Source organism: Trichosurus vulpecula, chromosome 1 (genome assembly GCF_011100635.1).
Source record: "Trichosurus vulpecula isolate mTriVul1 chromosome 1, mTriVul1.pri, whole genome shotgun sequence".
Classification (NCBI taxonomy): Eukaryota; Metazoa; Chordata; class Mammalia; order Diprotodontia; family Phalangeridae; genus Trichosurus; species Trichosurus vulpecula.
This window is the reverse complement of record NC_050573.1, coordinates 174,392,706-174,464,794: the sequence shown is the minus strand read 5'-3', so window position 1 is coordinate 174,464,794 and position 72,089 is coordinate 174,392,706. Positions and strand designations below refer to the sequence as shown.

The window sequence follows — 72,089 nt, the reverse complement described above, 5'->3', positions numbered from 1 at the left end:
GACTGTACAAGATGACTATGTGAATTGGAGTTTATGGCAGAAACAACAAAGCTAAAATGTACCCTTAGGATTTTGGTCAAAGAAACTACCTTCATCTGGATTATAATACACACCTTTTGAAAAGCAGTTGTTAGCTGCATATTGGGCTTTGGCAGAGATTGAACAACTGACTCTGGGCCATGAAGTGATATTAAGGCCTGGAATCCTGATTATGATGGGTATTGAGTACCCCAGCATCCCACAGAATTGGACATGTGGAAGAGGTTAGCACAATTAAATAGAAATGGTATATTCAGAATAGCTCGAAAACAGGTAAAAGGGGAGTTTCTGCTCTACATGAAATCTGTAACAAGCATTGACATTGATGGAAATGAAAAAACACCTGAACCAAGGCAATAGTTGGTACAATTCTTGGTAAAATGGAATGATGGATATGGTGGACTGACTGAAGAACAGAAGAAACATGCATGGTTTACTGATGGGACAGCAAAATATTTGGGACATGAGACATTGGAAAGCAGTAGCTATAACCCATGTACTAAGAGAACTTTGGAAAGTACTGGGATAGTTGGAAGTAGTCAATATGCTGAACTGATGGCAGTACATCAAGCTATTAAAACAGAGAAAGGAGGACAGTATCATATATTCACTGATTTGTGGGCAGTAGCTATGTGGAAAAATCAAAATTGGGAAATTCATGGTAAACAAATTTGGGGCAAAGAGCTATGGGAAGATGTATGGGGACATGTCTTTGGTTACTAATTTGTCAGTTTTTCATGTAGACACTCATGTGTCCCTCCCTATGTCAGAACGTGAGTACATTGCACATGCTGATTAACTAGCAAAGATTGCTACTTAACATATTGTCCCTACTCTGACACCAACTGATGATCCGGTACTAGCAAAATGGGTCCACCAAATGGCTGGCCATTTAGGGGTCCAGGCCACACACCAGTGGGCACAAAGATCAAAGTATTAGTATCTCTTATTCATTGTTAAAAAAAGTAACAGAGGAATGTCATATATGTCAATTGGAAAAAGAACAAAATGTTCCTCCGGTAGTAACTGGAGAAATAGCAAGGGGAAAAGTTCCAGCCCAGATCTGGCAGATAGATTATATTGGACCACTACTCCAAGATAAAGGATGCAAATTTATATGTACTTGTGTTGACACCTATTTAGGTGTACTAGTGGCTTGTCCTTATAAGAATGCAACCCAGAAAAACACTTGTAAAACTCTGATATTATATGTCTATATTATGGAACCCCAATGCAGATTCAAAGTGATAATGGGTCACATTTCAAAGGTAATGAGATGAAGAGATATTGTATATTGAACAATATAGAGTGGATATATCATATTCCATATTATCCACAAGCATCCGGGTTGATAGAAAGAATGAATGGATTGTTGAAAGAACAGTTAAGAAAGTTAAGGTCTAATAATTTGTATCAACATTGGAAAGATAATTTGTTCATTGCTTTACATAATTTAAATAATAGCCCATTAGGAGGAAGTACACCTCTAGCCAGAATGATGACCCCGAATCTGCGAATTTGAAAACAGCGATCACATAAGATCCAAAAGATTGAGTACTAGACTGTGAGGGAAGATGTCCCATCACCATATCCAGGAATATCTTGTTTGGCAGGATATGATTTACATTGTTTAGAAGACTTTTGGTTGGATAGAAAAGAGATAAGAAAAATCTCTCTTGGGATATGAATGAGAATCCCTAAGAATCATTTTGGATAGATATAACCTAAACCAGGATTAGCAACTCAGGAAATACATGTATTGTCTGAAGTGATAGATTCTAGTTATCAAGGAGAAATTATTGTGCCACTCCAAAATTTGGGTGAAGAACCTATGCAGTTGTGTAAAAATGATAAAAATACATCAAATGATTATTATTCCTTGTGAAACAATACCCCTTGTGAAAACTGACCCTCCTTCCAAAATAATTATCTGAGGAAAGGAAGGATTTGGTTCTACTAATAGAATAAAATTGGGAGCTAAAGTATGGGTAAAGCAGAAGCTGGACAATGTTCCAAAGGCTGCAGAAATTATAGCACATGGGAAAGATAATACTGTAACATTGATCTATGTAGGAGAAAATAACTATGAAATTGTACCCTAGACTTCATGTATCCTATCATGAATGAGGCTATGATAGTCTGTTTGTTTCATTTTGGACTTTTGTCTGATGAATTTGTTTGTGAGATTTATTTCCTGCAGGCTTAGTACTATCCACCTGCAGATGCCTGAACTCTTAAGCCAGATGTCACCCTCTGATGTGTTCGGATGTCACCTCGGGACCTGTCTATGACTGTGATGTGTCATCCCTGGACCTGGCATCAACCAAGTTCCAGATGCCAGCTTGCTAAAAACCTGACCTCTTAAATAGGACTCTTAATCTCTGGGGCAGGGACAGCTCTACATCCAATTTGAGCAGGAAGAAGCTTTGAAGGATGAGACCTTCACCCCTTACCCCAAGATTTTGAACCCCATTCATTCGAAGGGGGAATGATGACGTTGTTTTATATGCATATTTTGTGTTATCTCTGTTATGTTGTTGTGTAAATTTCTGTTGACACCAGTTATCCCAGAATTCCCATTGCCCTATGTAATGGATATGAAAGATCTTGGGGCCGAATTTACTAGCAATTTAGATTTGAAGCTCTTTCCCACCCATTAATAGGCCATGTGACCTGCTTACGTTACAAGAAGCCTAAGATACATGTGATGGGAGGAGCTTCCTGACCAGAAAAGGAAGTTATGTCACAGGAAATGCAGAGAGGGAGAGAGAGAGAGAGAGAGAGAGAGAGAGAGACAGAGAGAGAGAGAGAGAGAGAGAGGGAGAGAGAGAGAGACAGTTATGGCTGCTAATGGCTGCCGTTGTGATAGTTAGAACTGAACAGGCTGACTTAGCTGTACTGTGAGTTTGTTGTTAGGAAGATCCCAGCAGGGGGTCAGAGAGGTTTTGGGATAGTGAGGTTCCATGTTGTGATATTGTGTATTGAATGTTTTACTGCTTTGATAGATGGGATAAATGGCTTGTGGGATATGGTTCTCTGGTGTCTGAATAAATGGTTTACTTCTTCTACCTTCTATGTGGAGAGTCTCATATACTTTGTGATACAGAACTACATAGGCATTTTGACAATTATCATCTACATTGTTATTATTGCCTTACTGATATACCCTACAGGAAAGTAGGGGGAATGGGGATAAGAGTGGGGGAGGGGGAATGATAGAAGGGAAGGCAAAAGGGAAGAGGGGGTAATCAGAAGCAAATACGTTTGAGGAGGGACAGGTTCATATGAGAGAATAGAATAAATAGGGGGTGGGATGGGATGGAGGGAAATACAGTTAGCCTTTTACAACATGACTATTATGGAAGTGTTTTGGATGACTACACATATATAACCTATATCAAATTGCTTGTCTTCTCAATTAGGGTGGGTTGCTAGGGAGGAAGGGAAAGAATTTGGAACTTAAAGTTTTAAAAATGAATGTTAAAAATTATTTTTACATGCAACTGGGAAATAAGATATATGGGCAATAAGGTACAGAAATCTATCTTGCCCTACAGGAAAATAGGAGGGAAAGGGATAAGAGAAGGGGGGAGGTGATAGAAAGTAGCGCAGTTTGGCAGAAGGAGTAATCAGAATGCACACTGTCTTGGAGTGGTGGGAGGAAAGAGATGGGGATAAAATCTGGAACTCAAAATGCTGTAGAAGTGAATAATGAAAACTAAAAATAAATTAATTAAGAAAGAAAAACAGTTTACAGTTGCATATATGATTCACTTTTTTGTTCCTGTTTGGAATGTTTGTGTTTCTTGATGACTATTAAGGTCATAATAAAAAAGAATTAAAAAAAAAAGAAATGATGAGCAGGATGCTCTCAGAAAAACCTGGAAAAGACTTGCATGGGTTGATACAAAGTGAAGTGTACTGTGTGCAAAGTAACAACAATATTGTAAGATGATCAGCTGCGAATGGCCTAGCTATTCTCAGCAATACAATGATCCAAGACAACTCTGAAGGACTTAGGATGAAAAATACTATCCATCCCCAGGCAAAGAACTGATGGTGTCTGAAAACAGATTGAAGCACACTTTTTTTTTACTTTCTTTTTCTTGAGGGTTTTTTAGTCTATGTTTTCTTTTCTTTTTTATTTCTTTTCATTTTTCAACATTCATTTCCACAAGTTTTAAATTTTCTCCCCTTCCCTCCACAAGGTGGCACGCAATTACATATGGGTTCTACACACACATTCCTATTAAACACATTTTTACATTAGTTATGTTGCATAGAGGAATAATAACGAATGGGAGAAACCATGAGAAAGAAAACAAAACAAAAGAGAAAAAAGTCTGCTTCGCTCAGCATTCAGACTCCATAGTTCTTTCTCTAGATGTAGATGGCATTTTCCATCATGAATCTTTTGGAAAAGTTTTAGGTCCTTGCATCGGTGAGAAGGGCTAAGTCTATCAAAATTAGTCCTCGCACACTGTGGCTGTTACTGTGTACAATGTTCTCCTGGTTTTGCTCACTTCACTCAGCATCAATTCATATATGTCTTTCCAGGTTTTCCCAAAGTCAGCCTGCCCAGCATTTCTTATAGCATGTATTCCATTACATTCATATACCACAACTTGTTCAGCCATTCCCCAACTGATGGGCATCCCCTCAATTTCCAGTTCTTGCCACCACAAAAAGAGCTGCCATAAATATTCTTGTACAGGTGGGTCCTTTTCCCATTTTTATGATCTCTTTGGGATACAACCCCAGAAGTGGTATTGCTGTGTCAGAGTATGCACATTTTTTAGAGCCCTTTGGGCATAATTCCAAATTGTTCTCTAGAATTGTTGGGTCAGCTCCCAACTCCACCAACAATGAATTAGTGTTCCAACTTCCCCACATCTTCATTATTTATCATTTTCCTGTTTTTTCATGTTAGCCAATCTGATAGGTGTGATGTGGTACCTCAGAGTTGTTTTGATTTGCATCTCTCTAATCAATAGTGATTTAGAGCATTTTTTTCACATGATTATAGCTTTAATTTCTTCCTCTAAAAACTTCCTGTTTATCTCCTTTGACCATTTATCAATTGGGGAATGACTTGTATTCTTATAAATTTGACTCAGTCCTCTATTTATCTTAGAAATGGTCTTTTCTTTCACAACATGACTATTATGGAAATGTTTTGCATGACTACACACCTGTAACCTATATCGAATTGCTTGCCTTCTCAACAACAGGGGATGGGAAGGGAGGAAGGGAGAGAATTTGGAACTCAAAAGTTTTAAAAATGAATGTTAAAATTGTTTTTACATGTTAACTGGGGTAAAATAAAATATTATATTAAACAATTTTTAAAAAGATCAGGAACATAGCCTCTAGACCCATCTGGTATTAATTTCTAAAATATAAATCCTAAAGTCCCGCCAAAACCCCAAAGTTAAGAGGCAGCAAATCTATGACTATGGCAACTACTTAAGAAAAGTCATCTAGTATTTCTTTGCACATTCTTTAACACAGTGACAGCCTTACAAATAAAACCCTTTTTCTAGTTAAAATATTATGTTAGCTTGTGAGAGGAGTGCTGTTTATGTCAGATTTCTGTGGTACAATGTTTTATTCCTTTTGAATTCCTGGCTATTAATGACACAGGCACTGATACTGCACTGATGGGCTCATCTGTAGTCAAGCTTGGATTAGCAAAATTATTCCCACTCCTTCAGAGACACTAAGCCTCAAAGGTCTATATGTGAGCCATTCAAACATCATGCAGAACTTGCGGCAAGGCAGCTGTGCCCACCGGAAGAAAGGAGCTGGACAACATGGACCTATTTGCCTATGACCTGTAAGAACCTTTGCTGAATTGGAGGTAAGAGCATTTTTATTTGTTAGTCAGTAAATGTTTATTAAACATGTACAATGTGGCAAGCACTGTGCTAAGTGTTGGTATTACAAAGAAAGGCAAAAGACATAAAGACAATTCCTGCTCTCAAGGAGTTCAGTCTAAGGGAGACAGGCAACATGCAAATGACTCTGTATGACCAGTTATGTTACAGTATTAATTGAAGATAACCAATGGGGAAAGGGATTAATATTAAAAAAACTTGGAAAAGACTTCTTGTAGAAGGTGGGATTTTAGCTGGGCCTTGAAAGAAGTCAGAGGTAGAGATGAGATGGGAGAATATTCTAGGCACGGGGGTACAGCCTGGAGTCGTGAAGAGGGAACATCAAGGAAGCAGACTCTGGAGAAGAGAGAGGCTGATGACTTTGTGCAGCTCTGCCTCACTCATCCAATTCACGCTCATGTCAAGATATCATGCTCATGATGTCATTGGACCTCTTCGAAAGTGAAGAACAAACAACAACAATTTGTTCAGCCATTCACCAATCTACCTTGTTTCCAATTATTTGCTACTACAAAAGTACTGTTACAAATACTGTGGTGTACGTATGAACTTTATTTTAAATATTTTTTTAGTTCCTTGGGGATATATGCTTAGTTGTATCTTTGGGTCAAAAGGTAGGGGCATTTGTATCATTTTCTTGGAATAATTTCAAATCTGTTACAGAATTCTAATTGGCTTACTATCTCCAATTTCTTCCCTGATATGTTGAATACCATTAAAAATAAACAAGAAGGCACTATGGTGTAGTGGGAGGACACTGACTTGGACTCAGGAGAGATGTGAATTCAAAGACTGCTTTCAACACTTTCTGGTTGTGTAATTTTGGGCCAGGCACTTTTTCTCCTGAACCTTATCTGTAAAATGGGAATAATAATACCTATAGCACTGACTTTCCTACAGAAGGTCAAATGAGATGACATATATAAAAAGCTTTGTAAGTGCTATATTATTGGGACAGCACAGTATTGAAGGAAAACCACCATAAAACTGCTACAGAAAATAATGCCAGGGTCCTGAGTGGCTTGTTTCTCTATTCTTTTCTCATTCATACTTGGGTGAAAGTGTAATCTGAGATCTTTTTGCCTCAATATGTAAGCTAAGGTGCCTTATAGGCTGCTAACCTGTATGTGATTCAATGAACACATGACCACAGCCTGAGAAACATATTTCCAGAGATTTTCTGGTAAGTGTTTAACAACCAGCTCCCCCAAAAGACACAACATACTTTTAAATTGGATCTGCAGTATTAACATTTTTCCATCACCTTCTTAACTCTGGACAAGAAACAAAACAATAAAACAAGCCCTGATTTGTATCATTTGATAATTTGTGAGGTCTAATTGTTTATAATAAAACTTTAACAATTGGTTCTTAAGTCAGTCTAAGCTGGCCTTAGAATACCTATGTATCTCCCACTTCTCAGTATAGAGATGATAGACTGTAGGCACAGATAAGCCAGCTAATACAATATAAATATGTTTTGCTTTATTATAGTTATTATATAGTTATTTGTTATAAAATAGAGCTTCGGGATAGAAAACTGGGGGGTCAGTGAGAAGAATGGATGAGAACAATAGTGATGCAAAGAAAGAAAATACAGAAAATTATCAATGAAACATTTAAAAATACGCAGAAGAGAGCACAGGGAAGTTCAGAATAGACACAAAAAGGAAAATATTCATATTGTCACATTATATCTAACAAACCTGTAAAAAAGAATCTATAATGATTCATATTTTCCTATGCAATACTATTTTCTTGTCTCTGTATATGTAATTATTCATTTTTAATGATTTATAATTTTATAATTTTATTTTTTAAAATACACTAAAAATGGAAGGTGACATAAAGATAAAAGATAATAAAAAATTTTAAACAATCTATTGCAGAAGGCCAAGAATGCTGGAGTCCACAGGGTTACAGAGACTCATACACGAATGAATAACTGAACCACAATAACAAAGCATTACTAACTACTAATCTGATTCATTCACCAAAAAGGATCAAGCCCAGAAAAGATACCGATGATTATGCTCTCCCTTACTGGTCAAGAATGCTTAGAAACTGCAAAGTTCTATATGGTTCTCAGAGTTTCTTTCTTCAGCTCTGACTCCCCCAAGGTGGCTGTGCTCATCACCTTAGTCTAAGGGGTATTGCTGTTATGGGTTTATCCTATCACAATAGCTTTGAGCCTCCACCAAGCAGAAACACTGGTTTATCCCTTGATGTGCTATATTTCACTGAGTTCTAGTGTGGTGACCTTGATATAATTGCAAATAGGCATGTTTGCATACTGTATTAAGTGTTTTGCTATTTTCATATAATGAATAAAAGAATAAATGACATGTAATGGGGAACTGGCCAATAGATCAATAAACATTTATTAACTGCCTATTATGGTGCCTACTCTGCTTACAATTTAATGGAGAAATCAACATGCAAACAAATATATATGAAGCAAGCTATATATAGGATACAAAGGAAATAACCAAAAGAAGGAAGGCATTGGAATTAAAAGGGGTTGAGGAAGGTTTCCTGTAGAAGATAGGATTTTAATTACAACTTAAAGGAAGCAGGGGATGTCAGGTCTGAGTGGAAGAGATAAAGCATTCCAACCATGAGGGACAGCCAGAGAAAATGATTGAAACTAAGAGAGATAGTGGAGGAAATAGTGGGGGGAAGAAGATGACACCTAGGTTGTTAGCCTGAGGGACTGGAAGGACTGTGTTGCCCTCTACAATAATAAGGAAGAAAGGGAGCAGGGAAGGTTGAAGGGGGAAATAACAAATTTGATTTTGAATATATTGAGTTTAAGTTGCCTGTTGGACATCCAGTTTGAGATGACTGGGAAAGACAGATGAAGATGAGACAAGAGGTCAGAAGAGACTTTCAGGCAGGTAGGTATAGTTGAAAATCACCAGATAGTAATTAAATGCATAGGAGCTAATGAGATTACCAAATAATACAGCGTAGAGGGAGAAGAGAAGAGGACCTGGGACAGTTTCGCTAAGGGGCACCTACATTTAGAGAGTATGACTGGATGAGGATCCAACAAAGGAGTCTGAGTAGCAGTCAGATAGGTAGGAGACCCAGGAGAGAGTGGTACCCTGCAAACCTAGAGAGAAAAGAGTAACAAGGAGGAGAGGATGATCAACAGTGTTAAATGCTGCAGAAAGAAGTGGTCAAGAAGAATGAGGATTGACAAAAGGTCATTAGACTAGCAACTAACGGATCATTGGTAGCTTTGAAGTGAGCTGTTTCAATGGAATGATAAGGTCAGAAGCCAGATTATAAGGGGTTAAGAAGAGAATGAGGTGAGAGAAAGTGGAGAAACATATTGTACACAGTCCTTTTGAGGAGTTTAGCTACAAAGGATAAAAGAGATACAGAATGATAGCTAGTGGAGATGGAAGGATCAAATGAGGGTTGTTTTTTTTAGGATGGTGAAACATGGGAAAGTTTGTAGGCAACAGAAAATGAGCTAGTAGAGATGAAGAGACTGAAAACTGAGTGGGGAGAACAGAAGGGGCAATTTGCTGGAGGAGATAGGATGTAATGGATTACTTGAGCAAGTAGAGGGGCTAACCTTGGCAATGAGTAGGGCTACTTGATCATGTGAGACAGAGGTGAAGAAGGAGAAAGTAGCAGAAGGCACCTGAGTGATAGGAGATGAGAAATTGAGGATAAGGGGGAGTTCATGAAAAATGATCCCAATATTTTCTGTAAAATACGAGTCAAGATTTGCAGTTGAAAGAATGGGGGTTGAGGGAGCTATGGAATCTTCAAGAAGGATGAAAAGATTTGGAAAAGCCACTGTGGAGAATGGAATAGTGGGTTGATAGGAGAGGTATAGTAAGATTGCCTAGCAGTACTGAAGGACCAGTTTAAGTTATGTAATGTAAATTTGTAGTGGGCCTAATTGGAAGAGTTATGTGATTTTCTCCATATTAATTCAGCACACCTATAGGTACAAAAGTAATGAACGGTGGGAGTCACCCAAGGCTGAGGGTTGGCTGGGCATAAATGGCAATATGATAAGGTGGCTAGAGACTCGAGAAAGAAGAGTTTAAATTGAATTCATTCACTAAGGAGCCATGGTGGGGTGAAGAGGAGAGAGTGGCTAGTGTAGGAGACATGGCTTGGGTGAGAATTGAGAGGTAAATGGATTGGAGGTTATGGTTCAGATGAAGGGTAGGGTTATGTAATATAAGGCAAAGGAAGTGAAAAGCAGATAGATTATGATCAGGTAAGAGGATTTCACAACTCTTAAACATGGAGTTGACACATTTGTGGGTGATGAAAAGATCAAGGATATGACCGTCTTTGTGTGTGGCTAGCTCATGGGAAGTGAGTAGGTGAGGAACTGAGTAGTTAGGGTATTTGAGGGCGAATCAGTATGTATATTGAAGTCCTCTAGTAAGAGGGCAGGAGTTGGTGAGGTAAGAAAAATTGTAAGCCAGCTATTGAACTCACTGAGGAAAGAAAGGAAGCAACTGGGGGTAGGGGGAGGGGGGCTGTGTGGAGTTGTGGAAGATTGGGGGAGTCTGTAGGCAAAAGCTACCAAGATTTTGTTTGGGCGGTAGACATGAAGACCATGAACCTCAAAGAAAGACAGGTTTCTTACTGAGTGATAAAGGAATAAGGAGAACCTGGATGTAACAATAGGGAGCAAGGAATACTCCAACTTCTCTACCTTGACCAGAGAGCAAAGGAGAATGAGCAAAGGTACAGCCAAGTACTGAAAAGGGTAGCCAGGGAGGCTGTGTCATCAAGGAGAAGCCAGATTTCAGTAAGAGCTAGTAAATGGTAGGAGTGGGAGAGAAATAGATTTAAGATGAAGGGAAGTTTGTTGCCTATGAAATAGGTATTCCAGAGGGCACAGTGGAAGGATTGGGTGGAATTAGAACATACCTTGGAGTGGGAGGGTTCTTGGGGATGGGATTGAGGAATCAGGTGGTAGGGGATATGAAATGGGGTTTGAATGATCTACAGGAGTACAGAGTCACTGGAATGTGAAGGGTATAACCAGATGTGAAAACATTCATCAAGTGGAGGGCACCACTCCTCTACACTCAAAGGACAGGTACAGTAGGAGATGAGAGGCCTGAAATTGAAGGGAAGGTTGTTCTTCTTTGCAATTGAGGCTCTTCATATCCCACGGCACAATGAGGGCACAGCCCTTGGAGTATGGGCAGTATGCCTTGCCTGTTGGCAATATAGAGATTTGGTGAGTCTGCTTCCAGAAACTTTTGATAATTCATAATGGAGATCTGCTCCACCCCCTAGGTCCCACTCCCCCACCCCCATTCATGAAATGTATAGGTATACTTTGACTATTTCCTTTTGGTTTACTATGTAGTGATGAAAGGTTGTTTCATTGGCTACTGAGTATATATACAAAAAGGGCCCTTATCATCAATGTGCCAAAAGAAGACAAGCTTATAATTCTGGGCGACTTTAATGCTAGAGGAGGCTCAGACTACCAGACTTGGCAAGGAGTCCTAGGGAGGACTGGAGTTGGAAACAGAAACAGCAATGGTCACTTACTACTGAAGACTTGTGCATCTCATGACCTCATCAATAAGACTGTCTTCCACTTACCTAAACGCAATAAAACTTCATGGATGCACCCTCACAGCAAACACTGGCATTTAATAGACTATGTGAATGTAAGCAAAAGAGAGAGACAGGATGTGAGAGTGACAAAGGCAATGTGTGGTACAGAGTGCTAGATTGATCACGGACTTATCCTTTCCAAGTTAAATATTTGCCTTCAACAAAAGCAGTGCCCCCAAGGCAAAATGACTACCAGAAGAATTAATGTCAATAAATTAGAGCTCTTCTTTGGGTGGGAACAGTTTGTTGCTAACTTGGAGGAAAAGTTGAGCAAACACACAGTTGGCAACAGCGGAGCAGAAAAGGAGTAGGCAGCTTTTAAGAAATTTGGTATATAGCACTGCATTTGCTCATATGGGTCAGAACACTCGCAGACACCAAGACTAGTTTGATGAAAATGATGGGGAAATTCAGAAGCTGCTAAAAGGAAAATAAGAACTCCACAGGGTTTACCAGCAGAATAGTTCACCCACCTCCAAGAAGGCAGCATTTAATTCTATCAAAAGCAAAGTATAAGCAAAGCTTAGAGAGATGCATGATTCTTGGTTCCATAAGAAGGTAGATGAAATTCAGTTTTATGCTGACAGTAATAATCCAAAACACTTTTATGATGCCATGAGGGCTATTTATGGGCCAAAGACCTATTGTATATCTCAACTACTCAGTGCTGATGGAGCCACATTGATTAGTGATGAAGATATGATCCTAGAGAGATGGGCTGAATACTTCCATAGTGTTCTCAACAGACCATCATCAATCAAAACTGAAGATCGTTTACCTCAGGTTGAAGTCACTCCCTCCCTAGCTGAACCTCCAACTGAAGAAGAGGTTTTCAATGCCATTAGGCTCCTTTCCTGTGGCAAAGCACATGGTGCTGATTCCATTCCAGCTGAGATTTACAAGGTAGGGGATCCATTGCACATACAAAAGCTGACTGAAATCTTCCAGGTCATATGGCAAGAGGAGGTTGTCCCCCAGGAGTTCAAGGATGCCTCCATTGTCCATTTCTATAAAGGAAATATATTGTCCTGTGACAATCACGGGGGGGGGGGGGGGTCTCTCTCTTAGTTGTTGCTGGCAAGATTCTTGCCAGAGTCCTCCTTAATAGACTGATCCTTCACTTGGAAGATGGTCATCTACCTGAGAGCCAGTGTGGCTTCAGAAAGGGCTGAGGAATAGCTGATATGGTGTTTGCTGCTCGATAACTCCAGAAGAAATACCAGAAGCAGAACAGAGGTCTGTATACAGCATCTGTAGATCTGACCAAGGCCTTCGATACTGTTAGTCATGAGGGCTTATGGAAAATTATGTCAAAATTTGGTTGCCCAGAGAAGTTCATCAGCATTGTACATCAATTTCATGATGGCATGCTTGCCCAGGTTCTACATATGGACAATGCTCTCGTGCCTTCCCACTCACCAATGGAGTGAAATGAGGCCGTGTTCTTGCTCCCATGCTTTTCAGCATGATGTTTTCAGCCATGTTGTCAAATACTTTCAATGAGGATGAACATGGCATCAAGGTCAGCTACTGCACTGATGGTAAATTCTTCAACTTGAAAAGGCTACAAGCCAAAACCAAAGTGGAGGGATTGTTGGTGCATGATTTTCTGTTTGCAGATGATTGTGCACTCAACGTAACCTCTGAAGCCGAGATGCTACAAAGTATGGATCACTTCTCTGCTGCTTGTGTAATTTTGGCCTAACAATTAACACCAAGAAAACACAGGTGCTCCATCAGCCACCACCACACCATCCATACATGGAACCATCAGTTATAGCAAATGGAGAAGTTTTGAATGCTATGGACAAATTCGCTTACCTTGCTAGTGTACTTTCCAGGAATGTACACATTGATAATAAGGTTGACGCACACATTGCCCGAACTAGCTTAGTGTTTGGAAGGCTCGGAACGAAAGCATGGAAGAGGTATTAGGCTGATTACCAAACTGAAGGTCTACAGAGCCATTGTGCTGACTTTATTGTTGTATGCCTGTGAAACCTGGACAGTCTACCAGTGCCATGCCAGGAAACTGAATCACTTCCATTTGAATTGTCTTAGGAAGATTCTGAAGATCACCTGACAGGATAAGGTACCAGACACTGAGATCCTTATTCACGTTAAACTGCCAAGCATTTAAACTCTGCTTCAGTCACCCATCCAGCAGATTGAGCTCACTAACCTGAGATCAAACAAAGAGCCAGAACTGAAATAAACAGCATTTGTAAGTCACTGGCCCCAGACTAAGGTTGCAAACTCAGCCCCCTACCCAGTCTAACACCTGCAGCTGAGGAACCAAGGCATAGAGTTCAGATCAAGTTACAGTCTTTAAACCTACAGGACATTCCAGGTAAGTGACAGGGTCGGGGAGCAATAACAGTCTACTGGAACACCAACCAGGGGCAAGCATATAATTGTGTTTTCCAGATCCCAAGAGGGATCAGAGACTTGTAAAACTCAGATGAGAAGGGGAGCAATAGGAGTTTGTCCTAGATCAGACCTCTTAGGATACACTGAAAGTTTACAGGTATCTAACTTGAGCTACCTTAGAGATCCTTTAAGAACAAAGCACTCAGTACCAAGCAAAGATGTCAGAATGCCTGAATCTATGGTACAGATTAGTTGTGTCAGCTTTTCGTGGTTTGCAAAAAACAAGAAATAATAAACCAAAAATGCAACTTAAAAAAACCAACAAACTCCAAATACACACAAAAAAACTTTGCTTTGGGCATTGAGAAGTTCAATGATTTGCCTATGGTTACGCGGCTGGTTTGCGTAAGACAGGACATGAGTTCAGGTCTTTCAGACTCCAATATTGGCCTTCTATTGCTATTGGATCTATTATCCAACTTTTATTTAGAGAAAGCATGTTGCTGCAGAAAGAAACGTCATCATAAGAAATCTGGATTCAAATCTAGCCTCTGATACCTCTCGGAAAATTTTCCTCTTCTCCAAAATAGCAGAAATTAATAACACCTGTCTCAGTGGGTTGGAGTCCCAGGATTTAAGTATGAATTCCTACTTTCCCATTTACTGCCTTTGGAACCTTAGGCAAGTCACTTTAAACCTTTTTGGACCCGTTTTCTCTTCTGAGGAGGTAGTTGGAGTTCATGGTGCAGTAGATAGAGCTGGGCCTGGAGTCAGGAAGATCTGAATTCAAATCCAGCCTCAGATTATTTAGTGGTTGTGTGATCCTGTGTAAGTACCTAACCTGTAAGGTGGGGATAATAATATTAGTAATTATCAATTATTAGCCTCTAGCTCTATGATCATAAAGCATGTAAAGTTTTTTGCAAACATTTTAGTGTTACATAAATATCATCCAGTATTATTTTACAGGATGATCTTCATCACTTCAGTCCTTGAGATGAGCAGATCAAGATTTTGCTAATGGCCACGTCCTGGAGACGCTGGTAAACTGAGGTACTCCCATTTCCGTGCCCGTGGGGCAGACTTCAGAGGGCAGTCGGACCAACCGGAGGAGGGACTTCGGAGGGAAAGGCAGGGCCCTGGGGCGGCGGGGGCGGGACCACGTGCAAGCTCCCGCGGCCACGATTTCCCCTCCCTGAGGCCCCGCGGCGTTCGGCTAAGGCGGAGAGCGCCGAGTAGGAGGATGAGCAGGCTCGAGCCGATCGGCGCTCGCCAGCCTCCCACGTCATTTTCAGCAGCTAAGTGAGCGGAGGCCGGCTCGCTGCCGCTACCTCGGCGGCCGCCTCCGCCGCGCCTCGTCCCTCACCCCGGCGGGGAGAGCGAGCAAACACAGCGCGTCAGCTCCGAGGTAACGAACCCGGCGCGCTCCCTGGGACCCGGGGAGGGGGGAGGGCGACCGAACGGAGAGACCCCAACTATAGGGATGGCAGTAGGCGGGGCTGGCGCTGCTCTCCTTTCGGTTCTGCTGGCTCGATCGCGCGCGCGCACATGGAGACACGTGCGCACATGGAGACACGTACGCACTATGCACGTATGCACGCACACACGTACACACACGCGGAAGCGGTACCCGGGCGCCTAGGATGCAGACCGTAGCGGAGGAGGCGGTGGCAGAAGGTGATTTCGGCAGAGTTGGGGGGTCTACGAAGAATCCTCCTGGGCTACGGCCACCCTCCCAGGTGACCGCTTCTGCCTGAGGCGGGCGTGGCCTCGGCATCCTGCCCCACCTGCTGGGAGACTCCCCCTGCCCTCCCCTCATTTACACCTGTCCTGCGCGTCTCCCGTTCTACTCTTCCCTCTGTAGCCCGGCCCCCTGCTCCCACCCGGGCCTACACCTGTTGGGGGTCGCAGTGTTCGCACCTCCAGCTCCTCGGTTTCTTGATATCTCAGAGCTGGTACAGGTTTTAATATCTGGCCCTCTCTATGATCTAGGCACTGGAGCCAGTATTTAATTGCCACTTCCTGGTTCTAGGGCGCAAAGTACCTGTGAACGCTTTTGTGTTTACAGGTGTTGAAGATTGCCGCTTTTAGTCGTCCAGAGGGATTGAATTTTGTGCAATAAAAGTTATCTGTAAAAGTCTTGTTAAATATCTGATTGTTCTCTGCATATGAAGCCCTTTTAAAAATACAAGTGAACATTGTATATACCTATGTAGACGCACATGTATATATATACACAGTTGAGAGCGTTGAACATATATGTGTGCATATATATGTATGTGTGTGTATACACATATATATGCACACTCAATGTTGTTACTCGTGCCATATGCGTGTATTTGTATATATTTAGTTATTTTTAACATGGTATGCTAAGATATTTAAGTCTGATCAGCAAGTCAGCAGTCATTAAGCACCGACTGTGTGCTAAGCCCTGAAAATACAAAGAATGGTAAAAGACAATCCCTGCTCCCAAGGAGTTTCCAATCTAATTGGATGTGTTCTCAAAATAATTGGATTTCAGTCACTTATATTTCCTACCCTCCCACATCTCTCAATTTAAGATTTTCTGACCAAAATGGCAAAATATTTGTTATTTTATTGATATGTGGGAGAGGCGAAACACTTTAACAATCAATTGCTTGGTGTGGCTCTCAGGGTAAGAACTTAAGTCCTTAAAAATTTAGACAACTGATAGTTTTTGCACTAAACTGGACATTTTTCAGAGGCAGTCCTCTGCATTAGGAACAAAAGGGATTCTCCCCTCCCCAGGAGTTCCCTACATCCATAAAATCGTCCATACCAGAAAAAAAAATTTCTAAAAATAAGGTTGGTGCTGAATTTTAATTGTACTTTGAAACAGTAGACAATAATAAAAGAATATTGATAATGTTAGTTTTGCATGTAGTTAACTATGAGCAGTGATTATAAAGAGATCATTTCTATGACATGCCCCCTTCTCCCTTCTGCGCACTCAATCGCATCTCTATTGTATCATGAGTTATATAACCAGCCAAGCTTAATTGTGTGGGATGTCATGATCATTAGGGTTTGGAATATATACTATTTCATTGGTGGGGGACTTAAAAAAAACCACTATAAGGATAGAAAAAAATGGGACCAGATTAAGTAGTTAAATAATAAGTGTGGTCTTTCAGAAGGTTGATTTTCATTGTAGATAGTTATCGGCCCATCAAAAGCTGCAGTGTGATGCAGTAGACATAATATACTTGATTTTAAAGCGATGGACCTGGGTTCAAATATTGCTTCTGCTACTTTTACTCCCCTTATAATTTTGAGCAGTTCTTTTCACCTCAGCTTCAGTTTCAATTCGATTCAGAAATCATTTAATAAATGTCTACTATGTGATATCTATAAAATGAGGGGGTTAGACTAAGTGATCTCTAAGGTCTTTTCTAGCTCTAAATCCTATGAATCTATGTGCTAGGAACCCTTCAACTAAAGAAATATCAGACATGTACTCTGTCCTTGGGAAACTTAAGTTCCTAAATTTCTTGGTTGACTTTAATAGTGTGCCTTAGGGCAGTGGATTTCCAGTCCTAGTTTTACAACATCTTATAGTACTGCATCAAGGATCTGTGTTTTCCTGGGTGTAGGAGCTCTCATATGATTACAGCACTGAGTAGTTATGAGAATTACCAGTTATGAGCATTGTGAAATTACAAAAGCAAAATTAATTTTTCATCATTTTAATTTTTCAAATGAGTATATGTTAATTAGGATTTTTCCTAAGCCCTTTTAGAAATTAGTAGGGTTATGAAATGAAATAGTGATAGGATTTCACAACTTCCCCAAAGTGAAGCCGGTAATCTAATACCTTCAAACTTCAGCCTCCCAATTGGATTAACTAAACATTAGTCATACCAATATATGTTAATGGGCATAGTTCCCTGGTTTAATATTATTCATTATAGAATATGACTTCTTTAAATAATTTTTGTTACTGAATAAAAACTATATGGAGAGTCTTCTTAAATTAACCAAAATGTTCTTTATATTCAGCAGTTTTGTTTCTAAAACTGTATACTTTTTAGCTTTTAAAAACATTTGTTAGATTCAGGCATTTTGACTATAAGGCCACCAAATATATACAAACTTGTTATTTCAAATTGTTCTGTGATTTCATGCATGTAATATTAAGAATGGTACAAATTCTTCCAAACTTTGAGTTCCTACCAGTTTGTGCTCGGAGTCTATATTATGTTATTAAATTTTATTAAATTTAGTGAGTGGCTTATTGAACAGTTTTCCTATCACTGCTAGCCGAAAAGTGACTCTAATTTTTGACTCTGGAAGTCCAGACCAAAAAAAAACCACCAAAAACTTTGTCTCATCATAATACATCCATTAGACTCCTGCCAGCTACCTGCGTTCCCTTTAACTTCCTCTTCCACACTGAATCACTTGCCTCTGGTTTCCTGATTCCCTTGTTGCCTGATTTGACATCACAGAAACATGTTTTTAGTGTCTGGCTTGTTTGACTTCTTTTGCCCCTCTGCTTAATAAATGCAGTATTGTAATGTTAACTACCCAAAAGATTCTGCTAGGATGAAGAGACAACCTTAACCAAAACAAACAACATTTTCAGAGTTTTTATTAAGTATAAAATCTACATAGTTGTACATGGAATAAAAAATAGGAAAGAACCAATGCTGAGAAGTAGGTAAGAGTCCTTGCTTTATGGTACTCTCCATTATACATAATCACTCTAAACCTTGTCACTTCATCATTACAATTTTAAAATGAGTACAAGTATCAGTGTTTTACAGCAACACAATAAAAGAAATTTTGCTATTAAAAAAGAAAAGTTCTTCTGAAAGTTATGTTTCAATGGACTGGTTAATCTAGAACCCTGACATAGTGTATTGCTGTCCAATCCTTCTTTCTTTGGATTGATGGAGCTTTGGCAAATAGTTTTTCCCCATCCCCCCACTTTCCAGCATTCTAAGTATCTGAGTATCTGCCCTAGAGGCTGTTTGCATAACCCTTTTGCAGATCCTTGCCTGAGAAGCAAGCCAGGGTTAGAATTGTACCATCTGTCATCTACCACCAAGGAGTGACTCTCAAAAAAATCAGAGACTAAAAGGGGATCCGGGGCTGAGGTAGCTACCAGTGTTCTGTCACTTAGCACTTGCTTGTTCTCCCTCTGTCTCTCTCTCTCTCCCCCCGTCCCCCTCCCCCCGTCCCTTCTTCCCTCCTTCTCCCCTCCCGTGATTCAGAAATGAATTTGATATACATTACATCAAACTCATGTATGGTATATTTGCCTAGAGCCATGGTGGCAGACTGATCTGGGATTTTTGGTTATTTCATCCACTAGAATGTTGACAGCAGAAAGCAACACCACTACAGCAGAAAAATTCTTCCTTCTAGCATTTCACAAATATTACATGGTCTGAGGATTTTGCACACTTTAACAAAGCAGGAAGTAGCATTACCACTTGATATTCTCCTGTCATCTTCCCCTAGCAGCAGGTCAAGATGCACAGAACTAAAGGATACATATCTAATTATATAATTTAAAAGTGTGAAAATAGGATTTGTTACATTTTACTTTAGGGATAATAATATTCTATTCTTATACACAAAAGTAAAACATGAAGTCTAAATGTGTAGGTTATGTTGGCTCAGTAATCTATTGTTATTTTATGAGTATTGTATCTGGGCTGCATATTCCAGGATATGATACTGAATTACAAAAATATGATGGTGTCTGCATTACTATCTGTTTTGAATGCAAGACAAAGGGTTTTGACGAGAGTTCTCTTTGATTACTGTAAACATTGGCATGTTTGATTTAATATATGGGAGACCCAGCCAATTTGAGAATCAGCCAGACAACGTTAAGTTCCTGATGTATGTCAGGCACTGTGATAAGCACATGAGATAATAATAGCATTTATATACCACTTTTGGTTTGTGAAGAGCTTTCCAAACATTTTCTCTTCACAACATAGAGGTGAGATAGGGGCTATAATTATCCCCATTTTACAGATGAAGTAACTGAGGCAGACAGAGGTTAAGAGACTCACCCAGGATCATACAGCTAGTAAGCATCCAATGTGCCACCTAGCTTTCTGTGCAGAAACAATCTGCCTTAAAAGAGCTTAAGTTGCACATATGTATGTATATAAAAGATACATATAAGTAAAACAAGGTAACCTTGGAAAAGAAATTATTAGGGGCTTAAGAGATAAGGGATGGCTTCCTTCAGTAAATGGCACTTGAGTTGACTTTTGAAGAAACTCAGGCATTCCAAGAGGTGGATGTGAAGAGGACTTATGTTCCAGGCATGGGAACAGCCAGTAAGTACAAAGAGAGATGAGGGATTGAAGTAGTGTGGGGAATAGCAAGTAGGCCAATTTGACTGGACCAAAGGGGAATGTGTACAAAGTAAGACTTCAGAGAGAAAATAAAAACCAGAATGGAGCCTTGGCATATACTCAGTGTTGGCAGGCATGATGACATTGATGATAATCAAGCAAAGGAAATTGAGAAGAAGCAGTCAGATTGGCAGGAAGAGAACCAAGAGAGAGCAGGGCCAAGAAAACCCAGTGAGTACAGAATATCCAGAAGGAGAAAGTGATCAGTAGGATGAAGTGCCACAAACAGGTTGAGGATGATGATTGAAAAACTAACTTGGCAATGAAGATATCATTGGCGATTTTGGAGATAGGATTTTCAGTTAGGTGATAAAATGTGATGCCAAATTGCAGAATGGTTAGAAGAGATGAGAGGAGATGGAGGAACCAGATGTAGAAGGATTTCTCAAGGAGTTTGCTTGAGAAAGGGAAGGGGAAGGTTTATGGATGATAGCAGGGCTGGTAGGATCTAGTGTGAATTAGTACTGGATAGGTTATGAAGGACTTGAGCATCTTTTAGGCATCAGACATTAAAGGCAAACTTCCTAAAAAATCTGGTCTTTGATGGTGTTTGAGAATGGAAAAGTAGATTTCTGATTAATAATACTGTTTTAAGTAGAAACAAAGCTACTGCCTAGAAATTGATGAAGCTGTTGTCCAAGGTAAATACATGAGTTTGTCAGTTTCATATCCATTACATTCTTTCTTGGCCTAATGCATGGCAATGCTTGCTTACTTTTTGGCATAAGTTCTCCATCAAGTTCCAGAGGACCTTAGCATCACATGTCCAACACAGGTATATGGGATTGAAACACTGGGTAATAAGTGTGAATAGAGTAAGTGTTGGGAGTGGGGAGGGAACACACAAACCAATCAGGAATACTGCTTAACCATCAGTGCCTTTGTATTTAATAAATATTTGTTGAGCAAGCTTATATTGTAAGTGAGGTCCAAGTTCCAGGCTGTCCTTTCCTTATGGCTAAGGGGGGAATGCTGCCTCAGGCATCCCACTGGTTCCCATACCTGGATTTCCTGCCTCTCAACTGCAAATAGTCCTACTAAAAGAGTGCTAAGCCTCTTTTCTGTGTTTTTATTATATTATATATATTAGTGGACTCACCTTTGGCATGGTTAATTTAATTGAATCTTAAGAGAAAAGAGGGAGAAAGTAATGACTTTTGTGAGGGGAAGGAACATACTACTGAAAGATACAAAGAAACAAAAAGGCACATTTGTTTTTGTTTAATTTTTTAAATCTAAGTTCCATAGATACTTTATACATGAGTAGAATCTATATCACACATTTTTTCTCATTGACTGTTGTGGATTTTGACCTCATTCCTGGAGATTTTTTTTCTAGATGCTACACCAGGAAAACTAGTCTAAGGTCCATAGGGGCATCTGAAGAATAACACTAACCTATGTTGATTATGTCAGACATTATGTTTTTATTGCCTGTATGTAAAAATTTTAAACCTTGGAACTTCAGATAGCATACTTATGCTTTATATGTATATATGTATATACATACACCTTTTAAAAATAATTTTATCATCGAGACTACTCTTCTTTCTGAAATCAAGTCCGACTTTATTTTAGACATTTCAAAGGTAAATAATTGTTAGTTTTTTCATAAGCACAGTAATTACAAAGCTATAAAGAGACGTTTTTTCAAAAGTTTATTCGGATAAAAGACTAAACAAAGCAAAGTAGGAAATAACTATTTTTTAAATGCCAGAGGAGAATAAAAAAGAGTTAATAAAGCTAGTTGAAAGTTACCTTGAGAAATATTCTACCCATTTTTATATATAGGTATAATTATTTCTATTTTAAAGCCCTCTAGGGAAAGAGATTCCAAGGTGTAGCCTTCAGAAAGCCATCCCAGTGTTAAACTAGAAGAATAGAGTCAAATAAATAAATAACCTTACATAACTTAACCTCATCTTTCAACAACTCTTAATTGGAAACACAGCAGCTGGTTATTTTTCATTTTCTTAGAATCTGTAGGTAGTACTGAAAAACACACATTAAAGTGACTTGTTCTCTTCTGGCCAAGTACTCTTTTTTTTCCTCTGATTTTTCTTCACGAACCTTTATTTTTCCAGCCATTTGGTTGATTTTCCATTTCTTCTGGATGTTCTCCTACCTTCATTAGTTGAGTTTCTTTCTATACAAGTAGAAATGCATTTTATCAACAAAAGAAAGCCTACCAAGTTATCAGGACTGTGCTAGGAGAATAAAAAGAAAATAATAACTGACTTTTTATGTAGCTCTTTAAAGTTTGCAAAATGCTTTATACACATCTCATTTTATTCTTACAGTAACCTTATAAGGTAAATATTAAAGGTATTATTTTCCCATTTTACAGATGAGGTAAACTGAAGCTCAGGTTAACCAACTTAATCAGGGCCACATTTATAGTTAATAATTGTTAGAGGCAGGATAAAAACCCAGATCTCTGCTAATTTTTTTATATGTACTATTTCTATTGTCCAACATTTGGATCTGGCATATTGCTTATCAATATTTTTCTTCTATACTGTTTTTACCCTCTTTAATATTTTATTTTTCCCATTACATGTAAAAAACAAGTTCAACTTTTTAAAAAAATTTTGATTTCTAAATTCCCTCTCTTCCTACCCTGACCCCTTATTGAGAAGGCAAGTAATTTGATATAGGTTACACTTGTGTAGTCATGCAAAACATTTCCATATTAGTTAAGTTATGAAAGAGAATGCAGATAAAAAAAACAAAAAAACAAGAAAAATAAAGAAAGTTTAAAAACATATTCTTTTATCTGTATTCAGATTCCATCAGTTCATACTCTGGAGGTGGATAACATTTTTCACCATAAGTCCTTCAAAATTGTCTTCGATCATTGTTTTACTGAGAATGGCTAAGTCATTCATGGTTGATCATCATAATGTATTGCTGTTACTGTGTCTCTTGGCTCTGCTCACCTTTTTTTACATCAGTTTTGCATCAGTACATGTGTTTCCAGGTTTTTCTGAGAGCATCCATTTCTTTTCTTATAGGATAGTCGTATTCCATCACAATCATATTTCACAACTTGTTCAGCCATTTCCCAATTGGTGGGCCTCCCCTCAATTTCCAATTCTTTGCCACCACAAAAAGAACTGCTATAGATATTTTTGCACCTATTGGTCCTTTTCCTTTTTTGTTTTTTATCTCTTTGGGTTACAGACATATTAGTGGTATTGCAGGATCAAAGGGTATACGCTGTTTTATAGCCTTATGGCCATAGTTCCAAATTGCTCTCCAGAATGGTTGAAACAGTTCACATCTCCACCAATAGTTCATTAGTGTCTCAACTTTCCCATATCCCCTCTAACATTTGTTATTTTCCTTTTCTGTCAATCTGATTAGGAGTTGGGTGGTACCTCAGAGTTCTTTTCAATAGTGAGTTACAGCATTTTTTTCATATAACTATAGATAGCTTTCATTTCTGAAAACCCTAAATAATGAGAACGTTTTTGGGAGTTACAAGTATCATTTTCCCACGTAGGGATAGAAACAGTTTAGCCTCATTGAATAACCTATGCTTTTTTCTTTCCTATTTTCCTTCTCAAAGAGGACCATGACATCAGGAGGTGAAGAATGTTAATAGTAATTGTTTCTGTTTTGGCCAGAAATCCTGAGGGTCTTCCTCCACCAGATTTTTTTTAAAGAGGCCATTCTTTGCCTCATTTCTCATTAAGCCTTAATCACTGAATGGGTGCTGCTGGAGTCAAACTGAGACCCATTGAAGATCTTAGCTTGAAAAGGCCAAGGTCCCCTACTGCATCCTGGGTCATCTCCAGTTGTCTTGATCCATATCTAGCCACTGAACCTAGATGGCTCTGGAGGAGAAAGTGAGTCTGGTGACTTGGCACAGCCGTCCCTCACTTAAATCCAATTTACTTGCATGTCATGGCATCACCTCCCTGATGTCATGGTCTTCTTTGAGAACTTGAAAGTCCTCTGTTTCATTGAATGTCCATTTTTTTTGCACCTGAATGATTATGCTCAGTTTTGCTGGGTAGGTGATTCTTAACTGTAATCCCAGCTTTTTGCCTTCTGGAATATTATATTCCAAGCCCTCTTGTCCTTTAATGTAGAAGCTGCTAAATCTTGTGCCATCCTGACTGTGGGTTCATGATATTTGAATTGTTTCTTTCTGTCTCCTTGCTATATTTTCTCCTTGACCTAGGAGCTCTAGAATTTGGCTATAATATTCTGAGAAGTTTTCACTTTGGGATTTCTTTCAGGAAGAGATTTGTGGATTTATTCAGTTACTATTTTACTCTCTGGTTCGAGAATATCAGAGCAGTCTTCCTCGATAATTTCTTGAAAAATAATGTCTAGGCTCTTTTTTTGATCGTGGCTGTCATGTAGTATGATAGTTTTTAAATTATCTCTCCTGAATTTATTTTCCAGGTCAGTTGTTTTTCCAATAAGATATTTCATATTTTTCTTATATTTTTTTCATTCTTTTGATTTTGTTTTATTGTTTCTTGATGAGTTATGGAATTTTTAGCTTCTACTTGCCTAATTCTATTTTTTAAGGAATTATTGAGCTTTTGTACTTCCTTTTCCATTTGGCCAATTCTGCTTTTTTAAGAAGTTCTTTTCTTCAGTGAGTTTCAGGTTTTTTTGTGCAGCTATTTTTCAGAGCTAGTTCTTGGGGTTAGTAAGTTTTCGGATCTTCTAAGGTGGTATAATTTAAAGAGAGGTGTGTTTACTACTCTCCTGGCCTCTGTTCTGGTCTATGAGAAACCACAAGCACACTTTTACACCCTAGAGCTGTGACCAGGGCCCTTACTCCCCCCACAGCTTTGCTGGGCTAGTGCTTTTCCTCACCCTAGGACTACATCCCAGGGCTGCAACCCAGATCAAAGTATGGGCAGTGCAACAGAGTGCTGTACCTAAGGCCAGCAAGGGACCCTGTAATTTCCATCTGACCCCGTTATTATCTGTGGGCTGAGCTCCAGAAGCTGCTGCTGTCAATTCAATTGCCCCCAAGGCCTGCTGCTGGCTAGCAGATGCAGCCTGCTACTGTCTTTGCCAAGGTGTTGCCTGCACTGCACTGGGCTCCACTCCAACTGTTGAACTCCATGGCTTCCTTTAAGTCCCACTTAAAATCCTACCTCCTCCAGGAAGCTTTCCCCAACTGCTCTTAATTCCAGTGCTTTCCCCCTGTTAATTATTTTCTACTTATCCTGTATATAGCTTGCTTTGTATATATTTGTTGGCATGTTGTCTCCTCCATTAGACTGTGAGCTCCTTGAGGGCAGGGACTGTCTTTTGCCTCTTTTTTTATCCCTAGTGCTTAGCACAGTGCTAGTACATAGTAGGCATTTAATAAATGTTTACTGAAGTGAAGTTAAGAAAGGGTAGAAGACTGAACTCTCAAAAGAATGGTCTAAGGTTTTTCGGTTGAAGTATGAAGTGAGGTCCTCAGCTGGAAGAGGGTTGGGGTAAGAGGATATTATTAGACACTATAGAGGAGAGAAGGTTTGGAACAGTTGTGGTGAGTGAGATAGTGGATAGATTAGGGAAAAGTAGAAGTATTGCCTTGCTGCATTGAGGGCCCAGTTGAAATTAGATAAATTTTTGATGAAACCTTTCTGGACTGTTTCATAACTCAACTCTGTTCAGCAATAGCTGAGTAGGAATAAAAGAGGAGGAGGGTGGTGGAAGTAATCTAGGGTTAGCATTTGGTAAGGAATGATTGGTGATAGAATAAGGGGGCAAGGGACTCTAGAGCAGAGGATAGTGTAGGGCTTATTCATCAAGGAGTTGACATTGGTAAGAGTGGAGAGGTGCTATTCTGGGAAAACACCAAGAGATGACAGGACTGAACATCATGGTGAGGACACAAAATGCTTTTGGAGGAAAGGCATAGGGATAGATAGAATGATGATAAAAGATAATGATAACTTTAAAAAGTTCTTGAACCCAGAAGTGAAACCCTTGAGGTTGGTGGCAAGACTAAGAGATTAATAACTTAATAATCAATATTTATGTAGCACTTGAAGGTTTTCAAAGCTCTTTATGATCATCCTTGTGTGTAGCTGAAATGGAGCTGAGAGAATGAGAATCTGAGAAATTTGAGGGAACGTCAGTATGTATGTTGAAGTGACCAAGTATGAGTTTGGGATTTGGGGTGAACAGGGAGACTGCCAGCCAAAAACTGAACTCAGTGAGAAAGGAGAGAATGTCTTGCATGTCACTAAGTAATGGCCACCAAGATCTAAAACAATTTAGATTAGTAATTATTTAGATTGCTGAGTGATGGTAGAAAAGGGAGATCTTAGAAGTGGCAGTAAGAAAGGAGGAAAGAGAATAAAGACTGCTCAAGCAGGACTGGTGAGTGGAAGATATAAGAGAATATTGAAAAGGTTGACCAAGGGTGTAATGTCATTCAGAGGAAACCAGTTCTTAGTGAGTGCCAGAAGATGGAAGAAGTGTAAAAGGAAATGAAATGAAAGAAAAGGAATGAATTTACAAAATAAAATGAAGTTTAATTATAAATTGTTAATTTATACTCTATAAAATTATAATTATAAATTATAAATAAATTATAATGTGGGAGTTCCCTCAGAGGGCGCAATAGACAAGAATATTTTAAGACAGACACAATATAAACATAGATTTAGGAAATGCAAATATACAAAAAGTAGTTATATGTAGCATAGTTTGAGAAAGATTCTATGAGGTAGATGTAAAGAGGAAGAGCATTCCAGGCTTGGAGAAGGCCAGTGCAAAGGCATAAAGGTGGGAGATGAAGTGTTATAAGTAAGGAACAACAAGATGTCCAGTTAGCTGGATTACAGAGGGTCATACAGGGAATAATGACCAACGAGGCTGGATAGATTGGTTGGGTCCAGGACATGTAGGGCCTTAAAACCTAATAGAGGAGTTTATATGGGATTGATTGATCAGGAAAGTTACATGGCCAGATTTATACTTAAGGAAAATTACTTTTGGCCTCCATCTGTTGAATGGACTAGAGTGGAAAGAAACTTGGAGAAGGGGCATCAGTTAGGAGACTTGCAATAATCTAGGCAAGAAGTGATGAGAGCCTGAACTAAGATTGGAACTCTTGTGAGTAGAAAGGGTCAGATGGAAGTGATGTTGTGAAAGTAGAAATGGCAAGATTTGGAACTGATTGGATCTGTGAGGTGAAGTAGAGTAAGGTGTCCAGGATAATGATGAGATTATAAACCTAGGAGATTGAAAGGATAATGCCTTCTGCAGAAAGAGAGAAAGAAGTTTAGAAAAGGGGAGGGTTTTAGAGTAAAGATAATTAGTTAAGATTTATACATGTTGCGTTTGAGATGTCTCCAGGACATCCAGTTAGAAATGTCTAACAGGCAAATGATGATGTAGAACTAACAATTGGGGAGAAACTGAGGATGTATATATAAATCTGAGAGTTATCCATATAGAGATAAAAGTTAAACCCATTGGAATTAATGAGGCTACCAAGAAAAAGAGTGTAGATTCTACACTGTAGGGAAAAAAAATAGAAAAGGTAGTCTAGGAGAAAACCTTGGGGAATACCCACAGTAGGTGGCATGATATGTCTAATAAACCAACAAAGGAAACTGAGATAGGTAGGAAGAAAACTAGTAGAACAGTGTCACAGAAAACCAGAGAAGAAACAATATCCAGGAAAAAAGAGTAGTCAACAGATTTGGAAATTAAAAGATGAATTCATTTCTGGCAATAGGTCATACTGAGTGACTGCTGAGGGTGCTTTAAAGGAGATCCTGTGGTTCTATTTTAGCCGGATCAACATGCTGAACATTAAAAATGTATAACTCTATGCAGCTGACTTTGTTTTGACCTTCTTCCTGTTTATTCATAAACTAAGAAAAATGAGATTTCTTGTGTTTTGGAGGGGGCAAGGCAGGGCAATTGGGGTTAAGTGACTTGCCCAAGGTCACACAGCTAGTAAGTGTGTCAAGTGTATGAGGCTGGATTTGAACTCAGGTCCTCCTGACTCCAGGGCAGGTGCTCTACTCACTGCACCCCTAGCTGCCCCCTGTTTTCATTTTTTTAAGTGAATTTTCAATTTAAAATGAATAAATACAAAGGGAAAAATTATTTTTATACCTGTAGAAGCTATTGCTGTTAAAAGTTGTATTATTATTCAGAAGTCCCTACTGAATAGAGCTTTCTATGTGTTTTTAAAATAAAATTTTAGTGATCTTGTTTTTTGAATTGCCTAAATCCCCCTGTATCATATAATTTTCATCAATTTACTGATTTTTCTTTAAATCTTTTGTTATTACTTAGACAAATCAATAATTTCAAGGATTTGTTACCCCCTTTATCAGTAGAGATGATAATCTATTTATATCTTCTTCCATATCCTTTGTGATATCTCTTTAAACCCCTGGAGGCCTAAAAGAATAGTGACTGCCTATTTTATGGCTCTTAGTGCAACACTTGGACTGTTTATATATAATCCCAGATTTATGACACTGGATAACATAGGCCTCTCAAATTCAGCATATCCAAAACCATAATTTCCCCCCCACCAAGACACCCCTATTCATACTCCCCTGTCATTGTCAAAAATTATACCGTCCTCCCAATTAAGACCCACAACCTCTGTCTACTCCCCTGTTTTCCTTGCTGGATCTTCTTCCAAGTCTTACCTGCTTTTGTGTTGACCCAGAGGGCTGTGTCTGGGTCCTATTCTCTTTTCTCTATATACTATTTCAGTTAGTATAATGCCATCAGCTCCCCTGGTTTCTTTTATCTCTATGCTGATGGTTCTCTCATCCCCTTATCCAGCCCTAAACTCTCCGCTGACCACCAGTTTCACATCTCTAACTGCCTATTGGAAATCTTGAATTGTGTTGTCCTGCAGACATCTTAAACTAAACATATCAAAAACTTAACTCATTACCTCCCAGCACCACCCCAAACCCCTTCCAAGCTTCTCGATTATTGTTGACAGTCCCACCATCCTCCTAGTCACTCGGGCTTACAAATTAGATGCTGTCTTAGACTCCTCCCCTCCCCTCTCCTCCCTTCCCTACCCCCAATATTCAATCAGTGGTCAAGTCCTATCAATTTTATCTTTGTGATATCTCTCATATATGCCTACTTTTCTCCTCTGGCACTGCTACCACTCTGGTGCAGGGCCTCATTACATCATGCCTAGACTATTTCAGTAGCCTGCTGGTTGGTTTCCCTTTTATTAGTCTCTTCCCACTAAAGTCCATCCTCCCCTCAGCTTCCAGTGTTATCTTCCTAAAAGGAAGGGCTAACCATATCATCACCCTCTTCAGTAAACTCCAATGGCTCTCTTTTGCCTGCAGGATCAAACCTAAAATCCTCTGTGTGGCATTTAAAGCCCTTTATAACCTGCTCTCCCCTCCCTCCCCCACCTTTCCATTCTTTTTACACCTTATCTCCTCCCATTCCCCATTTAATCTTTGGTTCAGTCACACTGTTCTCCTTGCAGTTCCTGGTACTATCTCCTGACTGTATTTTCACTGGCTGTCCCCAATACCTGGAATTCTTTCCCTACTTATCTCTGCCTCCAGGCCTCCTTTAAGTCCCAGCTAAAATCATACCTCTATAGGAAGTCTTTTCCAATCCCCCTTATTTCTGGTATTTTCCCTGTATTATCTCCAATTTAACCTTTTTTTTTTTGCTTGTTTGTACATAGTTGTTTGAATATTGTCTACCCCATTAGACTAGGAACTTTTGAGAGTAGGGACTATCTTTTGCCTTTGTTCACATCCCCAGGGCCAAGCATAGTGCCTTGGCACATAGTAGGCACTTAATAAATGTTTATTGATTGATCAACTGAAAGCATCTCATTATTATTATGCAAAGGATAGATTCTGAATGGGTTAAGTGACTAAAATATTTAGGGTCTGTAAACAGATGTACATAGATTTGGAAATGATTCCTACATTGGTAACTAGTTGTTTCCTACCTATAAAAAAAATCAGTGTCATTTTTGTGATATTATTTTAGTACTTGCTGTGTCCAGCACTTTTCAACTCTTAGAGCTCCTTTGACCTCGTTATTGTGATACTTTTATATTGGTTAAACATCTCTATGATACAGTTCATAGCCACAGTAATTGTCTTTATTTTTATATGTTATCCATTTTTCAGAGTTAATGCCTCATTTGAGGAGATTGGCTTGAAGTGACTGCAGTTGAACACTGTCTTTTCATCTCTATTGTTTCTTTTAATGCAGTCTTAATTTTGACCTTTGCCCTAATTAGCTGATGATTTAACTGTGCAAAAATAATTCACAAATTACTCCCATATTCATAGCCACTTATTTCCTGTCTAAGATGAAGTCATATTCTTTTTTGTGTGTCCTTAGTATTTGGCAGTCACTATGTCTTTAAGCTTTCCTTGCAAAAAAAAATTTTTATAATATTTAGGTATGAGGCTTCTTACTCCTAAACTTACCTGTTTTCATCTACCTTTATGTGATATTACCAAGTATTATTATCTTTTACAGAATTTTTCTCACCTTTTTAATATATCCAATACAACAGAAGTTGCTACGTGTAAACTATAGCTACCTTTTATATACACTCACCATGAGTCCTTCAAGACAAGTTAACAAAGTAGACTATTAAATAATGTTTCTCATTGCCTCTTTGCCAATTACTTTCAGAGGCAAACTTGCAAGCCATTGTTCCATTTAGCTACAGCTTTCCTTCATAGTATGAATGAAAGTATGGGTTGGTCAGGGTTCATTTTCTCCAGCAGCATAGTTGCTTTTTGGGCTTTGAATAAAGATAACGCTTTTATAGTACCAAGTTAAATTCATGCTTGAAGAGATTCTAGAAAAAGAGAAGAATTTGACTGTACACAGACCCTGTCCTCAGCTACCCATTTGCCGACACTCCTACCATGGAAGTGAATGGGAATCTTGGAGGACTGGTTGGGGTTTGTGTCAGTTCCGTAGGTTGGCATGACCAAACACTTCAATCAGCATATACATTTCTTAATTTTTTTTCATTTGCCTTAAAATTTAGTGCAGTTAGTATTATGAATGAATAATTGTTCTTTTTAAGTAGTTTTTTTTAAAAAAGTAGTAATAAAAATAATAAATAGCTGACATTTAAATACCCTATCTGACTTGAACCTCACCAAACCTTATGAGATAGGCACTATAGGCATAATTATCCCAAATGAGGAACTGAGGATCATAGAGGGTAAGTGACTTGTCCAGGGTCACACAGGTAGTATTTGTCAGAAGTAGGTTTTGTAGGATTCTCTCTGATGCTAATTATTGAGGATATTGACAGAGAGTCTTTCATGGAAATAGTTCATGAGTTGGACTATTGTGCCATTTTAAAAAGTTTGTTTAAAAAGTTACATGACTATATAACTCCAAAAGTTATTTTCTGTATTCTTTGTGCTGTCTTTGAAAATTTACATGTAAAAACTAGGCAAATATTTTAATTTTAAAAAGGATTTCATCAAAAATGAAAATGATTTTTGTCCTTCATTTTGAAGCAGACATAGGAAACAATGTATTTAACAATGTGGCTATTATTTTGGTATAATATTGAAAATACTAGTTTTATGCATATGTATGTCATTTGCTCTCTAAAATGTATAAATCCTAGGATTAAGTTAATAATTTGGTGTTAACTATTGGTTTGTTGCCTTGGAAATCAGTATGACACAAGCTGTTTAATATTGTGACTTCACCATCATCTTAAACAGAAGAAGATGAATTGTGAGCATAAGCACATATATTTTGGTGGTTATGAAAGGTAAATAAATGCTTTTATATTGAGAGTGAGTGAGACCAGTTTATGTAATTTTTAAATATAATGTTTAATGTAAGATAAAATAAATCTTGTGGCCTAATAGAAATGTAATTTCACCATATGGTCTGAATTTCACACCTTTCTTGTTTGTCTCATTCTCTAGGACTTTGGTCAACCTTCCAAGGAAGACCTCGACGATAAGGAAGGTAGCTCTGTAAGCACTGAATGCATCGAACCAAGAACAATGGATCTGAAATTCGACAACTCCAGGAAATATATTTCTATCAGTGTCTCTTCCAAAGCCCAAGCTATGTCGCCACACATCAAGTCAATAGATGACATTGTAGTACTTGGCATAAATCTCAGCAAATTTAACAAACCCACTCAATTTTTCATATGTGTTACAGGAGTTTTTGTATTTTACCTAATCTATGGATATTTGCAGGTAAACAAAACAAATCACATTTTCATTTATTTCTTGTTTATTGGGGCCACTTATTCTTTTGGGATAGGATAGTACATATATATGCATGCATATTTGTGTGTATATACACCATTTTGCTGACTTAGTGAAGCCTAGATTTTAAGTAGACAAAAGTTTTGTCAAATCTACTTTTTACATCAGTTTTCCTGCTATCTCTGATAAGATAAAGTTAATTCTGTAATTCAAGTAAAGGAACATTATGATTTTCATAAAAACCTGAGCTATATATTTGTTGATTCTCATTAGTGATAGAAAAAGTTATGAAAGTTGATTATAATAGACTACTTTAGGTACAGATTTAAAACTTTATTTGGAGCTATGAAAAAGATTTAAAGTAAATGTAACTAAGGAGGTCATTTGTGCCCTGAGTAGCCTCAAGATCATTATTATCAATTAACAAGCCAGTCAATTAGTAAATGTTTATTAAGAGCCTACAATATGCCTGGCACTGTGCTGTGCTGAGCCACAGGCATTAAAAAGAAAAGGCAAAAAACAGACTCTACCCCCCCCCCAAAGAGCTCATAATCTAATGGGAGTGGACATTAAAACAATTATGTACAAACAAAGTATATGCAGAATTAATAGGAAATAAGCCAACAGAGAGAGAAGGCACTAGCATTAAGAGGATTTTGAAAGGTAGGATTTTGGGTGAGACTTGAAGGAAGCCAGGGAAGCCAGAAGGCAAAGATGAGGAGAGAGAACATTTCAGGCATGAGAGACAGCCAGTGAAAATGTCTGGAGCCAGAAGATGAAGTGTCTTGTTCAAGGAACAGGAAGGAGGCCAGTGTCACTGGATCAAAGGATACTTGGAGTGTAAGGTATAAGAAGACTAGAAAGATGGGGAATGGAGAGGGTGGCAATTACTAAGAGCCTTGAATACCAGACAGAATTTTATATACTTCATCCTGGATATGATAGGGAGCCATTGAAGCTTATTGAGTAGAAGAGTGACATGGTTGGGCCTGTGCTTTTGAAAATCACTTTGACAGAGAAGTGGAGGATGGACTGTGGTAAGCAAATCATCCATAAGGCTATTGAACTAATCCAGGTGTGAGATGATGGACGCCCTCCACCAGGTGGTGGCAGTGTCAGAGGAGAGGAGGGTAATATTTGAAAGGCGTTAAAAGTCGACTGGTCTTGGCAACAGATTGTATGTGGAGGTGTGAGAGTGTCAAGGATACCAACTAGATTGTGAACCTTGTCTCTGTAATAATAGAGAAGTTTGGAAGGGGGAATGATGAGGGTTTGGGGGAAAAGATAATGAGTTCAGTTTCAGACATGTTGAGTATAAGATGTCTACAGGATATCCAGTCAAGATGTCTAATAGGCAGTTGTAGATGTGAGATTGGAGATCAGCAGAGAGGTTGGAGCTGGATGAATACATTTGAAAATCATTAGCATAGTGATGATAGTCAAATCCATGGGAAGTGATGAAATCGCCAAGTCGAATCTCATAGAAGGGGAAGTAAAGAGGACTCAGGAAAGTGTAGCAGGTGTGACCTGCATGTTGATCCAGCAGAGGAGAGTCCAAAGCATAAGGGCCAGCTTTTACAAGACTGTGCTCATCACTGGAGATAACACAACTAACAGAAAAATAATCTCTACCCTGAAGAATCTTACGGTCTTATTAGGGGAGACAACTTGTGTAAAAATAAGCATATCCAAAATAAATGCAAAGTAAATTTGAGCAGGCATTAGCAGGTGGGGGCAGTGAAGGTGGTCAGGAAAGAATTAATGTAGAAGGTGATATTTGACCAGTTTGAAAAGAAGAAAAATGATTCAGAGATATGAGGCCAGAGAAAATTGGTCAGCTAGCATATACAAAGGCACAAAGACAGAGCAAGTATCATGTCAGGCACAGCAAAATGTTTATCCAACCCTATTTTAAAATCTTTAATATTTATACTTTATAGTAATTTCACTGTATTGAAATCTATGTCCAAAGAAGCATTAAAAAAATCATTAAAATAAACCTCTTAGAACAAGTTCATTTAACTGCCCCATCCAGAATCTATTTTTTAGCGTTTCTTATGAGTACTTATTTAGATATGCAGCACAAGAAATTTACCAGTGAGGCATGGTGTTGATTAAAATTGCAGTTTAAAAGATGGCTATTGTTAAAAGGGCTACATGACTTGCTTGCTATTAGTTTCTTTTTTTAATTTTTTTTTTTTTTTTTTAGAGAGGGGAGGCAAGGCAATTGAGGTTAAGTGACTTGCCCAAGGTCACACACCTAGTGTGTCAGGTGTCTGAGGTCGGATTTGAACTCAGGTCCTCCTGATCCCAGGGCCTGTGCTCACTGTGCCACCTAGCTGCCCCTTATTAGTTTCTTTATGGTTGTTAAATGCAGCAAAATGTGAAGGCTTCTTTGTAGTTTGAGGATGTTCTTAACTACAAAGTCCCATTTTTATGTAATGAGTTATACTACCATTATCGGAGAAGAACAGGAATTGGCAATTTGAATAATTTTATTGAGGAAACATTTGTTTAAATAATAGAAATAAAAGGTGTCCATCTTCCTTTAGTAGCATGCACAAAAATCAACGAAAATTACTTAAAAGTTCATAATTATAATTCAAGTCATTCTTGCCATTTTTATTTTTGAAATTCATATTCCTTTGAAAATAGTTTTATATAGAAATGGCATTACACTTCATTTAAAGTAAAACTCTAGGTCTTTGGTAATGATAAATCAGATAGTTTAGTTACACGTAGTGATAATCATATTTCATTTTGAATGCCAAGCCATACTTTTGGGAGTAATGATTTCATTTTATGTCCTCTCATCCAAAAGAAACCAAGACATTTTACAGATTGATGTGTACAGAGGAATTAATAGTTCCTTTTTGACAGTAATGCCAAAGGGCACTTTAAAATCTGTTTAATATCAGTGAACATCTAATTCAATATTTTGTTGCTTTTTGTTTTTAAACAAAAAAACTCTAATACTCTTCTATGATTTCTGTTTTTTATTTCAAGCATACTTGTTATTTATTTTGTTAAGGACATTTAAAGCTATGAAGATTCACATTTGCTAAGCTTATTTTCAACAACAAAATCCCATTCTTGTAGAGTGAGTCATGAACATACAGATCTTCCAATTCAGACAAACTGTGGTAAAGTCAGTCTGGTTTGTTAAGAAGACGGAATTATAGGATTGTTTTAAAGAACATTCTTCTTTTTAATTTTGTTATAGTAACTGTTTTGATGACAAGAGAAGACATGTCTAATCAGTAAATTTATTATGTATAAATTACATGCTTCTAAAGTGCTTTAAAACAGCTTTCTTTAAAACAGCCTTCCAAGGGGAATTATTTATGCTGTTAACTTACTTAATATACTAATATTTGTAAAAGGTAAGCTAAATCCCACTCCACATCTAAAATATTTCAGTTCTAAGTTACTGGGATTCAAATCAATTAGATTTTACAGAATTCATGATTGGTAAGATACATCTTAGTAATAATTGAGTTGAACTAATTACGTGTCTTTTTAGAGAAGCATAATTATAATAAGCTTGCGCTCACACTTATATTCTAATAAACTGTGCTACCTATTAATTAGTGTCTTGGGAATGTTGGAATAAACTACCCTTTGATTGTCATTTTGGCAGTCCTTTCAATTGCAGTCACTATATAATACTAACCTTTCAGAGGGAAGAATGAAATGCCTGGGATTTTTTTCTTCATAAACCCTTTCCTTCTTTTTAACTGGGGATTTACCTGTGTATCAGCTAATATCAGCTCTGTGGAGAGTAGCTTCCTACAGTATTACTGAGTAGCTGTCAGGCTCTATGTTTGATTGGGCTCAGTCTGACTTATCTATTTCAGAAGTCTTATATTCTCATTTATTTGTTGTTGTCATTCATTTTCTTTGAGCTCTGCTTTTTAATATTGTATCTTGAGTTGCTAGTATTTTAATTATTTGTGGATAATCATATTTGAACTTAAATGATTTCATATATTTCTTAACAGGAGCTGATATTTTCAGTGGAGGGTTTTAAGCCCTTTGGCTGGTACCTTACTTTAGTTCAATTTGGGTTTTACTCCATATTTGGACTAATAGAACTTCAGCTTATTCAGGACAAAAGAAGAAGGTATGATTTTTTTTTTCCCCAATCCAATTATGGATAAGATTTTATTTTGTTTTGTTTGTGTAACTCATTTATGTACCAAGCATTATTGGTGCTTGATAATCAGCATTAGATTCTGGCTACTAGCATTGATAAAAATATCTAATTTTGAAGTAAAAACAAAACTTTATTACTAATACAGCTAGATACATCACAGTACTGAGTTACAACCTTCTTAATCTAAAAATATGCATTTAAATATAAGGATATATGGTGACAGAAAACATCAGAGCACACGTACTTCCAAGGTTATTTCACAAACTTGAGACTGTTAGAAGTCTGATATGTCTTATGAATGGTTTACAAATAATATTTGACAGAATTTTAAGAGTTTTTTTTTTTTTTCCAATTCAGGCGACTGTGGTAAATAAAGGTAGAAAGTAGCTGGTGCTATTTTATTAAATGAAACATGATATATAGATGATGAACGTTGTACTAACTCAAATTTTAACATTTAACTTGCCAAAAGAACTACTGTAGCCAATTTTAGCCTTACAAATGGCATTTAAAGAACTTTAAGACTTAATTTCCATAACCTTTAAGTATCATCCATTTGGTAGGACCACATTAACCCATAGCTTATGTATTTTAAAATAAGAGTATTTGATTTCATATTTCAAGTAAAAATGAAGAATTATGGTACTTTGTTGGGGAGAAGAATTTATAAACTAAATAAACTAATTTATAAACTAAATAAATGTAATATTAAATTAAAATTTTTCATTAAATGTGTACCCGAGGTATATTTTATGGCTGAAGAATAAAACCCTCCAAAATTGGACTTATCATTAAGACTCTGACAGCACCTAAATTACAGCATCTCTCTAGGTATTTGTAAAATAAAGGTGTGTACAATTTTAGATATTTATTTCATAAGTATTTATTAAAACCAATGCTGTTCTTTGAACCAAAAATGTTATTTATGGATGTTGCATGCCTTTTGCTTTCCTTTAACTTCCTTGTTATCCCCCTTTTGAACTGTACTATTATTCAGCACTTTGATCAGAAGCTGAAGAGAGATGCAAGGAAGAGAGGAAATTAATTTTTTTTCCTGGTTAAATATTAAGTGAAGAAAAGGTTAGAAACATTTGTAAAAAAGATTTGATCACTAAGTATTTAGTTTATTTATTCCACTACCCCAAGTCTCTTTGACCTGTATAATTGGAAATTGATTGTATTTTGTATTATATTTTCAGCCTAGTTACCTTATAAGTGTAATTGCTCAATGTAGGATCATGTGTTCTTTAATAAAGGAAATTTTACAATCAGTATAGGATTTTAAAAAGTTTCAACCGAAACATCATCTTCCCAAGAATTAAGAATTTATGAAAGTAAATGAAATCAATAAACACCTTTGACTGGCATGTACTTTCATTTTCTGGGTGCTGTTTGTCAAAGATAAGGTAGAGATGTTGAATTAGATAGTTTGGTTATAATAATAGAAACTTTTTCTATAGTAAACTGAATTGAAGTTCAAAAGTAAAATATTAGATTGGTTATTTGGCATTTTATAAAGCACCCCACAACAAAAGAAATTTTAGTGACTTACCTAATTTTTTTCTGTATTTTGTCACACAGTTTGTATATATGTAGACAAAAGTTTTATGTGTCTTGAAGAATGTAATTTAAGGCATATATATATACCTTCAGTGAAAAAGTAAATTAATTTTTTATTTTGCTTTTATAAAACCCTATTCATAAGCAATTTTCTACAAATGTTTCATAAAAGTCAAAATTATTATTTTTCCAACACACTTCCATAAAGTGATTCAAAGATTCAAGGGTCATAATTTTAAGCTTTAAAAAAATGCCCTGGCTTAATAAATGATACTTTTTAGCAATGCTAAGCAAAAATTAGAAAATTATTTACTAAATCATTTTTCCCTTTTGTGAACACATCTTGAGTTGTCTCATTATTAATTTGGTCCCCAATCTTCATTTTAATGTTAATTGTGTTTCACAGGATACCAGGAAAAACCTATACGATAATAGCTTTTCTAACCGTGGGTACTATGGGTTTGTCAAACACTTCCCTAGGCTACCTGAATTACCCCACCCAAGTCATCTTCAAATGCTGCAAATTGATTCCGGTTATGCTAGGAGGAGTTTTTATTCAAGGTAATGATTGATTTTTAATACTCCTTAGAGCTAATTAAAGATTGTCCATTAGAGTTTTTTTAATAGCATCTGACATTAGAAAAAACATTTAGCTTCCATTAAAAAGTTGTAAATATTCATTTTCAATTTTTAAATTATGAGTGGTATTTTACAAAAAGAACATAATTATCAAAACAAAATACGATTATGTACCTTGTTCCCTGAAGTATTTAACATACCTCTTGAACCTGGATGCAGGCAGTTCAAGCATCAGGATTTTTCTTATAACGTTGAATATGATAGTTATCCATTTTGGTGTTTAACCCCCATTAGACAGCTTCTTGAAAGTAGGGATTATATTTTATCTAAATTTTCTGTCCTCCCAGTAGGTAGCACAGTGCTTTATAAGAAGTACATGGTTAATAAATGTTCATTGATTGATTAAATGTGGTAAAACCACTAATACTCAATGTCTTTGTCAGTGTCCAAACTCAAATTTAATTTCCCTACCTAACACCTCAGTGTTAGTATGTAGGTGTTAAAGTATAGGTGATGTTTGAGTAATATTTTTAAGGTCATATTGATAAAATACACCATGTTGCTATATCTCATATAATTGAAAGCTTAGTGACTCTATTGGACTTTAATATTTTAGCAGCCATACTACCCTAAAGCATCACTTCAATAATCTCTAGAATTGACTACCTGGAAGAACCATACAAACATGTATGTGTATCATTGCACTTAATAAGTGCCCCCATTACGTTCATTGAAAATTCTTTTCTTCCAGCTATTAGATTAAACTTGAGGAAACGAGCTGTGTTTTATTTATTCTCGGCACAGAATCACAGCATTTCAATGTTAGAAGGGACTTCAGTGGTCACTGGGTGATTGCAAGCCCAGACCATGAAGACTGAATGAGCTCCTTGCTTTGCATCAAATGGATATTCAGAAAATGTCTATCTAATGTTGGATGTCACAAGTTTTTATCTAGAAATATTTATTAAGTATCGTGATAAAGAGGGAAGCCCATCTTATTTTGGTGTTAATAACCTATTGGAAAATATTTGAAGGTATATTTTTACCTTAGTTTTCAAAGGCCTTTTTGTGCAATGATATAGATGATTATAGAGTTGCAATCTCACATCGTGTATTCCATTCCAAACCCTCCAGGTCTTTATAAACATTTTTTTAAGTTGCTATAGCCAGTACAGTTCATCAATTAGTAGCTAACCCTCTGCTGATAAATACCTATGAATTTAGCTAGGGTGGCCCTTGTTGGCAGACATAGATGCCTCTGGGCCTGCTTGGCAAGGACCTGCCAGAGCTTATGTTCTATTGACATAGCCTTGAAGAGCCATGATGCTATATCAAAGGATTTATGTGGAAGACTTTATTAAATCCAAAGCACAAAACTGTATTAAGTATATATGCATAAGATGGGAGTATCTGATATTTATGAGCTCTTGTTCCATATAGGAAAGCGTTACAATATTGCAGATGTGTCTGCTGCATTGTGTATGAGTCTTGGCCTAATATGGTTTACTCTAGCTGACAGCACAGTTGCACCAAATTTCAACTTGACAGGTAAGAAATTCTTTGTTTTCTTGAATTTCATAATCATTTTTTGCCTTTGTATAAGACTTATTTAAATTTTATAAGAAACTTGGATAATGGTCTGGTATAGATCCAGAACAGTAATTCACATGATTCTGATATAAGCGTATGATATGCTCTTTATGAAGAATTAGATTACAAAAGTCATTGGAAATAGTGTAATTGTTTCAGTGGCCTTTGGATTCTGACCCCATGTGAACCATAGTTTTGCCCTATGGTCATAATAATAGTTGACATTCCTATGGAGCTTTAAAGTTTGCAAATTGTTTTACATACATTACCTCATTTGAACTGAACAAGAACCCTACAAGATAGTCACCAAGATAGACATTATCATCTCCATTGTAAAGGGGAAAAAGATGGATCTCAGGGAAGTTAAGCGACTTGACCATAGTCACTCAGCTATTAAGATTCAAACTGAGGTCATTCTGACTCCTCCTCCAACATTCAGTGTTCTTCAACCTGCTGCCTTTCTAATTTTAGATCATAATCCCATAATTATTGCTTATGTAATCAGTTACTTTTTAAGTTTCATCTTTGTGTATATATGTATATATGTATGTTTACGTGTGTGTAGATAGATATAGATAGATAGATAGATATACATATATTGGAGGGAGGGTAACTGGAAACAAATACACACAAACTGTTATAGTACGGATTTCCTTTGCCCTCTTGATTTAATAAAATTCTTTAAATGTGTACATTGTCAAGGACAAATCTATTTACATCTTACTAGTTTGCCTAAGAAAGAGAATATAATGCTGTAAGATTAAATAGAATGAAAATTCCTTGCTGTCTCATACATATGATGATAAAACCTAAATTCATTTAGAATTTTCATTGGATGAGCAATTTTTCCCTTATGCTATGTAAAATTCTGTAAATTAGGTTTATATTTTCTTAAGAAGAACTGAGATAAATACTATTGTATATTTAGAAATAAATAGGCATTCTAAAATGTGGGAATCTCCAAAATCCCATTCATGTTTTAAGAATGTTATAAAAGAATTGTTATTCTGGATTAATTTGGGTATTTATTATATTTTGTTGACATTAAAGGAAAGTTTTGAATGTTAGACTTTTACTAATAGAGTATAGGAAACATTTTTTCTTTAAGTGCCTCCACATTAGCCTCAAAAAAGATACATTGGACAGAAATAGGGGTTCACAGCTAAGTTTGCCCATGGAACCCCAAAAGAAAAAGGATTGATAGTATAACTGCATTTTAACATCATGATTCCTAGTCTAAAGTAAGTAAAGTTGAACTTCAAAGGAATAACAATACAGGCATAAGCTTTAATGGGACAACCAATAAAGAAGTATGTTATTTAGGTTACTACTAATTGTTAAAATCATCAATTTCAATATCTTTTTTTATCAAGATTCACAGGCTCTTGGCTGACTGTTTACTAGACTGCTTACTTGTCTTGGCAACAAAAATGAGTTACACGAATGGATATGTTGCCCATTTAGGATCTTAGTGTATGGACACACAAATAGCCAAGATAATGGTATATGACCCAAGAGCTAGAACCCTAGCACTTGTGCACTTTAAGTTTCTGTGCTTAGGAGTGGAATTGAGTCCTATTGCAAAATTTGTGATCTAAAAATTTAGTTGGCTCTGTGTTGCCTACTGAATTAAGCTAAAACTCCTTAGCCCAGTTTTAAAGTCCCTGTTCTCATGCCTCTGCTACTGCAGCTTCTTATACCTGGAATGTCACCCTTTCCTCCCCTGCTGAAATCGTACGCGTCCTTTAAAATCCAAACCAAATGTCATACTCTGTATGAAGCCTTTCCCTATCCCCTAGTCAGTAAGGATCATTTTGCCCTTGGTCCTCAGTCCTTTTTTTTGTTTTTTTTTTAAATCACTTTCTTAATGCATGGAGCAATGTATTCTTTTGTATTGTAATTATGTGTGTGTAATTTTCCCCTATTAAACTGTAAGTTCCATTAGGGTAGATCCCTCATATTAATTGAAATTTGTTTCTTCCTCACTTAACAAATGTTTATTGAATTGAATTAAGTCAAATTGAAAGGGGAGTCATTCTCCTGAGCCAGAATACAGCTCCAGAGTTGCCAGAATAACCAGAATTTTCAGATATACCTTCTTTCTATGTTTCAGAGACTTTAAGTTTTGATGCCACTACTTTTTTTTGAAAAAAGAGATTATTGGAACTCAAAGTTTTAAAAACAGATGTTCAAAAACAAAAATAAAAGTTTTTGCATGCAGCTAGAAAATAAGATACACAGGCAATGGGGCGTAGAAATTTGTCTTGCCCTACAAGAAAGGAAGGGAAAAGGGGATGGGAGTGGAGTGGGGTGACAGAAGGGAGGGCTGACTGGGGAACAGGGCAACCAGAATATATGCCATCTTGGAGTGGGGAGGAGGGTAGAAATGGGGAGAAAATTTGTAATTCAAACTCTTGTGAAAATCAATGCTGAAAACTAAATATGTTAAATAAATTTTTTTAAAAAAAGAGATTATTATAAGGGGTACTATTACTTTGAAGTTCAGTTTGCAAGAGATACTCTCCCTCTTTCTCTTTATTCCCAGTAAAACAATTTCCTTAAAGGGAAACAAAAACCTCTTGGGCCTCATCATTTAAAACATGTACGAAGCCATTCATGCTGTTTAGGAGGCCACTGTTGGTGCTGTGGGGGTATTATAGAGTAAGGAGAAGCCTAGTTGATATCTATTAGACGTATTCAGTCTTCATAGAGACACCAGCAGAGAGGAAAACACCTCAAAATGTTTCCAAGTCAGTAAGTCTACATTAGTGTATTAAGTAATGTAATTATTTAAACAAGAGGGATGGAGACTGGCCTTGTGCCTTCACCAACTGGTGTAAGGGCTTTCAGTGAAGAGCTCCCTCTAACAATATAGGCTAGAATGTCTCATCTGTAACTTAAAGCAGATCTTAACCTTTCTTTGTCATGGACCCTTTTGGCGGTCTGGTGAAGCCCTTCTCAGAATAACATTTTTAAATGTATAAAATGAAATATATAGGATTATAAGGGAAACTAATGATGTAAAAACATGGTTATCAAACTATACATATTTTTAAAATTTTAAACAAGTTCATAGACCACAAGTTAGGAAGTCTTAGAGAGTTGCCTAGGCCACACTATGTTAAGTGACCAAGGTCACATAGCCAGTATGATTCATAGGTTAGATTCAAACCCAGGTCTTACTGACTGTGTGGTATGAAAGACCCTCACCAATTAAAAGTTAGTAAGGAGCCATCTCAGGGTGGGAACAGTAATAAATTTTATTCAATTCTCGAGAATTGGGCATCTTCTGCTAGAACAGATCTAACAAGGGAGGCGCTTTACAAGGGGCAAGGCACCCATAATTATACCTAACACAAGAGAATTCCTGCCCACCTTTGACCCTTCTCACCATTGGCTGGGAGGTGAGCTTACAATCTGAGCACGAAAGCTAGACAAAGAACCTGGAAATTGAGGCTCAGAAACTCCAATTCCCATTCCCTTAGTTAATGATTACAACTGAGGTGACATCTATAAATCTGAAGAAGGAGAATAGCTTAAGGGGAAGGGGAGACGCTCTCCATTCTTTACAGTACAGAAAAACAGGTCATTATGACCCTGTTCTTACTGAGCAAATCTTTAAACCAGAACCAGAAGAAAGAACAAAAAGTTTCAGGGTAAACTTTCCCAGAGGCTGAGCCATCAGACTTTCACGGCCTCAGAATTTTTTTTTATCTTCCCTATTTCTTGATTTTTAAACATTTCTTAGTATAGATATAGATATATATTTATACATATTTTCCCTGTGAAGTCTTCACATTTTATTTACCTCACACACTGGCTCAAGAACAGCCTACCTATCCACTATGCTTCGTTGATTATTGTTTTAAAAATAGAAAAACTTAATGCTTCAAATGAATGTTGTCACTTTAGGAAGCCAAACAGATAAGAAGAATCTTATCATTGCTTGAATCATTCTTGTTATAAATTCTGACGTATGTCGTTATTACTCAAGCCAAAAGATATGATTTTAGGTCCAATATAAGATATGCTTTTTGGCAAGGAGATTAGTCTTTTTGGGTGGCTGTTAAACTAGATATAAAGGAAATTTCACATGAGATTTAAATGGACATGGCATGGCAAGACTATTTTCTCTTTATGTGAGAATTCAAGCTTAAGGACAAGTTTTAAAACCTGAATACTTTATTGTATTTCTTATATTTAAATAAAGATACTTTTTTGTTTTCTTTTACTTTCTGGAAGGTGTGGTCCTTATCTCCCTGGCCCTCTGTGCAGATGCTGTTATAGGAAATGTACAGGAAAAAGCTATGAAGATGCACAATGCTTCAAATTCAGAAATGGTAAATATGAACTCAAATACACTGTTATATTTTCAAATTTAAAAACTCAGATGCAAAAATGTACCTTGTTTTATGTAGTAGCTGTCTTCCTGAAAAGTTGTTGATTAATTTTGTTTTTGGTAGATCAGATCACTTTAAATGCATTGGGAAGCTAGCCATTTTAAAGGAACTCTGATAAGTCCTTTTGTGAAGAAAAAAAACTGCATTGTAAATAGTCTACCCCTGCCTAATCTATCTTATTGGAAATGTATTTATTACATTGTCTTAAAGTAAGGTAAACTCCTGAAGTATGTAAATATTTCTCTTTGAAAGATAATGTTTGGATTTATAATTACCGTTTTTCTTACTCCTAAAACATAGTATTTTTTTTTCATTTTTTTATAGCTTGAAAAAGAAAATTGATATATGTGCTTACATCATCATGTAAGTGAAAGGCAGTATGCTTTGTGGTTAGATTGCTAGACTAGATCTCCAGACACTTGAATTCTGCTTTCTGGCTCCATCATTAAGCTGCTGTGTGTATATTTGGATATGACATTGGAGCTCCTTTCATTTGTCTTTTATAGCTGGAAATGTTAGATGATAATTCTACAGCCTCACAAGCTCATGAGATAGTTATGAGAGTGTATAATATCTCTGAACTAAAGAGTAATCACATAAACATAAATAACAATTAGAAGGAATACTTTGGCTTTTAAGACTAGACAGTATTATTGCAGTTATCCCCTAATGTTCAATAGAAATCCTAGGATCAGTATCTTAGGGGTTTACCAATAAAAAGAGGTCTCATCCATCTCCTTTAATTTCAGATTCCCTCCTTTTACAGTACTGGGATCCCAATTTAGAAGGAAGTAGGGAATCTGCACCATCTTTGCTCTTTTTGAAAGTCATAGAGAAGACCTTTCTGCCACCTGTCCTTATAAAACTACATTTAGAAATTATAAGTTTTTATACTTGGCGGGGGGACTTTAATGTATGTAATTTGTAACTTTTAACCACTAAACATAAAACTTAGCCCTAAACTACCATTGACTATTTTTTAACTGAAAAGTGACTGGAAGAAGAATACATATTTGGGAGAGCAGGGAGGGAAGAAGCACATGTTTGCAAATTACATACAAACACACACATATATAAAATAGTAAGACTGGTGTAAGTGAATTTTTATGAACATATAGTCAGAAGAAGGAAGTCATGCCCAATTTAAGTGACCTGGATCTTCCAATTGTAAATAAATTTAGGCTCAGAAACCAGGCAGTTGGGTGAAATATTATGTTAGGATTAAATCCTAACTGTACTATATCATGTAAAAATGAACCAAAAGATATTGTTGGTAAAAAATGATTATATTTTGATCAAGTATTTCCCTCTAGTTACACTAATCAGATTACCTAGGTTCAAATCCTTACTTAATAAAAGTCACTTAAATTCCGTGAGCTTCACTCTAAGGTTTCTTCTAGGTCTAAAATCTATGATAGACCAAAAAAATTTTAGAAATTAAAAATTCACAGGAATTAGTCATAACTGGAAAAATCCACATCATTGACATTTAATTTACTCTGGCAGTTCCTAGAAGTGACATTGAGTTTTATCTGAAAGGACTCCATTTTTAGATACTTTTTTAAGCATATTCATGAATACATTTTTAAAGATCTTGAAGCATACATACATATATATATATATATATACACACATACATACATGTATATGTAAGTATGTAAACACGCCCATTGGTCTTATGAAGGAATTCAGAGAAAAAGAATATTCTTTTATTCCTCCAAGTACATATCACTATTTAGAAAAGAACTTTCTAGTAACTGAATATTACAGTGACAATGACAGCCATCTATGATTGGAAACAGCCAAAATATAAACCTGGGGAGAGAAAGCACACAGTTATATGGTAATTAGTCACAATTATGAAAGTGGAATGGGCAGTTTATCAAGTACATACAATGAGCTGGGTGCTGTGCAAGGCACGGGAGGGCACAAAAACAAAAATTAAACACTTGCTATCTCAATTGAGGGATATTTCTGAAGAAAGGCTATAACTGCTGGGAGATCAGGAAAGCCCAATTAGGATGTGGCGGTGGAGCTGTACTTTAGAGCAAATTAGGGGTTTTTAAAGACAAAGGTGAGGACAGAGTACATTCCAGCAGTGGGGCATTCCAGCCTGTGCCAAAGTATGAGGAAAGGAAATCGGAAGTTGTATCTGAAGAACAGTAAGGTGGCCAAGTTTCCTGTACCCAAAAGTACGAGGGATATATAAAATAGTTGGAAAAGTAGGTTCAAAGTTGTGAAGGATTTTAAATGCCAAACAAAGGTGTTTATATTTGGTCCCAGCAGCAGTAAGTAGCCACTGGAGCTTATTAAGTAGGGAGTGACATGGTCAGGTGTGTGTTTTGGGAATATTGCTTTGGTAGCTGTGTGAATCATGGATTAGAGAGGGAAGAGGTGAGACAGGGAGACCAATTAGAAAGTTATTGCAATAGTCCAAGCAAGAGGTGGTGGTGATGGTGGAGGTGGTGATAATGATGATGATGATGACAACTGATACTTATATAGCAACTACTCCTGTGGCAGGGGTTGTAGGGGAGTGGCTGTGTAAGAAGAGAGAGTTGGGTAGATTCTAGATACATCATAGGGGCAGAAACAAAGAGATTAGGCAACCACCTCATTGAGGAGAGGAGAGAAAGAGGGAGGAGTTGAGAATGACCCAGTGGTCATGGGTATATATGTATTAGAAATTGGGAAGTTAGGAAGAAAGGTAGACTTGGAGACAGAAATAGTGAATTCACTTTTGAACAGAGTCAGTTTAAGATACCTGTAGGATATGCAGTGAAAATATTCAGTAGGTAATTCTCAGTTGGTGATGTGGGACTGGGACCTGACATAGGTCTGAATGTATTGGACCTAATGAGGTCACCAAGAGAGGCATGTTAGAGAGAGAAGAGGGCCCAGAACAGAGCCTTGAGACCATATCTACGGTTGAGTGTGACATAAATGATGATCCTTCAAAGGAGACAGAGGATGAATCAGACAGGTAAAAGGAAAACCCAGGAAGAGCAGTGTCATGAAAAGCCAGAGAGGCAGAAGTCTCTTATGGGAGAGCTTGTTTAACTTTATCAGATGCTGAAGATTAAGAAAATACCATTGGATTTGTCAACGAAGAGATCTTTGGTAACTTTGGAAAGATGAGTTTCAGTTGAGTGATGAGGTCAGAAGCTAAACATCAAGGAGTCGAGAAGTGAGTGATTGAAGAGAAAGTGGAAACAAGTATAGATAGATTTTTGCAGCTGTTTAGTTGAGAAAAGGAGGAGAGATACAGGATGATAATTTGAGGAGAGTGTCTGGTTAAATGAAGTTTTTGTTAAGGATGGGAAGACCTGAATGTGTTTGTAGGTAGTAGGGAATGAGCTAGTCAGTAGAAAGTGATTAGAGAGAAAGGGAAGATGATTGAGGAGGCAGTCTACCAGAAGAAATAGGATGGGAGGGGAATGGGATAGGGATAAAATAGGATGAGAAAGTTAGCTTTGAAGAGAAAAAAAGACTACCTCTTCCACCAGTACGAAAAGAAGAAAGAATGGGGGATGATGTCAGGATGTGCTGTGATACAGAGTAAGCTTATGCAGAGAATGGCCTCTGTTGTCTCAGTAAAATAGGAGAGGAAGTCTTCAGTTGAGAGGGTGGAAGAGAGGGCTAATGTGGGAGATATCAGGAAGACAGAAGAGAAGATCTGGAATAGCGGCTGTGAAGAGTAAGAGAGAGAATCAGGGTCGAAGCAAAGGACTGCTTTGCAACAGGGAGGGCCCAGTTGAGGGCCTTCACGAATTGTAGATGGACTCATTTGGCTCAGTGGTATGACCTCCTCTGGCACTCTTTGGCCGCATGTGACTTGGAGGAGGTGAGTCACATGGATGCTTCTAAAGAACAGATTTTTTTTTCTCTTGAGCAAACTCAAAGCATAATTTTAGGAACTTCACTTGCAGCATTCTTTTTCTAGAAGATTTCTTTTCTGGTTTTATTTAAAACTATATTAAACTTTGTTAAAACCTGATTTATAACTTCCATTTGAGGTTATTCAGATTCTTTAAGTGTTATGTTCCTTATTTCATATACATAGGACCAATATAATGATGAGAAGAAAAATTTCAAATAACCTTTATCCATCTGGGCAAGTCCAAAAAATATGTAGTAAAAAAGATCTTTTCAGGCCAGTGTTCTGAAGAATAGTAACAGAAAGTCAGTGAGTACAGAGATACAAGTGGTTACTATAAGATGTCTCAAGGCACAGCATAGAATGGGCCTGTTTCTATGCAAAATGGAAAATTATAATGGATTTTTATTTTGATAAAAATTCATCTATATACAAATGGCAACGGAGACATAGTCATTAAAACTTTACCTAATCAGAGTTAGTAGCTTTTTTCTTAGTACTGAACTGAATTGGGTGATTAACCTCATTAGAAATTACTTTAGAAAATAATCAGAGCTTGTAAAATTAAGTGCTTTATCATAATGAGCAATATGGGATTTCAAAAGCTGAACAAAGCCCAGAAGCTCTTCATAGTTTTCTAGTGTACAATCACCAGCTTTTACAATCTCCATATTCTCCAAGTACCTGGAGAGAGATAGATACAAAGATTAAAGCATTTGCTATCTTGTTAACATATTTCAGGACCGAAAAGAAAATAAAGTAAAAATTGTCACAGAAGTGAGCATGCACTAATAATTGAGAAAATTAGTAATTAAGAAAGCATCCAGAAGTCCTAGAGCAGAAGAATGAAATGATTTTAAATAAGTGATAAGGTCAGTAGGAGCTTTAATTTATGTTGGCTAGAAAACAAAATAATGACCAAATTCATTAATGTGAGCCAGAGAATAAACATATTAAATGAGATTCTTTGAGAATTGAGAATGAGATTTTGAAGGCATCATAAATTAGTTAACTATAGTATAGAACAACCCCCAGTAACCTCCAGAGTGTTGACAGGATGAAAATAAATTTATTTGCAAGTGATAACCACAACCCTTTAACCAAGTTATATAATTAATTGGTTAATTCATTTTAAGAATTAATATGAAAGATGATAAGCCAGTCACTTAGCTAGCATTTATTAAGTGTCTACCATGCTGCAGGCACTATGCTAAGGACTAGGGATACAAAGAAAGGCCAAAAAAAAAAATCTCCTGTCTCAAGAAGCCTACAGTCTAATGTGAGACAACATGCAAACAACTGGGTGCAAATAACATATATAGGGTAAATTGGGGGTAATCTCAGAGGGCAGGCACTAAGATGGCACTCAGGAGGAAAGCCTTCTTTCAGAAGGTGAGAATTTAGCTAAGACCTGTAAGAATCCAGAGAAGTTAAGTGATAGAGATGAGAAGGGAGAGCGTTTCAGGCCTGGGGTCAGCCAGCAAAAACAACAAGGAGGCCAGTGTCACTGGATCACACAGTATGTAGAGGTGGGGGAGTAAGGTGTAAGAAGACCGGAAAGATAGGAATAGGTCAGTTTATAAAGGGCTTTAAAAGCCAAACACAAAGATTTTACATCAGATCCTAGAAGTAATAAGAGACCACTGTAGTTTATTGACTAGATGGGTGATATGGTCAGATTTAATTTTAGGGAGGATGTTTTAACAGCTGAGTGAAGGATGAACTGCAATATGGTAAGGTGAGGCAGGGAGACCAGCCATCAGGTTACTGCATTAGTCTAGTACTGAGTTGCTGGGCGCCTATAACAAGAGTGGTAACGATGTCAGAGATGAGAAGAGGCTGTAGAGGAGAGATCTTACAAAGGTACAAATGACAGAACTTGACCACTGATTGGATATTGGGGGCAGAGGGGGAATGATGAGAGAGTGACATGTTGAGGATGATGTCTAGATTGTAAGCTTAGGTGCCTGGGAGGATGGTGTTATTTTCAACAGTAAAAGGGAAGTTCAGAAGATGAGTTGGGGGTAGCGGGGAATGATGAATTCAGTTTTGGACAAGTTGAGTTTAAGATGTCTGTGGGACATCTTGCTCTCAAGATAGCTAAAAGACAGTTGCAAATAAGAACAATAATTCTAATAACGGGTAATTAGTACTTACTGTGAAACAGGCATCGTGCTAAGCACTTTACACTTATTATCTCATTTCATCTTCACAGTTTTTTTTACAGATGAGGAAACTGTGGGAAACAGAGGTTAAGTAATTTACCTAAGGTCATACAGCTAATGAGTGTCTGAGGCCAGATTTGAATTTGTCTTCCTGACTCAAGGCCCAGCACTCCATCCACTGTGTCAGATAGCTACTCAAATCCAAGATGCAAGACTGGAAGTTGGCAGAAAAGTTAGGGCTGGACAAGTAGATCTGAGAGTCATCTTAGTAGAGATTATCATTGAAACAGGGGGAACTGATGAGATGACCAAGGGAACAGTCTACAGAGGCAAGAGAAGGAGGCCCAGGAAAGAACCTTGGGGGACCCCCACTTTTAGCAGATTTAACACAGTTGAAAATCCAGCAAAGGAGGCAGAGAAGGAGCAATTGGCAAGCACTGTGTTGGACCAGACCAACAACAAAACCTTTCTAGTATATGCCTAGCATAGTACTTTGCACACAAACAGGAGCCTGATAAATACTGAATTAAATTTCATAAGTTTGAACCATTGGGAACCATGAATTCTGAATCATTCTAATCTGTACTGCTTGTGTTAGCAAAGCTTGACTGTATGTGACTTAACAATTATCCTGGTCTTGATAGGAGTAGAGATAGAAATAAAAGAAGTAGTAGACAGAATAGTGATTTCAAACAGTGTGACACAGTGAAAAGAACATGGACCTGGAAGTAGGGAGATCTTCGGTCTACTGACTGGGTGTGTGGCCTTGAGCAAACTGCTTAGACTCTCTTAGCCTGTGCCTCATCAGCTGTCATATGGGGCTTGTACTACTCTAACCCCAAGTTCCTTTCCAGGTCTAATTTATTTTTTGTATATGTGAATTACATGTGAGGACATAACAGGGCAGTGCAAAGAAGAGAAATGGAAGTAAAAGCATAGCAGAACTGGTGCCCAGAAGTATAATTTTGGAATTGTGCACAAAAAGCTACTAAATAGTGTATGTACTTTGACCAAACTATATTCCACTGCTGGGTCCATCAAGAGACTCCTTTTAAAAACTCTAGTCAGAATAAATTCTAGATCATCATCATCCTCACTTCAGATAAGGGAGGGAATGAGTAAGCAGCAACCAGTAGCATAAGAATTGAGATTGTTAGGCAGATAAACCTTGAGCTTTATTGGTTGATGGAGGAATGGAGAAGTTTTAATATGAAGTCTTGCCATACAGTGCTTTGCTATTTTCTTTTTATTTTGAATATGTCAGTTTAAAGTATTTCTAGAAAGATTAACATTGCTATGTATATTTTTCTTTAAATATTGGTGTCCTATTCCAAAATGTCATCTTCTAATTCAATAGCTGCTCCCAGATATTAGTAATAAATACGTACAATAGAATATGAACTGCGGGGTTCTGTTTATTTTAATTTAGTCTGTAAGGTTATAAACAGTCGCTATCAGCCATCATTTTTAGTACGTTAGTCTACGCAGTAACATTGATGTTAGCTTCAAAATGTTTTGTGCTGTAGACTTAATTGAATAAATTAATCGAGCCACATATTGAAAGGCCTTAATTTCCTACCTTTGGTTTGATAGTTCTTATCACTAGGTAATCTTTTTTTTTAAACCATTTTATTTCATCCATTCCAGGTTTTGTATTCCTATTCGATAGGTTTTGTGTACATTTTATTGGGATTGACATGCACTACTGGATTAAGCCCTGCAGTAGCATTTTGTTCAAAGGTAAATGCCAGTTAATCACTTTTTAAACAAACATCTGCCACTAAATAGTTTTCTATATACTTTTAAAGCCCTCCTTGTTGGAAAAGACAGCTACTTGTGTAATTTGGAAATTCCTTTAATTTAACCTTACTATGACCTGTGTTAAGAAGTCAGAAATTTCGATTGCATGATTTATATTTTAATGTGTTTTCTCCTTGTTACAACCTAGCAAATTAATTTTTTTAAATCACTATGCCAGAGTTGTAGATTTTTAATTTCATTATAATTTTTCCATCCTTTAATCAAAATTAAATAAGAATCTTTGCTTGAATGCATTGTCGAACAGCTTATTATTGCTCAAGCAGTTGATTAAAATCTGTATTTTATTTCATCTTGTAATACCTCAGGGTTTGTTTTGCATTTTCCTAACATGTTTTTTGTTGTTGCAGCATCCAGTACAGACGTATGGTTACGCATTCCTTTTCTCCCTTACTGGGTACTTTGGAATCTCCTTTGTTCTGGCTTTGATTAAAATTTTTGGTGCACTTCTTGCTGTAACAGGTATGAGTAGCTTATATGCTTGATTTTTTAACATAAGCATTTTAACACATTTCTAAGTGTTATTCTCCAAAAGCAGGCATAGTATCCACTTTTTAGTAACAAAAAGAAATAACTAATTCCATTGACCTTTTTTTCTTGAGTGATTAGTATATGTTGTTGATTTGGCTTTCTAAAGAAAGCTATGTTTGCTCTTTATATAATTCACGTTTTTAAAATCTTACCATATTTGAAAATAAAGCAGGGTGATATTACTTACTAAAATGTCATCTTAAATGGACAGTGAGAGGCCACATAGCATTATGGAAAGAGGACCAACTATATTGAGTCTGGGAAACTTGAATTCAATTTGTCCTCTCACCCATATTAGCTATATGAACCTGGGCAAGTTAGTTAATCTCTTAGGTGCCCCAGGTTCTCTGTGACTATACTCTACAGACTATTGCTCATCTTTATCACCAGAAGATTATACTACTCCCCACCCACCGACCCCACCTCCCCAAAATATATGTCTTTCATGCAAATTTGTTCATTTTTATTTGCATATTTTAACATTTTAGGATTTAAAGATAATAGAATTATATTTTCTGGCCAAGCAATCCCTTTTCTGTCATCAAAATAATTAAAAGATCATTGTAATTTTATAAGCCAATTAATTCAAATTTTCTTCTCCATTCTCACATTGTCATTCTTCTTCAAAAATCAAGTAAAGTCAGATCAAGTCAACAAGCATTCACTGTGTGCTAGTCAGTCAATCGGGCAAACTACCATTTATACAGTATTTACTGTGTACCACTGTGCTATCATTCTAATGGGGTAGACAACATGCAATCAAACATGTATATAGAAAATATATGCAGAGCAAATTGGAGAAAATCTCAGAGGCAAGACACTCATATTGAGGGGAACTAGGGAAGGCTACTTGCAGAAGCTGAGACTTGAAAGCCAGGGAAGTCAAGAGGGAAAAAAGAAGAGGAAGAACATCCTAAGTATGGGTAGAGGGGGCAAACAGTGAAGAGGGTCAAAGTCAGGAGATGGAATGTCCAGTGCCAGGAATACCAAGGAGGCCCGCAGCACTAGATCATAGAGGATGTGTAGAGGAATGAGGGTAAGATGATTGGAAAGGTCAGAAGAAGCCAAACAGAGGATTATGTATATGATCCTAAAGGTAAAGAGGAGGCAGTGGACTTTATTGACTTGAGGGGGAGTTATATGATCAGACTGGTGCTTTAAGAAGATCACTTTAGAGGCTGGATGGAGGATAGACTGGAAAGGGAAGAGACTTCAGACGAGGAAGACCAACCACCAGATAATTGCAGTAGTCCAGGCATGAAGTGATGAAGGTTTGTGCCAGAGGGTACAGAGGAGAGAAGGGGGGTCACACAAGAGATATTGTAAAGGTAGAAATGGCAGGATTTGGCAGCAGATTGGATATGGGGAATGAGAGGGTCAGGAGTCAAGGACACCAAGGTTTCGGGCCTGTGTGATTGGAAAGGGGGGGTGCCTTCAACACTAATAGATAAGTTTGGAAGAGAAGAAGATTTGGGGTGAGACATGTAATTTGAGATATCCTGGCTTCCTTTAAATCCCAACTAAAACCCCACTTTCTACAAGAAGCCTTCTCTGACCTATTTTAATTCTAGCGCCTTCCTTAATTATTTCCTATTTATCCTATGTATAGCTTTGTATATATTTGGTTGTATGTTGTCTCCCCCATTAGATTACATGTTCCTTGAAGGCAGGGATTGTGTCACATCCTCAGTGTCTGGCATAGTGCTCAGCGTAGTAAGTACTTAATAAGTGTTTATTAATTGATTGGTTGATTGATTGATTGATGTTCAATAGGTGGTTGGAGATGGTAAGACTGAAGGTCAGGAGAGAGGTTAAGGTTGGATAAATTGATCTGAGAATCATCTCCATATTAATGATAATTGAATTCATGGGAGTTGAATAATCTTCCCTTAAATTTTGTCCAGCCTTTTTCTCCTAGCAAGCAATGCCTGATATTCTACCTTTATACCAAACTTTATCAATTAATCGGAAAAACACGTAAAAATTGAATACTGCCTTAGCTGCGTAGCTCCCATAAGAAGGATTAGTTCCCTCTCCTTTGTTCATCACCTTTAAAAATATACCTATTGTAAAATTTGTGGATTATTCCAATTTACATTCTTCAGTATTTATCCCTTCAATGAATAAATAAACATTCATTAAAAGCCTACTATGCGCTGGACACTATGCTAAGTCTTTCACTTCCACCTATACTCATTAGATTATAAGTTTCTTGAGGTCAGGAAATGGATTTATCTCTCTGTATGATGCTAGCCCTGAATTATCCCTTCCATGTACTTCCTCTACTCCTACTCATACACTACTGAACAGAATTGGAGGAAGTCATTCAATTGTCTTGACAGAGTCTACTATATATATATATATTTTGTAATCTCAGTCGAACTGATACCTCACTATAACAAGGTAATCCTCTACTTCCTCCCAACTAATTCTTAGTCCTGTTCCCTAGAGTGGCTACTCCAAACCTGTTCATCTCTCATCTAGCTTTCAACACCACCCTATCCCCACCCCTCTCTACTGAGGACCTTAACTCATACTTTCCTGAGACAAGGCATTCTCCACAAGCTTCCCCTTCTCTTTTTTTTTTTTTTCCATTTCACAGCACCTTGACTTCATCTCCCATTCTCTTCTCCTTCTATCTCTGAAGAAAAGATGGTCCTTCTTCCTAAAACCAACTCCACTACTTCATAGGATCATAGTTACAGGTGAATCATGTGAAGTCCAACTTCCTTATTTTATAAGAAATGCGGAAAGCTTGAAGTACCTTTGCCCAGGTCATAGCTAGTAAGTATCTGAGGCAGCACTTGAGGCCAGGTCTAATTGACTCCAAGTGTACTCACTGCCGTATCTACTGCTCCACTATCCACTACTTCATAATGTCTCTGCTTGATTCCATCTGCTCCCCACTTCTCTAGCAAATTTCGTCCACTCAGTCATCTGCCCCCCTCCATTTTTATTCCTTTCCTGCTTCTTGCAAATACACCTAAGTCTTCCTTCTCCTCTCACTGGATACTACTATCCCCTTAAGCTATTTCCCTATCTTCCTTCTCCATTTTTCGAACAAATTCCTAATAAAAAGTTTGTACTTGTAGCTACTAATTGCACTTCTAATACTCACTTCTCAACCCTTTGCATTTTACCTTCCAACCTCATCACTCAAATTAGACTGCTCTTTCCAAAGTTACCGAAGATCATTTATTTAATTGACAGATCTAATAGCCTGCTTCCAGTTTTTATCCTTCTTAATCTTTCTGTAGTATTTGACACAGTTGACCATTCTTCTCCTGAATAGTCCCTCTCCTTTCTATTTTTTAGCCTTTTTTGGTTATCTCTTTATTCTCCTACTACCTCTCCAACTGTACCTTTCTGTCTTTTTTGCTGCATTATAATGGATAACTATGGGTATATAGTCATCCCTCCACACTTGCAGGGTTAGGGCACTAGACCTCCACAAATGTGAAAAACTGCAAATAACTCTACATTCCTCCCCAAAACTATATGAGGGAGATTCGTGTCTTGCATATTGTGTCGAGTCTTCACAGCTGCCCCTGAAACTACAGCAACTGCTTCACAGATTTCCTTCTCCTACTAAAAACACAGGATAACATAGGAGAACTAGCAAGAGAAAATCATGTGACTGAGCCTGGATGGTTGAGTTCTAACAATGAAAAATATGCTCCAATGGCTTCCTCTTACCTCAGGGATTAAATATAAATTCTTTTCTTTGGCATCTAAAGCCCTTCACAGTCTGGCTGTGCCTTACCAGCCTTCTTCTACATTTTGCCCTTTGATAAACAATTAGGTCCAAAGAAACTATATTTTACCTATGACATTCCATCTCTTGTTTCGATGCCTTTGTGCTGACACACTTATTGAGAACATATTGCCTCCTCATCACCATTTCTCAGAATCCTTACCTTACCTTAGAACTCAACATGCAATTAAAAGCTTTTGACCTATTGAAACAAGTTCTTGACATGAAAAATTGGGAAATGGATGAAGGAAAAGACGTAACAGTATTTAAATAATGTCATTGTGAAGTGTAACATATAAATCAGTTGCCATAACAATGTGACCAAAAGAACCTAAAGATTCATTTGGTCAGTAATCATTTCACTTGACTATAGCATCTGAGTACAACACTGGTATAAAATATATACCCATTTATAAAATTGTACAGAGCCTGGTGAAAGATTATGGGTTGCATAACCTTGTGGAATGGCAAGAAACAATAAAAGGGGGAAAAACAGTTTAAAGAAAGCCTGAACTAGAGACCTAACTAAACAAAATCATCCCGAAGGCAGATGAAAAAATGGAAGGAAGATAACAAGCAAACAAAAGGTGGAAAAGATCTGCAAACAAACTCTTTTCCCCATCAAGGGCAGTGAGACTACCATATTTGAACTCTTGACATCATAGTCCGTCTCATATCAGTTAATTAGTGGTATGCATTAAGAAAAAGTATAAATAATAGGATCATAGCTCTAGAGCTAGAAGGGATCTCAGAGGTCATAGACTCTAAACCTTTCGTTTTATAGATGACGAAACTGAGGCCCAAGAAGGCTAAGTTACTTATTTAAGGTCACACAGGTAGTAAATATCAGGTATCAGTAAATACTAGATGTCAGTAATTAATATGCAGGATTTGAATACAGGCTCTCTGATTCCAGATCTACCATTTTTTCCACCATACCACACTACATTGGAAAAATGACAATAAAGATGGGAAGAGCAACTAGGATGAATCAAATATAAAAAGAGGTCTGTCTTGAGGTTGACACATTTTTGAGAGTTTTGAGGAATTAATTCTCAGGGTATCTGAAAGAGAGTAAGAATAAGATACCAGCAGTTAGCACAGTGCATGGCACATAGTTTGCACTTGTAAATGTTGTGTGTTTGTAATTGCTTGTAAATGCCCTAACTTGATCAAATGCATGAGGGGAAAATCTTGGAAACCGCCCCCCCCCGCAAAGTGTTGGAGAAAACAGTACTAACTACTACTGACCTATATTTCTCATCTCCCATATATGTAAAGTTGTTAGGAAAATGATAGATGTATAATCTCTGCATATTTCAGACGAATCCTTGATGAGATAAATAGAAACAGCCTTTACTGAGTGATATTCCATAAACCATGTCTTTTTCATGGCAAAGTTGACTAGAAGAAGTGTAGAATAAAAAATTTCACGGTACTTATTTGTTGATTACAAAAAAGTGTGTAATTTGGTAGAACAGATAGTCACCTTAAAGGCTTTCCTCCTACAAGTTCATATGCATATGTCAAAATCATATAAGATTCCCTGAAAAATAGCAACCAAAATAATCTTGTTCATAATTTGTAATAATTAATATCAAGGAAGACATAAAACAGTGAAATCTATACTTGCCAAAGGTATTGGCCACTTTCTTGAAGGAGATACATACAATGCAAAGTCCAAATTTAAGAGAGATTCCTATAGGTAGTGATGTCTTCTAGATATTCCTGTTTATTGATGATAATACGATGATTGCATCAAAGCCTAGAACATCACAAAGCTTTCTCAGTGATATCCAGTTTGGCCTGACTATCCACATCAAAAAAAAAAAGTAGTTTATGAATGCCTATTGTCTTCTCTGATATTCAGTTAATGGAAAACTGACGTTCTTATCCAGTTTTATATACGTATGTGTGTATAAATCAGGCTCAGCATTGACTATAAGGAGGAGTGAACTGCATTACCTTTGGGAAATTGCCAAAGTTTACCCTAAGCTTCTCCCTGTAATAAAGGCCCATTTTTTTAAATAGCATCTTTCTAATGATATTATATGGCTGCACATTATTGAGCATAATGGTCTCTGATGACTTCACATTAAGGCTTATGCAAAGGGCAATAGAAAAATGTAGTTATGAACATGAACAGAGAGCGACACTCTATAAACAAGGAATTATGAAGGAGAACTAGAATAAAGGGTGCCGTCAAAGGAACGTAGGATCAAATAAAAGATGGGCTAAACATGTAGGAATAGGGCATATTATATAGCCTCCTTGCTCCTCATAATGTTAAAGAGAATCCAAAGAAGGCCACAACTAGCATATTGGATGGACCATCAGTAATAACCTTGTGGGATGACATGGGCAAGAGTTGCACAGGATGGGCAGGCATGGATGACTTGCTACAAGTAAGGTTAAACAAAATATCCACACATGGATGAGATCATGGGCCTCTTTGAGTATTTGATTAGTTCTTTCTTAAAAATAAGCTTAGCCATCTTGGACTTAAGTTTTTATGAAGCTATTAATATATTTTCCTTATCCACATTTGTGGCAGTCATGAAAGATGCATGTGTATATATGTATGACCACATATTGTATATATGTGTGTATGTATATATACATATATATACATATACACACATATGGAAAAGAAATGTGTATATGTATATTTATACAAGTATCCACTTATACATCCATGCAAATTCAGCAGAGACCTAGTTAATAATAATAAAAACAGATAAGAAAAATTAGTCTTTCATTATTTTATTTCTGTGATGTTTTCAGTTCAATTTAATCAAGCTTTAAAATGTATTTCATGTGTAAAAATTTTAAGGTTTGTATGAAACTTTTCCGAGGTTTTCTTTCCCTGATCTTAAATTTGAATTCAGTCCTTTAAACATACAGAAATTGGAAGATGTTTATTTATTGTGCTGTGAAACAATATTTCCTTGTTTCTTACATTTCCTTCCATTCTCCTATTGAGTGTGGGGACTGGTGAAAATGTTTAATGAAAATTGTATTTCTATTAGGAAAACGAGAACTTATCAAACTTAATTGGAAAAAAAGAACAAAAGGCATTTAACTTAGGAAATAGTTATAAATATTTTAATTAATAACTGATTTGGTGAAACAGTAGGAATAGTACTAATTAAAAAACTGAAGTAATTTAAGTGTTTTTAAATTATTCATCTGTAAACTCAATTTTCTAATTAAAACTATGCGTTTTTATTTTGCTTTTTCTATATAATGGAAAAAATCTTTTTCTAATATACATAAATTCAGACAATGTTACAAAACATTACTTAGTCTTAAAATAAGTAATTATTGGGTACTTACCATGAATAAGCAAGGAATGTTCTACAATTAGAAATTTTTATATGGAATTATCATCATAAAAATTTTAGGGTACAAAATGTTGCTGAGAAATGTCTATAGTTAAATGGTTTGCCACTCTACTTAAAATTCATAGGGAATGTTTTATTTGCTTTTAAAACTTTTGAACATGTATTTGCCTACGTTGTTGAATACCAGTTTGTCATTCTATTCAACAAACTTTTATAAAGTACTTACTATATGCAGAGCAGGAAGCTAGGAGTTAGGGAAGATATAAAGTTTAGAAAAAACAGAATCCCTGCTTTCATAGTGCCCAGAAACTAATAGAGAGATAGAAATTTCTCTTAGCATTTAGTGGCCAGTAATTGATTATAAATATATTAAAAAGGTGCAAGCAAGGGCTATGTGTGCAAAGTAGAAAAGGTCATTACCTACTTTGGAAATTTTAGAAGGCTTCCTAGAAGGGGTAGCATTTTTGTTAAAGGGTTGAGGTGTAGAACAATTGAACATGAAACAGAAAGCAACTAGATATCTTACATAAAAGCTGGAGAATAATTGGTGTAGAGCACAGAGTATATGGAGAGGAGTAATATTAAGGCTAGGAAAGTAGAATGGTCCTGGATTGCAAGCGTCCTTGAATGCCAAGCAAAAGGGTGTGGGTGTGTGTGTGTGTGTGTGCATATACATACATATATCTATTTATACATGTGGCAAACATTGACAAGGTATTTGAAAATTTTTGATCAAGAGGAAAAGCATGTAAAAAATATAATTGGCATTGTAGGATGATACCTAGAGTGGAGTAAGTAGAGAAGGAAGTAGAGTAGAATAGGAACATACTTCAGGAGGAGGCTGTTAAAATAACCCAGGTACATAGTAATGAGAACCTGTGTTAATGTGGTGGCACCAGCAACAGAGAGTAAGGCATAGGAGTAAGAGATACTGCAGAAGCAGAAATCATAGAACTTGGTAACTGTTACGGCATGAATGGTGGAGGGTAGTAGAGAGTAATATCAATATTTCAGACATGAGAGATTGGTTGACAGTGGTACCACTAAAGAAATAAATTCGACAAGGATAGGTTTGGGAGGAGAGCAATTATAAATTCAACTTAAGCCAGGTTGAGTTTTAGGTTCCAGTAGATCACCCAGTGATGTTCTATAGGCATTTAGAAATGTGGGTCTCAATTTGGCCTTTGGGAGAGAAATAAAGGCTAACCTTGGATTTTTTTGAGTCATTTGCATAAAGGTGTTAATTGAAGCTTAGTGAAATATTGTGGTTCAAGAGAAAGAACACTGGACAATGATTCCATGTAACAGCAATGAATATTAGAACAAATTCAAAAAGTTGAATTTGACTAAAAAAATTGAAAAAGTAGGAAAAATATGTAAGTTATCTGATATCAAAAACAAGTGATAGGGGCAGCTAGCTGGTGGAGTGAGTAGAGCACTGGCCCTGGAGTCAGGTGGATCTGAGTTCAATTCTGGCTTCTGACACTTGACACACTTACTAGCTGTGTGACCTTGGGCAAGTCACTTAACCCCGATTGCCCTGCCTTCCCCCCTCCAAAAAAAAATGTAAAAAAAAGTGATAGATCAAAGAGATAATTTTTAAGTCATTGTACTCCCTGAAAAACATGATTTTTAAAAGCCCAAATTCTATATTTCAATAAATCATGAATGAAAAAAAAATGCCCAAATCAATAGATAAGGCAAGAAAGCAAATAAAGATAGAACATTCTGATCACCTTTTAAAAGGAACCCCCAAAGGAAAAGTCCCAGAAATGTCATAACCAAAACTCAGGATCACACAAAACCTGGCAGCTTCTACAGTAAGAGCATTTCGGCTGTGTTGATAATGGCCTTGTCTACCCACACAGAGGGCTGCTCCTAGACAAAGCTTTAAAAAAACATGTAGCTTTTTAATGTCACTTACCCATCTTATCTTCTACCCTTTTTGTTATGCAACTCTAACAAAGTAAAGTTAAGCAAAACAAACACATTGTCTATGTCTGACAGTGTAGGCTTCATTACACAGTAGATCTCACCACCTTTTCCTATCTGCTGAGAGGAGCTAGACCAAAGATTGGTCTCTGCATTGACCAGAAACTGGAAAAAAATCTTTCATTGTTGTTTTCCTTTATGTTATTACAATCATATAAATTGTTCTCTTGGCTTTGCCTACCTCTGCCTGTGTCAGTTCATGCATGGAAGGGTTCCTAAGTTTCTCTGAATTCTTCATAATGGATTTTTCTTATTGCGTCACGTTCATGGATCATAGTATATTCAATCCATCACTGGTCTCTTTATTGTCACTATTATTTTATGGTTACATAAACTTCTGGAAGAAATTATCATGATGTCATTTCTGTTGTCTATTTCCTATTTTTAAAATTTCCATTTGCTTGTTTAATTCATAGTTAAGTGATTTGAGAGTTAACTTCACATCTTTTTTTCCTATTTTTTTTTCAGTCATACTGATGTTAGTTCTGAATCACAGTTCTAATTATATACAGATAGCTGACTCAGAGATAATTCCCACATCAATAAAAATTCCTTTTCTACCTGTTAAAAGATAATCTATTTTATTTTAAGAAACTTCATATAGAACGAAATAGATTATATTTTAAAATATTTATATCATTTAATTGCATTTTAGAGTGAATATTCATAGGTCATATAGAAGAATCTATTATATTTATTATTCACCGGAGACCTTGTTAGATGCCTCATTATATTAAGTTTCTGTTTCGCATTGTTCTAATGGTTTCAGTGAAAGTGTTGTAAGACATTGGCAAGAAAGTGGGCACATATTAAACTAATCCTTTGTTTTTCCTCCAGTAACAACAGGAAGAAAAGCAATGACCATTGTGCTTTCCTTTATATTCTTTGCTAAGCCATTCACATTTCAGTAAGTACTTTTGTCTTCTAAGGTTTTCCTAGCTTCTATGCAGTATGATACATATTTTCCTCTAAATAACATTAACTCTAGCTTTTGTACTTGTTCTCCATGTCTTTGATGTGTTAATTTTAATAGTGTTTTATTATGCTTTAAAAAGTATTTTATAATGAACCCTTTTGCTTGAACCTCTCATGTGCAGATATCTCTTTACCATTCTCAATTCACTTTTTGTATAAATGGGTTCTATTGAAAGTAATGAGCATAACTTGAAATCCTGAATGCTAGTAGTGTATGCTATGTATATTGTGGGAATAAATGCTTGTTTTCTAAAGCAAGAATTCAGGATTTTTCTTCCTGGTGCAGGGAAATCATGTAGAAGTGCCTAAAAGACTGACTTGGTATTAGATTTCTGTCATATAGAATACATGCTCATCATTCGTTAAGAGTCACTTTTTAACACCTCATCATGGTATGGTGGCAGTCCTGAGCTTTTGAAGGCTGAGCCAGCAGAGGAAGGCTCTGGCACTTCTTAGGGGTCTTTATTTGTTGTCTGAGGCCCAGCCAAGATAAGTTTATCCCTAGGCTGGCCTCAAGGTGTGTGCTGTATAGACCTTGCAACTTTGTCAGTGTAGCAAGTGCCTATACCAGTGAGATCAGTGATCCTTGATCCCACTTGGAATCAGCCTTGTCTTAAACCTGCTCATAGAAGGAGAAGCTGCAACATGCAACTCCTAGACATCACACTAACCTGAATTTTAAATCTGTCTCAGTTGCTTTAGAATGAATTTCCGTCATTTTACAGATGAGGAAACAGGCAAACAGCTAGTAAGTTTCTGAAACCAGATTTGAACTCAGGAGGATGAGTCTTCTTAACTCCAGGCCCATCACTCTATCCACTGTACCATCTAGCTGCCCTCATACATATTTTTTTCCAGAAATACAAGTTTTCTTGTTGTACTCCAGTTATCAGTTAACACAAACACAGACCTGTTGGGCAAAATAGCTACAGCATATAATGTGTATCAGAATTTCCCTGGTTTCTCTTTGTTTCCTAAAGACACCTCCTTTCATGCCTTTTAATCTCCCATCCAGTAGTGTTTTAGGTTCTCTAAGTCTTTCTTTAAACTTTTTCCACTCACTACCCCTTTTCCGCATTTGTGCAGCATTCGTAAATGCGCTGCTCTGCATGACTCATGACCAATTTCCAGGCTTTGACGCCGTGCACATCCTTTGATTATGTTTTCCATACCTCCTGGAAAGTTTGGGTTTTGAACTTTGAACCACTATTCTGAAAATTTCAAAATTTATTAAATGTTGCACTGAAAACAAAGAATGAATTTTATCTAGAGATAGGAGAAAAGACCCAGTACAGGAGGGGATCTCAGTAAGTGAAGTCACAGAATTTTAGAACAGAACCTAGAGGAACAAGAACACTAGAAGAACCAGACACATGAATTTAGACACCAAAAAATTATAATTTTAATTTGAAATACAAATTTTCATCTCCTATCTCCATTTTCTTTGCTTTATGAATAAAAAAACAATGTACTACATGAATTGAAGCTACTTGGTCTTTGAGGTATTCTTAAATTCCTGTCCTGGTACAAGCCCAACCCCTCAGTATACATAAAAAGGCACCAAGGCCTGAGTTGGCAAATCAAAAATCACAAAGCTTCTAAAGTTGACGAACTTAGAATCCAGTGCTTTTTCCACTCCTGAAGATACTGTTTAATGAAAGTAATAACAAATATATATAATGATGATATCAAATTACTGTATTGTAATTTAGTAAAGTTCTTCCATCTTTGAAGTAATTATTATATGTGCATAGCCAAGTTCCATTGTTTGCAATGAGTTGTTACATTGATATTCTTTTCTTTTTTTTTTCCTCAGGTATGTGTGGTCTGGTTTATTAGTTGTGCTCGGTATATTTCTAAATGTTTACAGCAAAAATATGGACAAAATCAAGCTCCCATCACTGTATAGTCTGTTAAATAAAAAATTGGAAGACAAAAAGACAAGGACGTTGGCACAAACAGTATAGGCAGTAATTTACCCTGTCTGAAATGGAACTTTTTTGAGGGAACAATTTCCAATTCACTTTCCAAAGGGATCTTTATAAAAACCAAAGGAGTAGGAGTCAAGCTGTGCATTGTGGCTTAAATATGAACATTTTTATATGATATCAACCTTCTCTTCAGAGCACTTGAATTCACTTTACTTTTGAAACATTCAACAAAGCCGGTGTGTAGCACATTATGAGAATAAAATATCAAAATGAAGGACCAAAGTACTTGGCAGCTTATTGAGAATTTCTACTGGAAATGTGACATTGCAAGACCAAGACTAATTTGGATATCATATTTATGTCATACCTAAAATACTATTGATATGGAATTTGTAGGTTGTCCTGTCTTTCTTGTTTGGTTTGAGTTATTAAAAATGATTTTTTTTCTATTATTATGATACTGGTGACCAAATTTATACTTTAAAGTCTTAGGAGAATGATTATTTTAAATAAAAATATATTTAATGATTTGTAATGTCTTGATATAACTATATATTAAAGTTGAAAATGGAAATCAGATTGTCTTTAATGAAACAAAAAATTGGTGGATTTTTCTCTCACTTGTAATTTAAAAATCTATTTTCTAATGACAGCATGCCTTTTAATTACTCTGTGAAATGTGCCTAGGATATCCATAGGAGTCACCTTTATGCAACAGTTAAATGCGTATCAATTGTTTCTGCCTACTAGGATGGTTCTGAAAAATTAAATTATCCCAGAAGGACTCATTCACTTAACTAAGTTAGAAAAAGTTTGTCTCAAAATGGTTATAGTTTACTTTTATCACAAAATGTGAGTCAGCTTTGAAACAATAAAAGATATGGTGAAGTTAAAGTAGTTGAAAGTTTGATTTATTTTTCATGTATACGAAAAATAATATACAGGATTTTACGTAGTAGAAAAAGAATTTTTTTCCTAGGCTACTTAATGTGCTATTTTAGGTGCAATGACCTCCACTAAAATGCTATTTTAGTGTGTCATTAAAACAGAAATGCAGCTTTGGGATGACCCTAAGTTTCTGAAGGCAATGCCAGCGGCGTACAAACTCTGTCAGGTCCTAACAAGGGGGAAGGACTGAGGGCCTGGTGCCAGCCTCACTATGTTTGAAGTGTCACATGACCAGGAAAGTTGCCATGAGGTAATGTTGGTTTTGGTGGGGGCGGGGGTGAAGGTTTGCCACCCCAAGTCATAAAGAACTTTTGCCAAAGTGTAGATGGAATCATTGATATTTTATAATACTGAAGTATCGGTAAACATAGGGACACAGGGAGCTGTGTCCACCAACAGATCACAGCCTTTCTTAGTAGGTAAGTTCATAATATCATAGAGCCACAGCTGGAAGATCATCTAATCTAACTCCCTCCTTTTTCAGATGAAGAACTAAGGCTGAACAGGAATAAGTGTCTTGTCCAAGGTCACGTAAATTGTATCAGAAGTGGGATGTGAACCCAGGTTTTCTCATTACAAAGCCAGTACTATAGTCAGATATTGAGACACATAGCAATTACCTGGGGGAGCTGTTTCAACAATCCAGCTAGCAGCTTCTGTGGGGGTGTAAGATCCACCCACAGCCAGCTCCCAGAAAGCTGCCAGCACACTGGGAAAGCACAGGTTCTTTTGATCTGCTTTAATAAGGAAAGCAAGGTTAAAGGGGTTGACAAGCTTACTTTAATTCAGCATACAAATATCATTCCCTTAGTTCAGGGGAAGAGACCAGCACAATGAACTTCAGAGCAAATTACAAACAAATTACAAACATCAACAGACAGACCAAATACAGATTCATAGTTACCGACATCTAGGTTCAGCCTGGCAGCTCAGAACAAGGGCTGACCCAGAGTCACATGCGCCACCACCACTGTGGGAATGAGCTCCAGGGAAGAGGAGGCCAACCCCTGGTTTTTATATCTTTTTCAGCGTCAGGGGTGAATCACACAGAATCGTTACCTAGAATCATCACAGAGAGGCAGACTTAAACCCACGTGGTCTAAAAGCCTCTGCTCTCCCAGACATGTAAACTAGGCCCTCCCTGGAGTTAGCCCCACCTTGGGCCCCACCTTAGTTGCCAATCCACACCCACTAAGGTTTTACACCTAATAGGGGTTTGGGCCCGGGGCTTAGCACCTAGTAAGGCTCAATGAATTACTCAAAGGGAACAGAAGCCAAACTATTCAAGGGCACTTGTTGAACTAAGTGCTAAGGAGCCTATTTTGCTTACCAACACAGGAGCACAGCTCTTAAGTGGTAGCAGCCAGGAATGAAACTTAGGTGTTCCTAACTCCAAGCCCAGGACTCCATCCATTAAAGTATAAGTCGAAAAATATACCACTTAGAATTTGCTTACATTTAGAGTAATCTGACTTTTTAGCCATTTACTTTTAATTATACTGCTTTTCAAATGTCTAATGTATGACCAAAACCTATTTAAAATGACCAATATAAATTTGATTTCCCAACACAAATAATATTGGTCAAATCAATTCTGTTCCACTAGATTATTTCACATGTTTCTTAGATTTCAGTCAATAAGTATGTATTAAGGGCCTTCCATGTGCCAAGTATTGTGCTAAGCAGTGGGAATATGGGGGGGGGGAGGCAAAAGACAGGCCCTGCCCTCAAGGAGCTCACAATCTAGCGGAGGAGACAATAAGCAAACAAGTATGTGACAAACAAGCTATATACAGGATAAATTAGCAATGACAGGAAAGGTACTAGAGTTAAGAGGAACTAGAAAAGGCTCCCTGTAGAAGGTGGGAGTTCTGTTGGGGCTAGAAGCCAGGAAGGAGATGAAAAAGGAGAGCATTCCAAGAACGGGAGATAACCAGGGAAATTGTCTTGAGCCAAGATGGCACGTCATGCTCGGAACAGTCAGGAGGCCAGTATCACAGTATGTAGATATTATACGGTGTAAAAAGACTAGAAAAGTAGGGGCAGGATTAGGTCCTGAAGGGCTTTGAATGCCAGGGGATTTTATATTTGATACTATAGGGGACAGAGCCACTATATTAAGTGGGGGGGGGGTGACCTGTGTTTTTGGAAAGTCACTTTGGTGGTTGAATAGAGGATGGGTTAGAGTGAGGAGAGACTTAAGGCAGACAAACCCACCAGCAAACAATTGCAGTAGTCCACACAGGAGCTATTGAGGGCTTGCACCAACATGATGGCAGTGTCAGAGGAAAGAAGGGGATATTTGAGGCACGTTGCAAAGGTAAAATCAAGAGGCCTTGGCAACAGATTGGATATGATTATTAACTTTGTCAGTTATTACATGGCTACCACTAAGTTTCTGATGATGGCTACTTAATGGATGAGGAAGTTGCAACAATTGATTATCCCATTTTTCAAACTTTTACCTTTTTTTTTTAATTAGTCACTTGTGGGTGGAAAAGTTCAATTCTAATCTTTCAAAATTGATCTAATTGCCACACTAAGAAGCAAGATGACTTTTAACATGTATTTGTAAATGCATCCTATTGTTTTGTAAATGAACCTTGAAAAAATCATCTATTCCACCCTTCTTCTTGCCTTAGAAGATAGATAAAGAAAACTGTCTTTTTGGGGAAAAGTGCCTAATAAAAAAGCTGAGTACACAAATCCTCATTAACCTGTTGTAGAGTTTCAATTGCCTGTTTCAATGTCAAAATATTCTTTCTTTTACCAAGCCTAATGCTTGCGTTAAAGTGTTCTGCCTTTTCACAGCTTTCATATATAGTAAAGCTTCATGAAATCAAACTTATTATGGGAAGTACAAATATGAAGTTATAATCTAAAAGAATATTTTTAAAGAAATACAGTTGTTATTACCTACAGTAGCACTAATTAAAGACAGAATTAAAATTAAAGACTTAGAAGCTGTTGTCAAGTAGAGGTCTTACCATAACTACTTCAATGAATAATCAAGATTTATTTACAATTTAAATATTAAATACCTCTTTGCAAACATAATATTGAATATTAGGAAACATTTTCTCATCCAAGTATCTTGTTTGCTTTATTGTTCTCTTGCATTATTAATGAGTTAAATTCAGCTAATATAATGGAGGGTTGCCTCATGGTTCTTTAAGTATCTCATTCAATTCTTTCCTTTTAGAACCACACCTATTTGAAACTATGCTCTTATCACTTCACTGTGTTATCCATTATAATTTTTAGATTCTCTCTCTGCTTCTTTTTTTCAGCACATATCATGTATTTGAGCAGTTTGGTTTTCCCTTCTTCAGCCTCTCTACTGATGCCTCAACTCTCTACTCAGCTTTTCTTGCTTTGAATCCTTCTCTTCTTTCAAATTTCAACTCTGGTGCCACCTTCTCCATAAACCTTCCCTCAATCTCCTCAGTTGTTAGTGGTTTCTCCTTCCCTAAATTACTTTCCATTATTTGTTTATAGGCCATAGCAGCATATGTGAGAGTGAGCTCCTTGAAAAAGGGACTACTGTCTTTAAATCCCAGAACCTAGCACTGTACTTTGCATATAATGGGTACTTAATAAATAGTTGTTTTTATTAGATTATGCTGTTTATCAAGATAACTTGAAATTTGACTCAGTCTCCTAGGTTTCCCATGCCTGCGCTGAAAGGTGGCATCTTCAGAATGTCTTAATAAGCATTCTTGACAGTGACCCAGATTATGGAGAAAATGTCAGTGATATTCAGCTAGAGATGACCCTTCCTCCTATCCTACCCCTGCACCTTGAGGTGGAGCCACCAAAAACACTCTTTTACGCTCTTTAATATATTTCCTAACTGTGGTATAGTGTCAGATACACTGGATTTGGAGTTAGAAGACACAGGCTCAAATCTATCTTGAGCTTAACTTCTAGGCCTCATTTTTCTTATCTGTAAAATGAGAACATTGTACCTCAGATCCCATCCAGTTCTAGATCTATGAAGCTAAATAACTTACTAAGAAGTATTTTATATTAGATCAGTCATTTTTATCTTGAATGAGATTGGATTAGCATGACAGACCTTGATCTTTATGAAGCCAGTCTAGTTGGTAACCAGTACCACGTTTTCTTCAAGGATTTAACAGATGATTTTTGGTACCACCACCCACCTTAAACTGCCCCCAATCAGCTTAGGATTTAGGTTTACAAGTCTAATTACCAGGTTTGCTTTTCTTCCCCTTTAAATATTGACAATGTGTTGGCTCTTAAAAATCTTTTGAAAATTCCTTAATCTTCTAAATTTTCAAAAATGATAGCAGATTTCTCCCCTCAATCCCATGCCACCATGATATCTTTGGGATTCTAGAATACAGACAATTAGGATTTCCAACATTAGGTGAATCTGTATGATTTAGTCTGTCACCTGGCTGTCATTCACTTAAACCTAATTTCTGCATTTCCCAGTCTCTGTGTTCTGTTTTTATTTGTTAGCTCTCAAAGTACTGCTGGTATAAATGAAAGGACTTCTTTAATCATCACAAATATTTGAAAGATTTGGTATTCATTACTTTCTTTATAAATGTGTGTTACTTATAAAAAGAATCTTTGTAAATGTAAGATAAAGCCATAATTCACTATGAGTCATGGTCTGTTGTTTTAATTTCATGGCATGTAGTTAGAATACGTCTTATGCTGTGGTGTAGTGACATTATGAAAAAAATATTCACTTCAGTGAACTCCTGTTGCTTTAGAGTGAGCTCTGTATTACAAGGGGTTAGGAAAGCTTCAAAACAGTTGTGGGACAAAGCACTTACAGGATTTTCCAAGAGTTTATGCTTAAAATGTGTACCATTCAATAGTTAATTATATAATATAACCAACCACCAAATCTTAGAAACATAAATAATTCCTTACTCTGTGAATTGCTTATTTCCATTATTACAGTGCTTTGAGGGTGAGGAATGACAGAGATGCTTGGTCCTCTCAAGGGCAGCTTCTTTAGCTTTGGTCCCCTACTTTTCAATCCCATGGGCAACCACAGTGTGAAGGAAGAACAGGAGATGGCTTCATCAGTTGTTTAAACCTTAACACAAGGTCCTAGCACACAGTACTATTTGGGGAATTCTTTGGGAGGTAGACAGTGTGGCATAATGGATACTGTGCTGGGAGACCCATGACCCTGGGCATGTCATTTAACCTCTTTGAGGATAGTTTTCTTATCTATAAAATGAGGTTAATAAATAATATCACCTACCTAATAATAATAACTAACATTTATATAGTGCTTTAAGGTTTATAAAATTACTTTACAAATGTTATCCCATTTTATCCTCACAGCAACCCTGGGAGATAGATGCTATTATCCCCATTTTACAGATGAGGAGACTGAGGCAAACAGAGGCTGTGACTTACCCAGGGTCACAAAGCTAGTGAGTGTCTGAGGCAAGAGTTGAACTGAGGTCTTCCTGGCTCTATCACCAGCTGCCCTACAGAATTGTTATAAAGATCAAATTAGATAATTTATGTGAAAGCATTTTGCTAATCTTAAATTGAGCTATTATTATGTCCAAATAGAATTACATTAATGTACATCATTGTTTCTGTCCTAATCTACTTACATCAAGTTCTATAACTATAGTAAATATTCCATTCCAAGGCAAACCCTCCTATCTGCACAAGTGATCCTACTCTATTACATCTCCTGCAGAAGATTGTACCTCTATTATCTCTGCTCTGTCACTTATCTTCGATCTCTCCCTGTCTACTGTCTGCCTCATTACTGCCTGCAAACATCCCTATGTCTCCCCCATCCTTAAAAAACACTCATTTAATCCATCTATCCCTGCTATTGTCCCAAATCTCTTTTGCCCTTTGCGATTCAACACCTTGGGGACATCTACAGTAGGTACCTCCACTTCCTCTCTTCTCACTCTTAAC

At 37.0% G+C, this 72,089-nt stretch overlaps 1 protein-coding gene across 2 annotated transcripts; it reads left to right on the top strand.

Annotated features, from left to right (window-relative positions):
- Nucleotides 1-15,206: 15,206 nt before the first annotated feature.
- SLC35B3 (solute carrier family 35 member B3) lies at nucleotides 15,207-66,101 on the top strand. 2 transcript variants are annotated; one of them, XM_036755908.1, is made up of 10 exons: nucleotides 15,207-15,330; nucleotides 32,242-32,523; nucleotides 36,537-36,658; nucleotides 38,658-38,812; nucleotides 40,271-40,378; nucleotides 44,663-44,760; nucleotides 52,510-52,602; nucleotides 53,031-53,142; nucleotides 63,139-63,208; nucleotides 65,093-66,101. In XM_036755908.1, exons 2-10 carry the CDS (start codon nucleotides 32,323-32,325, stop codon nucleotides 65,241-65,243), a joined length of 1,110 nt encoding a protein of 369 aa, XP_036611803.1. In that variant the 5' UTR covers nucleotides 15,207-15,330; nucleotides 32,242-32,322; the 3' UTR covers nucleotides 65,244-66,101. The 2 variants fall into 2 exon arrangements, with proteins under 2 accessions (XP_036611803.1, XP_036611884.1); XM_036755989.1 differs by lacking the exon at nucleotides 15,207-15,330 and adding an exon at nucleotides 15,586-15,661.
- The last annotated feature ends 5,988 nt before the right edge of the window (nucleotides 66,102-72,089 follow it).

Excerpts from the sequence above, each read along its gene's own strand:
- SLC35B3 (XM_036755908.1), top strand. The coding sequence starts at position 32,323 with ATGGATCTGAAATTCGACAACTCCAGGAAATATATTTCTATCAGTGTC. Across the intron at positions 40,379-44,662 it reads ACCAAATTTCAACTTGACAG|GTGTGGTCCTTATCTCCCTG; the intron begins GTAAGAAATTCT and ends ACTTTCTGGAAG. Across the intron at positions 44,761-52,509 it reads ATGCTTCAAATTCAGAAATG|GTTTTGTATTCCTATTCGAT; the intron begins GTAAATATGAAC and ends CATCCATTCCAG.